We start from the raw sequence: 72,089 nt of genomic DNA on the forward strand, positions 1-72,089 counted from the left end.
GGCCGCCAGAGCGGCGAATGGAGTGATCGAAACTGTCTGATCACCGAAGCAGTGAACACACAAAACGGTCCCCACGGACGACGCCAAAACTGTCGCTTCGGGAAATGGGCGACTACAAAACTACTCGATTGCTTGTTTGTTGTGCGCTTGATCGGATATGGTCTAGCACACAAAGACTCGAGGAATTAGACTGGTTCGGGCCTGAAATGCCCTACGTCCAGTATGGGGGTGGTGTTCTTGCTCTATTGCTCTCGAGCCCGGGTGCTCAAAGTTCAGAGGGGAGCTTACAAGCTGGTCTAGCAGTGTCGAACCCGTGAGAGTCCAACCCTTTCCTACGTGGGGGGCCTTCCCTTTTATAGTCCAAGGTGGGGCCCCTATTTACAGATATCTAGTGTTGTGTCTTGGCACCGTCGGGGTGCAATTCGTCCTCGTTAGTCGTCGGGGCCCACTCGATCAGTCGGGAGTGGATGAGATTGATCCTGGCGATCTTCTGGTGCCAGGGATGATCCTGGCAATCTCCTTGAGCGACGTGTTCCCCCGGCGCTGTCTGTAACACCCTAATTTTAAATTTCAGTATTTATTAATAAATTAATTGGCTTTAGTTAAATTTTCTAAGGTTTATTGTGTTTAGTTGGCATTTAAATCTATTTTTTGTTCAATAAATAATTAAAATTTATCATAGGTTTAAATTTTTGTTGCATTCATGCTGGTGCATACTTTTATTTGAGTGTGGTTGAATTCAAATTTGTATTTGAATTCAAACCTTGTTTGAATTAGAAATAGAAGAGAAATAGAAATAGAAATAGAAAAGGAAAAGCTAGACCCAACCCAAACCCCAAAGCAAGCCCAAAACCCAGCCAAAACCCGGCCCGTTCCTCCCTCTCCCTTCCCGCGGCCCAATCCCGCTCCGGCCCAGCAGCAGCCCAGCCTTCCTTTTCCTTTCCCCGGCCCGCTCCTTTCCTTCCCTGGCAGCCTAGTCCGCGCGCCAGCAGCGCCTCAGCCAGCCCGAGCCGGCCCATCCCGCCCGCAAGCGCCGCTGCCGCTGACGCCGTGGCCCCACACGCCAGCCCCCTTCTTCCCCGCCGCGCTGCCGAGATCCTCGCCGCAGTTTTCGCGCGGCCATCCCTCGGGCACGCACGCCTAGACCCAGCGCCGCCCTATAAGTAGCACGCCACGACCCTCTGGGAACCCCATCCCCAAGCCCTGGCCGCCAACGAACCCTAACCCGCTGCCACCGCTCGCTCCGCCGCGCAGGTGAGCTCGGCTTCGCCGCGATTACTCGCCGCCGGCGACCCCAGAGCCTCCCTGACCGCCGTGGATCCCTCGCAGGCACTCCACGCGTCAATCCGTCGAGTCCAGGAGCACGGAGGAGATCTGCAGCGCCCTCCTCTGCGAACACCGCCCAGCGCCGCCGCGGATCCTCATCGCCGACCGCCCTGCGCCGCTTCCCCGCTCAATCTGAGCCTCGGTGAGCACCAGTTAATCCCCCTGAACCTATTACGCTATTTGGTTAGCCCTTAGCCCGCTCCCGAGGCCAGCACATCGCACGCCGGCGAGCTCCGTGGCCGCCGAGCCGCCCTCGCCGTCGAGGGGCCCGTTCCCAGCCCCGAACTGCCTCCCTGTGGCCTCCAGTGCGTTACGCACGCTACGGCGGAGCTCCACGGCCACAGCAAACCCCGAGCGGACCCCGGGAGCACCGGATTGGCTTTCCCCGGCGAGCTCACCGCCGCGGGGCCGTGCTCCGGCGACCCAGCGCCGCCGCCCGCGGTCCAGCTCACCCCTAGACGTCCGATCTTGCGTGGGCGATCCAGATTAGATCTAGGACCAGTCTAATCCTGGCCCTCAGATCTAGATCCAACAGCCTCAAGCCACCCATAACGGTTCGGCCTGACCTTTTTGCTAAAGAACCCCTGCGCTTTATAGAATTCAACCCGCAGTCCTGGCGCGTTCAAAAATAATAGCGTTCAGGTCCTTTTATTTTCAAATAACCCCCTGACCTTCCTAATATTAGTACCCGCAGTCCAGTTAGGTCTTTTTGCACGCTAGCCCTTAGATTTAATGGTTAATTGCGTTTTAGTTCTCGGTTTTAGCAGAAAACCCCCTGGAACATCAGTTTTCTTACAAATAAGCCCCTAGAACTTGTTTTTAGCCTAGATTACGCGTTTTAGCTCCGTTTTTAGCGTTCTTTATATCCACGCGATCGTTGTAACGCGTAGAATAGTTTTAGACTAGTTTAATGTGCTGTTTTTATGTATTGATGTACTGTTTCTTAGTTTTTGTTAGTATTTGCTTGTATGCTTATTTTTGTGCATTGTTTTGGCCATGTGTTCGTGAGTAGACGTTGATCCATCTGAGGAGCCCCAGTACCAGTACCAGGAGCAGCCTTCTTCCGAGCAGTTCGAGCAGCAGCAGGAGCAGTACGAGGAAGGCAAGTATAACATGAACAACCTATCATCTTTAAATACAATTTCATACTGCATTTTAATACTGTATGCCTTTAAGGATTTCCTAGCCAGTTTATATCCTTTAAATATACCCTTGGGTTGCATTTTGGTTAGTTGTGCTAGGTTGCTACGCTATAACACACTCGGGTCCTTTTTAATTAATTTGATTAATGGTTTACTTGAACATAATTCTGAGAGTGGCACTCTGTGTGGCTTGAGTGGCTCACGTCTCGTTAAAATTGGCTTTTGTTAGAAACATGGTTTAGGGGGCCAGCACGGTGCTTAGTGCTTGGTTGGCCACTCTCCATAAGGACCGGTTCATAGAGCGACAACCTGGGACAACAGCGCTACCACAAGACTGGAATGGGACGGTCTTGGCTTACTAATTAGGCCATGTTGGTTCGGGAGTAACTTACCGACGGGGCATGGGGGGTGGTGAGCTTCAATGGTGGCCAGGCTACGAGGCTGGTCTGTGTGTCTTGTACCCCCTCGAGGTGGTTACCATCGTTGCGGAGCCTGATTCCTTAGCGGTTACACCTTACCAACGTGTCCTTTGTAACGGCCTCGTAGTGAGTCGCTTGTCATCTCACCGAAGGAAGTGTGATGAACAACTGGCGTAGCTCACGACTTGTGGGTAAAGTTGTGCAACCTCTGCAGAGTGTAAAACTGGTATACTAGCCGTGCTCACGGTTATGAGCGGCCCAGATCCTCCTTTTGATTAGTGAAGTTATCTCTTTCCGACGAGGGAGGTGCTTCTCGGGGTTTACCTTGGTGGTTTGATTTCGGTTTGGTTCCCAGTAGTAACATGAATAAACTTGATTAATTACTATGTAACTGGGTTAATGGTAATTCATCAACTAGTAGTAAATAGCTTAAATAAAATCTTGCCAACACTTAAAAGCTAATGCAGTTGAGTCAGCCAACCTAGAGCCTCATAGTTTGTGTTATACTTGTTGAGTACAAGTTGTGTACTCACCCTTGCCTCTTCTCTACTTTTTCCTCTTGGCTACGCTACTGCTGCTCAGTTCCTGCCGACGCGAGGGAGTTCGCTCAGCGCTTCCAGGACTACGAGGACTTCTAGGTGCTTCGTCTCCCAGTCGACGTCCCTGTGGCGCCCTGCTTCAGCTTCGGAGAGCTTTATTCGTATTTTGTACTTCGCTTCCGCTGTATCCGACATTTTGTCATTATTGTAATAAATAACATTCGTATTCGCTTTATTATATCTTTTTACGTGATATGTGCTATGATATACTGTTCATTCTGTTGTATATACGTGTGACTTGATCCTGGCACGTATATGATTGCTCGGTTTATGTTCTTTTATAAACCGGGTGTTACAGAGTGGTATCAGAGCCATATCGACTGTAGGACGAAGCCTAGATAGAACTGGTCGAGTTTTAGGACTTCTTCTCACCAATCCTTGTCTGCTGAAACTATTTTACTATTATACCCCTTGACTTCTATGACCTTTACCCTTCTTGCCTTGATTTCTCTCTCTGAAGAATGGTTTTCGTAGATTTTGGCCTGAATCAGTCATCTGACCACCATGAGTTAGCTAGGTGACCTTTTTATAATAACACGATAGCACGTTCTGCGACGCGTTGTGTTGGTCGAGTCTTTTGCCAAACTCGGCTAAGTCGTGAAAATTGTCTGCTTGTTATTATGCTACATGTTTGATTTGGATTTTTGACTGATTGCATAGCTTAGTAGTTTAAATTTGTTTAAAGGAAATCACCCAGATGTTAAAGTTAACTAATTAATAAAATGAGTTAGATCGTTGGGGGTAAAACAGTCAACTCTATCCTGTCTACTTTATCATGGCTGAGTCTTTTTCCGCTAAGAGTTATCATATCTATCTGAGTTTATTCCTGCAATATCCTTACTCGTGAAATCTTTTGTTCAAATCAGATGGTGAACACCAGGAGCACCGGTTCAGGTTCTGGCCAGCAGCAGGGTCAGAACAACCAGGGTACTGGGATCCCGATGCCTCCACCCTTGACTCCGGAGCAGTACTTCCAGCTCCAGATGCAGATGATGGCTACCCTGAACAACACTGTTCAGGCTCTTCAGCACGCTCACACTCAGCCTCCGCCTCCTCCGCCGCCGCAGCCTCGCGACAGGCGTGCTGAGTTCCTGAGGGGTCACCCGCCGACGTTCTCTCACACGTCCGACCCTCTTAAGGCTGACGACTGGCTCCGTGCAGTGGAGCGTCAGCTGGACATCGCCCAGTGCGATGATCGTGAGCGCGTCTTGTACGCAGCAGGACAGCTGCGAGGGGCAGCTCTGGACTGGTGGGAGTCCCACCCAGTTCACGACCGCGAGGCTCTCACCTGGCTCCAGTTCAGGGAGCGTTTCCGTAGCCACAACGTCCCCGCGGGCGTTATGAAGATGAAGCAGAAGGAGTTCCTTGCACTGAAGCAGGTAATCTTAAGATAATCATTCAGCGTTTTCTTTTGAGCTAATGCCCCCTTGATCTATCCTGATGAATCTTGAGTTAATCTTCCGATATCTATCTGTCTTTGTGAATTCAGGGGACTATGTCGGTCACGGAGTATCGTGATCGCTTTCTTCAGCTGGCTCGCTACGCCCCTGCCGAGGTTGCGGATGACCGCAAGAAGCAGGAGCACTTCATGGAGGGTCTTGAGGACTACCTCCAGTACACTTATACTGAGCATCCGGTGAAGATTCTGGAGACATCAGAGAGGGTTACTCGGAACAAGCGCATCAGGATGTGCAGAGTTCAGTGGAGTCACCACAGTGAAGCTGAGGCTACTTGGGAGCGAGAAGATGAGCTGATGAAGACATATCCAGATCTCTTTGCTAGCCAGCCCAGCTAAATCTCGGGACGAGATTTCTTTAAGGGGGTAGGGTCTGTAACACCCTAATTTTAAATTTCAGTATTTATTAATAAATTAATTGGCTTTAGTTAAATTTTCTAAGGTTTATTGTGTTTAGTTGGCATTTAAATCTATTTTTTGTTCAATAAATAATTAAAATTTATCATAGGTTTAAATTTTTGTTGCATTCATGCTGGTGCATACTTTTATTTGAGTGCGGTTGAATTCAAATTTGTATTTGAATTCAAACCTTGTTTGAATTAGAAATAGAAGAGAAATAGAAATAGAAATAGAAAAGGAAAAGCTAGACCCAACCCAAACCCCAAAGCAAGCCCAAAACCCAGCCAAAACCCGGCCCGTTCCTCCCTCTCCCTTCCCGCGGCCCAATCCCGCTCCGGCCCAGCAGCAGCCCAGCCTTCCTTTTCCTTTCCCCGGCCCGCTCCTTTCCTTCCCTGGCAGCCTAGTCCGCGCGCCAGCAGCGCCTCAGCCAGCCCGAGCCGGCCCATCCCGCCCGCAAGCGCCGCTGCCGCTGACGCCGTGGCCCCACACGCCAGCCCCCTTCTTCCCCGCCGCGCTGCCGAGATCCTCGCCGCAGTTTTCGCGCGGCCATCCCTCGGGCACGCACGCCTAGACCCAGCGCCGCCCTATAAGTAGCACGCCACGACCCTCTGGGAACCCCATCCCCAAGCCCTGGCCGCCAACGAACCCTAACCCGCTGCCACCGCTCGCTCCGCCGCGCAGGTGAGCTCGGCTTCGCCGCGATTACTCGCCGCCGGCGACCCCAGAGCCTCCCTGACCGCCGTGGATCCCTCGCAGGCACTCCACGCGTCAATCCGTCGAGTCCAGGAGCACGGAGGAGATCTGCAGCGCCCTCCTCTGCGAACACCGCCCAGCGCCGCCGCGGATCCTCATCGCCGACCGCCCTGCGCCGCTTCCCCGCTCAATCTGAGCCTCGGTGAGCACCAGTTAATCCCCCTGAACCTATTACGCTATTTGGTTAGCCCTTAGCCCGCTCCCGAGGCCAGCACATCGCACGCCGGCGAGCTCCGTGGCCGCCGAGCCGCCCTCGCCGTCGAGGGGCCCGTTCCCAGCCCCGAACTGCCTCCCTGTGGCCTCCAGTGCGTTACGCACGCTACGGCGGAGCTCCACGGCCACAGCAAACCCCGAGCGGACCCCGGGAGCACCGGATTGGCTTTCCCCGGCGAGCTCACCGCCGCGGGGCCGTGCTCCGGCGACCCAGCGCCGCCGCCCGCGGTCCAGCTCACCCCTAGACGTCCGATCTTGCGTGGGCGATCCAAATTAGATCTAGGACCAGTCTAATCCTGGCCCTCAGATCTAGATCCAACAGCCTCAAGCCACCCATAACGGTTCGGCCTGACCTTTTTGCTAAAGAACCCCTGCGCTTTATAGAATTCAACCCGCAGTCCTGGCGCGTTCAAAAATAATAGCGTTCAGGTCCTTTTATTTTCAAATAACCCCCTGACCTTCCTAATATTAGTACCCGCAGTCCAGTTAGGTCTTTTTGCACGCTAGCCCTTAGATTTAATGGTTAATTGCGTTTTAGTTCTCGGTTTTAGCAGAAAACCCCCTGGAACATCAGTTTTCTTACAAATAAGCCCCTAGAACTTGTTTTTAGCCTAGATTACGCGTTTTAGCTCCGTTTTTAGCGTTCTTTATATCCACGCGATCGTTGTAACGCGTAGAATAGTTTTAGACTAGTTTAATGTGCTGTTTTTATGTATTGATGTACTGTTTCTTAGTTTTTGTTAGTATTTGCTTGTATGCTTATTTTTGTGCATTGTTTTGGCCATGTGTTCGTGAGTAGACGTTGATCCATCTGAGGAGCCCCAGTACCAGTACCAGGAGCAGCCTTCTTCCGAGCAGTTCGAGCAGCAGCAGGAGCAGTACGAGGAAGGCAAGTATAACATGAACAACCTATCATCTTTAAATACAATTTCATACTGCATTTTAATACTGTATGCCTTTAAGGATTTCCTAGCCAGTTTATATCCTTTAAATATACCCTTGGGTTGCATTTTGGTTAGTTGTGCTAGGTTGCTACGCTATAACACACTCGGGTCCTTTTTAATTAATTTGATTAATGGTTTACTTGAACATAATTCTGAGAGTGGCACTCTGTGTGGCTTGAGTGGCTCACGTCTCGTTAAAATTGGCTTTTGTTAGAAACATGGTTTAGGGGGCCAGCACGGTGCTTAGTGCTTGGTTGGCCACTCTCCATAAGGACCGGTTCATAGAGCGACAACCTGGGACAACAGCGCTACCACAAGACTGGAATGGGACGGTCTTGGCTTACTAATTAGGCCATGTTGGTTCGGGAGTAACTTACCGACGGGGCATGGGGGGTGGTGAGCTTCAATGGTGGCCAGGCTACGAGGCTGGTCTGTGTGTCTTGTACCCCCTCGAGGTGGTTACCATCGTTGCGGAGCCTGATTCCTTAGCGGTTACACCTTACCAACGTGTCCTTTGTAACGGCCTCGTAGTGAGTCGCTTGTCATCTCACCGAAGGAAGTGTGATGAACAACTGGCGTAGCTCACGACTTGTGGGTAAAGTTGTGCAACCTCTGCAGAGTGTAAAACTGGTATACTAGCCGTGCTCACGGTTATGAGCGGCCCAGATCCTCCTTTTGATTAGTGAAGTTATCTCTTTCCGACGAGGGAGGTGCTTCTCGGGGTTTACCTTGGTGGTTTGATTTCGGTTTGGTTCCCAGTAGTAACATGAATAAACTTGATTAATTACTATGTAACTGGGTTAATGGTAATTCATCAACTAGTAGTAAATAGCTTAAATAAAATCTTGCCAACACTTAAAAGCTAATGCAGTTGAGTCAGCCAACCTAGAGCCTCATAGTTTGTGTTATACTTGTTGAGTACAAGTTGTGTACTCACCCTTGCCTCTTCTCTACTTTTTCCTCTTGGCTACGCTACTGCTGCTCAGTTCCTGCCGACGCGAGGGAGTTCGCTCAGCGCTTCCAGGACTACGAGGACTTCTAGGTGCTTCGTCTCCCAGTCGACGTCCCTGTGGCGCCCTGCTTCAGCTTCGGAGAGCTTTATTCGTATTTTGTACTTCGCTTCCGCTGTATCCGACATTTTGTCATTATTGTAATAAATAACATTCGTATTCGCTTTATTATATCTTTTTACGTGATATGTGCTATGATATACTGTTCATTCTGTTGTATATACGTGTGACTTGATCCTGGCACGTATATGATTGCTCGGTTTATGTTCTTTTATAAACCGGGTGTTACACTGTCCCATCCTGGCTCAGTCATGGCGGCGCGACCACTCGGGCGGTCGCTCGGGGGTCTCCTCCGGTGTTGTCCGCCGAAGCCCGGGTTCTTTACCTGCGAGGCTATCTTACGTAGCTCTGTCACCAAACGGCGCGCCTGGTGAGGGGTGTCTTACCGAGGCCTGGCCGGGGGCGTCCGGTCATGGTCGCTGGCGTAATGACGCGGTGCACAGAAACAGACATCATTACAGCGAGGGGAGGCAGCGTCTGCAGACTGCCCCTCCCGTTGTGTCAAGGGGCCCGCACGAGCGGCGCTGTCCCCTTGTCAGGGAGTCCTGCTGGCTTGGCCCTTACTGCAAGATAAGGAGGGCTGGTGCCTTGGGTCTTGCACGGAGCCTGTCTTGGCCGGCACGCCTGTCAGGAGGCGTGGCGCCCTTGGAGCGCACGCCTCGGGCCAATGGCTTGGCTCTGACCTGAGGCGCTAGGTCGAGGGGCCACCACGTGTCCCGGGAGGACGGGCTCCTGGACCCGTTGGCTTAGCGGCGAAGGCTGCTCCCCGCGCGGGTTGGCGGGCCGTTCCGTTCTTGGCCCATTAAGTTTGCTGGGCCTTGCTCTATACAAGTCGGGCCTGTTATGGGTCCTGGGTTTACTCCCCCATCAGTGTTAGAACAATCTTTGTGTAAGACTATACACCTAAGAATAAATAGGTACAATTCTTGATGTATTTCATTCCTATGTAATATACTATAGTATATTTAATACTTGATTGTTTTATTTAGCTAGTATATTAGGTCTCACTTTAGATTTTTGCACAGGGCCCAAATTTTTATTAAGTAGTCAATTTGTACGCTCTAACTCAAGGAAATGTCCATTAGCTCGAAATATCCTTCGAACCTTGCAGGCAGGTATGGGCATTTCTGGTATTAGGAGACGAAAGGTTGGGGGTATAAATACCCCCTCCTCCCATTTTTCACTGTATGGGAATTGATTTTTTGGAGAATATAGCGCATTTTACGCTCCATTATTTCATCCATGATTGCAGTCCACCTACCTTTGGGCTTCGCAGCTTAGAACCCAACATCATCAAATAGAGTTACAAGGGAGGGCTAATAACATCTAATACTTTGGGATTGTGAAAATACTATGCAAGAGAAAAGGTACATGAACGGGTTTTATATTTCGTAAACTAGATAGTTTCGCAACAATTTATGAGTGTTAAAAAGTCGGCCGATTCTTGATTCCTTATGTTTGCAAGTATTATAACCAGTACACAACAATTTATGAATGCAATTTATCTAGGCATATTTACCTTCCTGCTAGGTAGTCGGTGTTTTATCTGCGTCAAATGTCATTATAGTCCTGCGCTCCATGAGCACTTACGCTCTCACGTTCACCGAAGCATACACACACCACATGACTATTTATCTAGCATATTTGTGCAGCAAGAAGTATGGAAGAAGGAAAGGCAGGGGGGCAAAGCTAGGTAGAGTCCGGGGGTGCCCGGGCACCCACGATGAAACGAAAACTCAATGTCAATAATCAAATTTCCACCTTATAAATTAAAGAGCTAGCAGCAGGATCATAGACAGGGCACCCCCTCGATTCAGCTCTAGCTTTTATGAGAAAAGAAGAAGATAGGGAGATGGCAGACTTAAAACTCACCCATTGAACACAAGGTGAACATACTCGAGATCCTTCAATTAACCAAACACGTACTGACCAGATTTTTCCAATTCAGACAACCAAATATAAACACATTGCGCTCCGAAACCAATCTTGAACTAACCTAGCTTAAAATTGCAGCTAGGCTAGACTTAGTCGAATAACCAAACACACCCTTTACGTTTAGTCTAGGCAAAAGGTGTTTCTATCCGGTTTAACCCCATCATATTTGTGGAATGTCAAGCTTCACGGCGCCGTTAGCCTGTTACACACTCAAGTGCCATGCTCTCTCATGTTCACCGAAGGCCCAAAGGCGCTGGCGCCACCGGCTCACGTGACACCATCTAGAAAACGTCCGCTGCATCCGTGATTCCGTTAGCCGTCACAAACTGACGCGCGCACGGGACCAAAAGAGCCCGCCACCCTTCAGCCAAAAGCAACGTCACCGGTCGGGACTCGGGAGAAGGGGAGGGAAGAGAACAGCGACGCGCGTCGCCACCGCCTGATGTGGACCCGTCCGCGCATCCTGATCCCGTGCGCCGCGCCGGCCGTTCCCAACTCTCTCCAACGGCCGTCAGCCCAACCCCGGATGGGGATGGGGGATCCCCCTCGCCCGCCTCCTCGTCTTCCTCCGCTCCCGCTTTTCCAGTCCCACCACGTGTGCGCCGCGCCTCGGCTCCTTCCCCCTCCTCCACCCCACTCCACCAGAGTCCCCGCTCCCACGAGCCTCGTGCTGGCGCCCCGCTCCACTCCCCCGCACATCACAGCACGCGATGCCCACTGACTGCTCGGCGCAATTCCCCACCCCCCGTTGATCCCCCTCCCTCACCCCGCGCTCCCAGACCATGGCCTCCTCCCTCCCCGCGCCGCCGGCCCCGGCCCCCGTCTCCTGGCGCGGCGGCCTCCCGCCCCGCCTCCCGCCGCCGCGCTGCGGCCCCCTCCTCGCCCGCGCGGCGGGGCGCTCCTGGCGCTACCGGTTCCGGACCGACGACGACGGCGTGGTGGACGTGGCCGTCGCCGGGAAGGACGGCGGCGCCGGGTACGCGGTCTCCGTCGAGGTCCCGGACCAGGGCGGGCGGGAGGGCGGGCTGGTGCTCCGCGCCGCGGGCTCCGGCGGCGAGGGCGTCCCGCTGGCGCCCGCGCCCGCGCCGGGAGGCGCGCTCGCGGCCGAGCTGTCCTACGACGGGGCGCGCGCGCCGTTCCACGTCTCCTTCCTGCTGGCCGACGCGGCGGGGGCGGAGGTACGGACGCACCGCGGGACGAGCTTCCGCGTGCCCGTAGGCGTCGGCCGGGGCCGCCCCGCGCCGCTCGGCCTGTCCCTGTCCGAGGACGGGGCCGCCAACTTCGCGGTGTACAGCAAGAGCGCCAGGGCCGTCGTGCTCTGCCTGTTCGACGGCCGGGGTGCCGGCGGTGGCGACGAGCCTGCGCTGGAGGTCGAGCTCGACCCGTACGTCCACCGGACGGGCGATGTCTGGCACGTCTCGCTCGAGAGTGTCGAGGGATACGCCAGCTACGGCTTCCGCACCGGGCTGTTCGCCTTGTTCGGCATTGACCGCCCGCTGCTCGACCCGTACGCAAAGGTAATCGGGAACTTCGTCCCTGACGACACTGTTAACGACGACGGGCTCTCTGTGCCATCCATAAGGTGCCTCGCGTCTTTGGAGAATGCCCCCAGCTACAATTGGGGCAGGGGCAGGGGCAGGGACAAGCACCCGTGCTTGGCGTTAGAGAAGCTGGTGGTGTACCGGGCAAATGTGGCCTTGTTCACCAAGGACAAGTCGAGCGGGTTGCCAGACAATGTCGCCGGTACTTTCTCTGGGTTGGCTGCAAGGGTAGAACACTTCAGACGTCTCGGCGTCAATGCGGTTTTGCTGGAGCCAGTGTTCCCATTCCACCAGGTCAAGGGACCTTACTTTCCGTACCATTTCTTTTCACCAATGAGCTTGTATAGCAGTGAACGTTCCAGTGCCTCAGCTATTAAGTCTATGAAGGATATGGTCAAGACAATGCACAGAAATGGAATAGAGGTTCTCTTGGAGGTTGTTTTCACGCATACTGCTGAAGGAGGAGCAGAGTGTCAGATGATATCGCTCCGTGGCATTGATGGTTCCTCATACTACATTGCTGATGGAATTGTTGGGTGCAAGGCAAGCGTATTGAATTGTAATCATCCCGTGACCCAGAAGCTAATTTTGGACAGCCTCCGCCATTGGGTGCTTGATTTCCATGTCGATGGGTTTTGCTTCATCAATGCCCCTTTCCTTGTCAGAGGTCCAGGTGGCGAGGGCCTGCCGCGGCCTCCCCTTCTTGAAGCCATAGCATTTGACCCTGTGCTTTCAAAGACTAAGATCATTGCAGATCCATGGTCTCCACTTGACATATCTAATGTGCAATTTCCATTACCTCATTGGAAAAGATGGGCTGAGATTAACACAAGATTCTCTATGGATGTGCGCAAGTTTCTTAAGGGAGAAGCACTTATCAGTGATCTTGCTACACGTTTGTGTGGCAGTGGGGACCTATTTTCCTCAAGAGGCCCAGCATTCTCGTTCAATTATGTATCCAGGAATTCTGGACTTACGCTTGTTGATCTGGTGAGCTTCAGCAGTGATGAGCTTGGTTCTGAGTTCAGCTGGAATTGTGGTGAAGAAGGACCATCAGAGAACAATGCAGTCCTTCAGACGAGGCTAAGGCAGATACGCAGTTTCTTGTTTATTCTATTTGTTTCCCTTGGTATCCCTGTTCTGAACATGGGAGATGAATGCGGACACTCTGCTGCTGGTTCAACATCATACAAGGATAGAGGGCCTCTGAACTGGAAAGCCATGAAAACCATGTTTGTTAAGGAAGTTACTGAGTTTATTTCATTTCTATCTGCACTAAGGAGCCGACGAGCAGACATTTTTCAGAGAAGAGAATTTCTAAAACTTGAAAATATACATTGGTATGGTACTGACCTATCTGAGCCACGATGGGAGGATCCTACTAGCAACTTTCTTTGCATGCACATAAATCCAGAGCTGGACGAAAATGTGCCAGATTCAGTCAGAGGTGATTTGTATATCTGTTTGAATGCAAATGAGGAATCAGTGAGTGCTACTTTACCAGCTCTTGCAGAAGAGTCTATGTGGCTGCGCTTGGTTGATACATCACTTGCATTTCCTGGTTTCTTTTCAAGCGAGTCTAGTCCTAAAGTACACCAAGTTCTAGGATTTTCCTCTTATCAAGTAAAAGCACATAGTTGTGTTTTGTTTGAATCGAAGAGGGTTCTTTCCTAGTTTCTGATGTTAAACATGAAGCTGAGCGGCTTCAGTAATAAAGAGGAACTTTGTGTATACAACTTTGAGAAGCCCTCGGTTCCAATAAGTTGCAATTTGCAACCTTTATGAAAATAAGAATGTTTGAAATAATAAAATCCCTCATTTTCTCAACTTACAGAGGCATTGGTTTTGACCTCCTTGTACATGAGAAATTTTATGGTGAATCCACCATTTTCGCAGATGGATGGTATCTCTAGTTCCTTACTGCCTTTTTGTTACCTGAGCGGCTGAGCCCCTGAGGTTCATAGCTTTCTTTGCTATGTTTGTGACGATATTACTTATTTTATATAAGTATTAGCACTGGCAGAGGTTAGTAGCGGCCAAGGGTATTTTTAAAATCTGGTGTGAATATGTTGAATGAACAAGAGAAGCTGCAGATTATGCGACAAGTGGAACCGGTCCTGGAATGGTGAGGACTGAGTAGCTTCCTGAAACAGTGAGCTCTGAATATGAATGTAGGGATTGAAAGATTATGCTCTCTGCATAGAAGCTGCTCCCCCCATTCCAAATTATAGGTCGTTTTAGGATTTCAAGATACATTGATTTTATATTCACCTAGATATATGCACTATGTCTAGATACATAACTAAAATTATGTATCTAAATTTGCCAAAATGATCTATAATTTGAAATAGTAAAAATTCTGTATCTAAATTTGCTAAATTGCTAAAACGATCTATAATTTGGAATAGTAAAAATTATGTATCTAAATTTACCAAAACGACCTGCAATTTGGAACCGGCGGAATAGTAGAAGCAATTGGTTTACCTTGATTACTCAGAGCACCACCGTCAGGGTGAATCAGGGCCATATACTTGTTTGTTTGGGTGCATGTTTACGCTGTTAATTTCATATAAATATGAAATTAATGTAGACGTACTTATAGCCTTGCAACATATGTAATAGTTCTAATAATACATATAATTAAAAAGTCTTACAACATACGAAGTGGGCACTTATAACTAATAAAAGTATTTTAGTTCACTCTAAATATTATATAGTTAAAATGGCGCATAAATATAGAGAAAAGTTGTTGCACTCAAACACCCAAAAAGAGAAGCTCTCATGATGAGAAATGATGCTAAAATGGAGAAAAAGCTCTCCATGATTAATGCATGCAAGATTAATCCAAATAAAATGAGTATAAAACCAATGGATTTATGATGACTAATCTTAGAACTAGTTGGAGCCAATACATCAAGAATGATGAGGTTTCGTGACAATTTTGGCAAAATCCGTCCGCCACAATAGAGGAGAGAGGTGTGGCCATCGGTTTGTAGAATGAAAGGTGGTGGGAGGAAGAAGAGGTTGGGGTTTTGTACTGTATAGGCTTATCACCGCCGGTGATGTGCCTCATCACTGTCGATTTGTGTTACAAACTGTTGGTGATGCTCTGCAGCGCTATCACTGCCGGTTCCAACGGCCACTACGGCCACCAACTTTGGAACCGGTGGTGTAGCCCGTTTGCAAAGGCTTGAATATGTTATAATAAAAACTAGTATTAAAAATAGATTTGGGAGACCTATACGTGCGATGTCAAAATCGAAACAATCTTTTATAAACAGAAAAGTGTCAAACACTCCATGCGAATGCCTTTATCGTACCCCTTGCCAAGTATGAAACAAAGTTAGTTCTACAATTTGGAATGGAGGGAGTAGAAGCAATTTGTTTCCGTTGATTACAATTCGGAATGGAGGGAGTACAAGCAATTGGTTTCCCTTGATTACTTAAAGTACATCTTCAGGGTGAATCGTGGTCATATACTTGTTTGTTTGGGTTGTTCACGCTGTTAATTAATAGCTGACGTACAGTTTGCACTCTGGAACTCGAGTTTGGTGTTCCCAACTATACTCATTTTGAAGTTTGAACTCATCTGGATGTCAAAATGGCGGTGTCTTTCGTCGGAGGTTGCATCCGGTTTCATCGTTGCAAAAGAGTGGAGAGGCAAGTCTACCATCGCGAACCGGTGAAACTGCAAGCCAGCAAGCATTTGTCGCGTGTTCGTGCCGGATGCGCAAAACCAAACAGTCATGAGTTTTTATACATGGAAAAGCCCACAAGTCAATGAACACGAGACACTTAAATTAGTGTATCTGCAAGCATTCATGTTCCGAACAGGCAGTGACTTGTAAAATGTACAGTGGCATCAAAGATGATTGCTACCATGCACCATGTGAGAACTGGGCGAGATGATGGAATGAATGCTTGAATTATTGCACAGGCAATTTATAGCAGCAGATGAATCCTACTCGCCTTCTAGGCTTCTAGGATAAAAGGGCAGCACATGAGAGATGATTCCCTCCAAGCAATGCGAGTTCATAGGAAGTCAGGGGGAACAGGCAACTGCTGTTCGTGTGTCTGAAACTCGTAACAGCGACGACAATAGTTTGTTAGATAGTACTAGTCATGGGAGACATCTGGAACATGGAACTTACCAGCGAGGTCGTGACTGGCGCCACAAAGGAGAGAATTACTAAAATGTCATTACAAAAAACCTGATGTACGAGACTTGCGGGGGGTTGATACTAGCACGTAAGTTTATTTGCCATTTTATATGTTAATACCTTAGAACAGATACAGTGCAGTTTGGGTAGTTTGGTCGGAATGGGGGAAATGAAGTGCAAGACAAGGATCCAGAAACTGACCCAGAGGCCAGAGGCTGCTCTGACGTTGTGGATTTCATTGTCCTTGATTTTTTTAGAGTAGATTGTCCTTGATTTTTGCTGGTAACTACATATGGAAGAATGCTCGCTTTGTTTACTCATAAACATCCTCCTTGCAAGTTTCCTTTAATTGTAAATAATAAAGTAAACTAAAGGAAGATGAGAAACTATTTCTTGTAATCAGCGGCATTATGGTTTGGTTTGGTGTGGGAACTATTTCTATATCAAATGGTCTAGTTGTGCAGATTATAATCGCCAACTTTACAGAGATTGAAGCATAACCTTCAGGACATTTGGCTCACGGTCACATGCAGGATTTTGTATGGATGGATTACAGAGTCGGACAATCAGAGGGGAACATTTGCCATGTTACCCGGTAACAATTATAGTTGAAGCAAAAAAAAAACATATTCATGACCATGACAAACTAGCGAACAAGAGGAAGTGGAGAATTCAAAAAGCAGACACGGTGAATGAAAGCGTCAAGGGGAAACTCTACAAGGAACAGACAAGACCATGCACATTGCATGTCTCCAGGAGACGAGGACCATGAAACTAGTGTAATTTTGTTAGGGCGCCTCTGACAATGACATGTCAGTAGCTACAAGAGATCACAGCAGATTTTGTTGCTTACATGGTGTAATTTTGTTAATTTCATGACCATGTCAGATTTTGTTACTTACAGGAGATCCCTCCACATGGATTACTATGCACACATTTTTTTAGTTAGTTTATGCCCTTGTCCTTGCTTCCTAAAAATTGTAGGGCATTATATTTATCACTAAATCTTTTTTTTAGAACCTATCACTAAATCTTTTGTACATGCAAGTTGGACTAAATTACAGAACACTGGTGGTGGTGGACCTATAGACTACCCAAAATCCCAAATTGTCTTGTAAGGGTTACCGAGTTTGTATAAGATGTATTAAAAGTAACATATTGAGTTGGGTTCCATTGAAATTACAACGACAGTTCTCCAAGGCTTTCAACCGTAATGCTCTTCATTCATCACTACTTTGCCCTGATTTCATAACCATAACAGCAACGAAATTACATCATGTTTGTCGAGTTGTTTAACGCAAGTGTTCTTCACCAGAGAGCAGAGAGTTGAAACAGAGGCTCTTTGATTACAACAGCGCAGAGGGCTGCAAAAGACTACACAAGGGATTTGCCAATCCCATCACTCCAGATGTCATAAAACAAGAAGTCAACCAAGGGGAGAGACGTCCCCCCATCATAAGTTTGTGCCATGATCCAAATCTCATAACAGGCGCGTAAGTCATCTGTGCACGAGCCATGTTGTAGGTAGCTAAAATTGTGCTCAAACTAAAGAAATGGTTGGTTTGCAATGGTAAACTACACATAGTTCTCACGCAACATTTGTTTTCCTGATACCTCATACTCCCCCGTCCTGAAATTTACGGCGTCCTAGTGTTGGCGCCAATCTAGGGCCAACACACGAATGCGCTTGATTGCGCGGTAAACGACGGCACAATTGCAACGCCGATGCTCAGACTGGTTCGCCGGTGCAGAACAGCGAAGTCCGACGAACGCTCACCCGAGAGGGACCCGTCAGGGCAGGCGCGCGTATGGTTGCTCTAGGATCGGCAGGCCGCCTAGAACGCTTTTAGACGTCACGGAGACGCAAGAAGAACAGCAGATGGAGATTGGAAGAACTAGGGTTTGAGGAAGACAAAAGGTAATGCAAAATAACAAAAAATAATGTATTAATATGTTTTTTAATCGATTCGATCTCCTCAATCGGCCGTGACCCTTTATATTTATAGGGTGGGGTGGACTTATCCCGCAAGAAATCTTATTACAGATCTAAATCTACAAAGAGTTCTAGTTATACTCGGAATCCAGGTAGACCGGTCGGACCCACCGGTCAGACCGGTCGGTGTTGCCAAACCGGCTACATGGTCCAGACCGCTCGCAGGCAACAGTCAGACCGGTCTGTTCGACCTGTGTTAATTTTGGTCGTCAACATATGCCCTCTTGTTTTTTTTGGTGATGCTAGCATGCCAAAAAACAAGTCTTTGGACCAAAATTGTCTAAGGACGATGATAAACATGCATCGGCCATATTTTGTTCTAAGGGCGATAAATTCTATCGGCCGTATCTTGCTTCTTCTTCAAGCTGATGTCGAAACAACTTGCTTAGGCCTCCATACTTGCTTCATAGTCACCGACCTTGCTGGTACAACCTCCTCTTGTTGCTCCTTGGACTCCTTCTTGCGCATCCATTGCAGCCTCCTCTTTTGAGTGTGAGACAAGCCTGAGGGACACCACCTCTGCTATAAATACTGGTTGTCTTGTTTTGCGCTCTTCTCTATCCCTTTGCTGCAATCAACATCCTCTTTGACCAGATTATTTCTAGCAACAATCGGTCTTTGTGGTGAAGCATGATTTGGATATATAGAAGGATACTGAATGTAATATGATTGCATATGCATCCGACTATAATCCATAGGCATATAAAAGTAAGGACACCAGCAATACCATGGAGCAATCGGTCCATTGGATGAGGCATAATTACCTTGACCTGATCGCTCTTGACATTCCGACGATGGCTTCGTATCCTTAACCTTGTTTGATGGCTTCTTCTGTTTCTGGGCAACTCCCTTCTTCTCATATTTGGCCAAGACTTCTTGTCTTTAGTTCCGGAGGAATTCCCAGATTTACTGGGTGCACCGGTCAGACCGGTCTTAGCACCGGTCAGACCGGTCGGACCGCTATTTGAACCGGTCAGACCGGTCGACTTGCTATCGGTCCCTTTTTCATTGTCCTGCCCCCCCCCCGAGCGTTGAAGCCTTTGCTACAACTCGAGAGGTCTTGTCCTGCAGCACCCCTTTCTCATGCCTTTCCTCACCAACGATTACATTTTTCCCTTTAGCCGATTCGGCTTGATGCGGCCGAATCAACACTTTTGGATTTGACAACTCAAGTGTATGAACGGGAAAAATATTTTGATCAATTTGCATTGCAGGAACAACCAATCGTCCTTCATTTATGGCCGATTGTATTTGTCTACAAAGAACATTGCAATCATTAGTGGCATGAGAAAAAATATTATGTAACTTACAATATGCACGCCGCTTCAATTCATTCGTTGATGGAATAGTGTGAGAAAACTTAATTTTCCCAAGCTTTGCCAACTCATCAAAAATCCTATCACACTTTGTCACATCAAAAGTGAATTTCACCTCATCATGCCGATTTTTAGGAATCGGCTTTAAAGAAGCACAAGTGCTAGGCTTATCATTAGACGACCATACAAACTCAGCAGCATATACTTCATTATCCTCATCGTCTGAAGGTTCACCTTATAGCACATGCATACCAAGACGATCGGATTTGAACTTTGCATCCTTGCTTCGGTTTTCTTGAGCCAAAGCCCTTTGCAACACTTGATTAATTGTTAGAAACTCATATCCTTCTAATCTTTCTTTAATATGAGTCCTCAAACTATTAAGAGCTAATTCAGCAAGATCCTTTTCCGAAATAAGCAAACTATAACATTGGTTTTTTTACCTCTAAATCTTCTAATATATTCAGCAACAGACTCATCATGTTTTTGCTTAACTGATGTTAAATGACATAGCCTCAATTCATTATCACCATTGAAAAAATGCTCATGAAACTTGTTCTCTAATTGATACTATGTTTGTATAGAATTAGGAGCTAATGCCAAAAACTATGAAAAAGCAGTACCAGATAATGACAAAGGGAACATTCTAATTTTTAAATGATCAAGACTACCATAAATTCCCATTTGTGCATTAAACTGACTAACATGCTCCAATGTAGTCCTACTATCCTCCCTAGTGAATTTAATAAATTCAGGTGCTTTAAAATTCTGAGGATATGGTATGGAATCAAAGCTCTCGGGATAAGGTTTTTGACAAACAAGAGTTTTGTCCTTGAGCTCTATGCCGAAAGATTCTTTAAACATAACAACCAAATCTTTCTTATATTTCTCAAGTATTTGATTAAAATAAGAATCATTTGGCCTTTGAACATTGGTACTAGAATTATTCGGCATTTGTGGTGCATGATTCGGCTGTGTATATGGTATTTGCTGCGAATAACCATTGTTTGGCATTGCACCATATGAATAGCCTGAACTTTGGGGAGGATAGTATATGGATTATAAGTCATAGTGGCGTATGGAGGAACACAATAACCAGTAAATCTATTTGTTCGGCTAAAATCATCCTGAACAGGAGGCATACTAGTAATCGGTTCAGGAGACGACTAACACGCCACCAGAGCACCAGGACCGGTCTGACCGGTCGGGAAACCGGTCTGACCGGTTGGACCGCTCCACTCGCAGTGTACTGCTCTGGAAGTTTCTGACCATCATAAAAGTTCATCGGCATGCCATACTGTGGTGCAGGTGTCGCCGATGACTCAGGAGCCATAGTATGATTTTGAAAAGTACCAGCAACGCTAGACATAGGAGCACTACTATAATTGGCCAAGGGTTGCTTTCCTAACGACTTATCAATCATGTTTTGGACAATAGCAAGCATCTTTTCTTGACCATCAACCAGTAATTGAGTAAATTGCTCCAAAATAGCAGGCGATGCTGAATTACTTACATCATTATTTGCTTTGGCTTGTTCTTCTTCATCAGAAAGAATGACCACCTCCTTGTCCTTGGAGACTTCACCCTTCCGGTTTCTGGAGAAGTGAGATAAGAACCACCGACGCTTCTCTTTGATTTCTTTCTCTTTGCGTCGTTGGTTCTCCTCTTCGCACTCCTTGATGAAGGCTTCATAAGCTTGACGATCTTCAGCTGGCAATTCATCAACAGACGGCCTAACAATGTTGCTGGCATCAACATCACCACTTGATAGCTTCACCATGGTAGTAGATGGAGTAGATTAGATCTATTTTTAACTAACTAAGATCTTTCTTCCCCAGCAGAGTCGCCAAAATATATTGGCGCCAATCTAGGGCCAACACACGAATGCGCTTGATCGCGCGGTGAACGACGGCACAATTGCAGCATCGATGCTCAGACCGATCAGACCGGTCGGAGTAACCGGTCAGACCGATTCGCTGGTGCAGAACGGCGAAGTCCGACGAACGCTCGCCCGGGAGGGACCCCATCAGGGCAGGCGCGCGTAGGGTTGCTCTAGGATCGGCAGGCCACCTAGAACGCCTTTAGACGTCGCGGAGACACAAGAAGAACAGCAGATGGAGATTGGAAGAACTAGGGTTTGAGGAAGACAAATGGTAATGCAAAATAACGAAAAGTAATGTATTAATATATTTTTTAATCGATTGGATCTCCTCAATCGGCCGTGACCCTTTATATTTATAGGGTGGGGTGGACTTATCCCGCAAGGAATCGTATTATAGATCTAAATCTACAAAGAGTTCTAGTTGTACTCGAATTCCAAGTAGACCGGTCCGACCTGTCAGACCCACCAGTCAGACCGGTCGGTGTTAACAGACCGGCTACATGGTCCAGACCGGTCAGACCGCTCGCATGCACCGGTCAGACCGGTCTGTTCAACCTGTGTCAATTTTGGTCGTCAACACCTAGGTTTCTGCAGACGGGTTATAGAGGTAGAGAAAGGATGCATGTACCACTTATTAGTACATTGTTCAGTTAATGAATTGCTTAACTTAATAACTTTCAGCCGGCTGTTCAGCTGCCCACATCAAAACCAATGAGATTATCATTACCTTTTTACTCCCCGGCTCACGACAATTAAATTTTTTTTTTTACAAAACTAGCACCAAAACTAAAGAGATTAGCATGCATTTTTTTTTCAAAAGACCCTAGTATGCCTTACATTTAGATACAGATTTTAAACTCTTCAATACCTTACATTCGGGCACAAAGGGAGTACGCAACATTTGTTTTCCTCATACCTCATATGCCTAGAATATCGTGCTCTAAACAAAAGGAGAAGCAAAATGAAGGAAAATTGCAATAAGTCCGACAATCTTACTATTACTAATTGGAGGCTCCTTTGGAGCCTCCACGTGAAGCCACATAGGATCCTAGGTGGATACTCTAAAAATAGAGAAATCATAAAAATTCACATAAAAATCAGAAATATCTAGCCATCAATCCAACAACTCTAATCATAATAGTCATTGGATCTGCTATCTTTCATAATAAATTAACCACGTATGCCATTATAAAAAATCTAAAGTAACCCCCTAATCTTCATATAAATTACCCACCTATACTATTATTAAAATATAAATTATCTAATCATCTCATTATTAAAAGTTAAAGTAACCCCTTAAATCTGAATCTAAATTATGTAATTATAATAAAATATTAAAGTATACCAATATAAAATTCTAAATTATTATTTATATTATTATTAATATATATATACTTTTTTATTATTTATATAAAAATACTACTCACGATATATGTCACCATGTATACATGTATGATGAATGAAACCATAATACCAATTCACAAACAAATGGATCAATTAAATAAATATCAAACATAAGTGGAGGTGTGATGCACGATTAAATATATTGCAACTAAGTAATGATAAATATATATTTTAGAGTATGCGTTAGAAAATTTAATAGATCAAAGAGGACATGAGATAGATAATTATATTAGCTATAAGTTATATTTTTATATTAATTCTAATTAGCCCGTGCAGGAGCACGGGTTGATAGGCTAGTAAGGCAAATTGCAAGAACATGTTTGTGAAGATTGATGAGTTTTTAAGCATGTCTAGTATTTCTTTCGGAATGCGAAATGAAGGCGAATTGCATTAAGGCAAGGGACCTGCCAGCCCTCCCATTATCAAAAGCTCCTTTCAGCAATTGGAAAGTTGACACACACACACCTGTCGGTCATGTTCAGATATGATCGCTATTTATCGGACACATAGGGGCCAACAGACTATTACATTCGCATTTTTTTCAATTCAGTATTTATTTTCTTTATTTTTAAAATTAATATTATTTGAAGGATTATCTGTGCTTTGAAAGGACGGAGGAGGGCCACAATACTGGATCGTATATACCAACACAAGTGAGGAGCTGGCTATGGATCTGTTTTTTTTTTTTGAAATCAACCAGAAGCACTGGCACATCTTGTAAGAAAGGAGGTGGAGCACCTGCGCCGATCGGCGTCGAACGCGGGTGGGCTTGCCCAGCCCCATCCGAGCCCCAGCTCTGTCCCCCTATGGATCTCACCGTCACCATTCACTGGCACTGGCAGGAGGAGGATATAAAAACCAATGGGTGTTTGTCCATTCCCAAACTATAGTGCATTGCTGCTCACTCTAGTAGTGGTCTGGGCAACTGGCCCAAAACCGAACCAAACCACTTTAAAGATATACATTTTAAACTCCAAACCACCCCAGACCACCAACTTTCATGACCAATCTAAACTGGATTGCAACATCATTTTGGCCAACCCACCACACAAACCACGGTTTCAGCCCACGAAATAGCTTCCGGCGGGAGAACTTCAATTAATTGGTGGCCAGGGCCACGAAGGAGGCCCTGGAGAGGCCTCAGTTAATGCAGAAATATACAAACCTTAGTTAATGCAGAAATACAAACCAAAGACAAGGCGGAAGGCAGACTCATCTAGCAAATAAGGCAAAAGTGAGGCAGGCTCAGCTACCAGTTATACCAGAATTCACCTTCAAACAATGGCAAGCAAAACTGCCAGCTTACTCAAGTATTTGCATAGTTTAAATTTAGAAATAACCATCCTGAACTCCAGACTGCAGAACCCAGGCCTAAGAACACAAGAGAGGTGAACAAAATATATACTGCCAATAGAATACATTCACTTTCTATTTCGAGGATGGTGGCCTTGTGCTCATTCAGGGCAGATTTCAGAAAACACACCCCTCCATTCCACATCAGAACATATAATGCTTTTACTCCTGCTCAGAACCTACACTAGACACCCTCAAACTTGTTGGCTGCTCACATCTTCACGTCTTCATTGAGGTGATACTTTTACTCTTGCTCAGAACCTGAAAACAGTAAAAGAATAAACATTGATAAGGCAAAAAAAACAAGCCGGTAACCAACAACTATAAATTGTAGTAACAACAGGGAATTATAAAAACAGATGCAGCTATGTCATACCTTCACCATCAGAACAAAGTTCAGGATCTTTGGTCTTATATAGCCAATCTTTCCTGCAGACAAGGGCCTCAAGCATTTTCGGAGCTAGTGAGCTTCTATGGTCTCCAAGAATCCTTCCCCCTAAACTGAAAGCAGATTCGGATGACACAGTGCTAAGAGGAATTGCAAGGAAGTCCCGAGCCATAGCTGAAAGAACTGGAAACTTTGCAGCTTTGCTTCTCCACTAAGATAGAACATCAAAATCTTCTATGTTATTTTCAGGCTCTTCTTCCAAGTAGACATCAATCTCAGATTTTTGGGACTGTGAAAGCATCACTCCAGACTTGTACTGAGCAAACTCGGTATCAATTTTTCTTTTCCCTAGAGCCGGTGATCCCATGATATTGCTACTGCTCATACTTTGTGAAGTACTTGTATTTGTGCAGCTTGTCCTTGTATTCTTTTGCTCATACAATGTGAAATACTTTCTCATCCACACCAAGGCAAATTCCACACGAGTACCAATCTGATCTACATTTTTGCACACCTTCTTATGTGAAATAAGATGTTAAGTATTTGGGCACAACATCTAACATGTAGATGATCTCCGCCAAACATTAAGTCATACTTGCAATCTATTACTAACAGCTCACATGCAGTCGTGTTGTTGCTAGCATTGTCTAATGTCAAGGTAAAGATGTTCTCTCTTATTTCCTAATCAGTTAGACATCTCAGCAATTCTTCTTCAATTGCATAGCCTGAGTGAGGATACTCTAGCTGTTTGAACCAAATAATCTTTTTCTTGATCTTGAACGCTGCATCAATGTAGTGTGCAGTGGCTACCATGTATCCTAAGTCTTGTGATGATGTCCAAATATCATATGTCAAGCAGACACGAGAATCCAAACTCCGAAGTTCAGCTTGAAGCTCCTTTTTCATCTCTACATACTTCTTCAAGCAGTCGTCACGAATTGTTTGACGACCCCTAACTTTAAAAGTTGGTTGCAAGGTCCTTAGCCATGGCTGCAGGTAAGGGTCTTCAAACTTCAGGAATGGAATCTCAGCATGGATGATATACTTAATCATCTCTTTACGGCTAAGTTGTGGGTCAAATACAAAAGGAACCTCAGATGATGGTTGCTTGCTGAGGGTGGCCTGAAATTTTTGTCTGATAGGAGTAGGGATTGCTGGGCAAGCATTTGCAATGTGACCTCTTAAACTGCTTGTGCCTGATTTTGTGCTTAGATGTATTCCACAGTACTTGCAAATAGCCTTTAGTTCACCATCCACTTTCACAAGATTTGGCTCAAAGTGTTCCCAAACATTAGACCTTGTACAACGTGGTGTTTGGCTAGTGAATACCTCTATGGAATCATGACTTGAACTCCCAGAAGCGTTGGACGACATGTTTGCCTGAATAAATAGTAATGACAGGTACTAAACAAAATAATATGGATATAACAGAATCTGGACAGCAATGCAATCCCAAAAACAGCTTGAAAAGGGAAAGGGAACATATGCATGAATGTACAACAATAGTTTGAGTCTGTTCAATTACTACTTTACTAGCATAGATATTTGTATATAGCCTCGAAATTGAGCTGTATTGTTAGTCCAGTAGAAATTACTAATTAGACAGATTGCAGCTGTGAAGATAATGGTTTCTAACATATGGTAGTTTGAAAACAAACACTATTCTATCTAATATGTGGAAAGCACCATAGATCTAGTCATAAAAATTAGCTTTTAAACACCAGCAGCGAGATAATGCGAATGACCTCCAAATCCTTTAAACAATGTACGATAACTAGGCTTGATGTTTGTTATCCAAACATTGTACAACCAGACAACAAAGCATGAATACTGGTAAACGAGGCACCAAGACACACCACCACATATTTTCCCTAATAATCATTGCAGTGCAAGTGAAATCTCAGCAACTCCCAACTTGTTGCTGCTAGAATTTACAGTGGCTGTTGCCCAGGTCCTGGAGCTCGTAAAAAAGAAACAACCCAGATAGGCACAGGCAGGAATGTTCCTCTACGCGCGGAGCAGTAACCAATGGAGCATGTCAATTCGCAGTCCGGCCGCAAACTATGCCCAGGAACCAAGAAAACAAGCAGGCCGTGGGGATGGAAATTGGAATCAATGGCCATGTGAGGTGTGGATCTATCTCTACTGGAGTAGTAGTAGCATACTCGTAGCTACGTACTAGCTGCTAGCTGGTCGTTGATGGGTTGGGCGTAAAAAAATCAGGCCGTCTTCTCTTCATCTGTACCCAAATCGAGCGCATAGGTGTTATGTGGGGCAAACACTATGTTAGGCGTCCAAAGAATGTGGCCGGTTAGTTGTCAAGTATCTTCGTTGGTTTTAGATCGAGTCGAGTCCGGTTGATTAGCTGGTTTGGTTCAGGTTGTTAGAAGTTGGGATAGAGTCGGTTTGTCAGGGTTGTTCGCGTTGAGTCAGAGTCAGGATAGGATAGAGATTTGGTTAGTTGGTAAAGAGTTGCTGTACGGGATATATATATATATATATATATATATATATATATATATATATATATATATATATATATATATATATATATCCCCAACCATGTAATCTCTTGATCAATCAATATACAAGTACTTTCCTCTCCCACCTCCAAACCAACAAGCGCAGAGCAGGGAACCAACGAGTTCTCCCCTATGTTGTCAACTATCGGCTGGGGTAACCCCTGGCCATTACAATAGGATGCCCGCAATGCAATCCTGAGATTTCAAACACGAAGAGACACTCACCTGCAGAGGATGGCTCGGCCGCTGCGCCGGAGATGCAGGTGCAGTTGTGCAGAGCCCCCTGGCGGCGGCGACGGCCCCGACGTCGGGGGAGCAGCGGCACCAGCAAGATGGGCGCAGGAACAAGAGCTCTCTGGCCGCCGGCCGCAGCGACGGGAGGGGCGACCCCGGCGGCGCACGAGCTCTTCGTCTGCAGCGACGGGAGGGGCAACCCCAGCAGCAGGGAAGCGGCGGCCCCGGCGGCGCGCCAGCGCACGAGCCCCCGGCCGCAGCCCACATCGACGGGAGGAAGGACTAGAGGATTAGGTTTGAGACTGAAACAGACCAAATCGAACTAGTAAAGAGAAAGACCAAACCAAACCAGCCTACTTGATGTGTAGATCCACTAGACACCAAATTAATTGAGACCAAATAACAAAACCGGCCCACTAAAACCGGGCTGAGCCCAGACCACTACCAGGCTGAATTGCTGCTGCTGTTAGCTTTTCGAGTACTTGCCGTAGAGATGGGAGGTGTTGGGAACTGAAACAATCCATGGCACATTAGCGCGCAGTACCACCAGGGTTAACGTATCCGACCGCTAACCGGTAACCGCCGGCCACCGGTTCCGGTTTACCGGACCAGTTTGGCCGGTTACCGGTAGAAACCGGTCAAATTCAAATTTGAATTCAAAAAACTCAGTTCAATCGGTTCGTACCGGTATACCGGTCGGTTAGACCGGTTTACCGGCCTGTTTGACCGGTTTGAATTCAAATCCAAATTTAAAATCGCATGTGTAACCGTTTTGGACCGGTATACCGGCCGGTTAGATCGGTTTACCGGCCGGTTTGACCGGTTTACCGGCCGGTTAGACCGGTTTATCAAGTGGGCCTTAATGGGCCGTCTCATTTTTTTCTTTTTCTTTTTTGTTTTAACTTTAAATGCCTGAAAAGTATGTTAAACGAATGAATTTTGGAGAAAATTTGACACCATTTGATTCGTTGCACCTTGAAGTATTTTTAGGAATTTTTTGGGATTTTTTATTTTTTTGAATTCAAATTTTAATTTTAAATTTGGACCGGTTTCATAACGAACCGGAACCGGACCGGACCGGTTTGACCGGTTACCGGTCAAACCGGACCGGTTACCGACGGTTCGGTTAACCCTGAGTACCACCACATGTGCAGGAACCGGAGCTAAGCCAAAGCCCGGATAAACGGGTCTTAATGAGGAATTAATGTCATTGATTCATCACCAAAAGTATTTTCATATCATTTTGTATTGAGTATTGGTAGCATATCATTAGAACTGACGATGAGAAGTGTGTATTGGAGAGACTGTTTGATGTCTAGAACAATAAATTAAAGAGAAAAGAGGTACTAATAACTCGAGTGTCTGTGTGTTTAAGCTTATATAAAAGGGGAAAAAGTGTTTTTGTCCTTATTTCAAAGTGTAATTGTGATTTTATCTCTTCTTTTTAGACTTTGTGATTTTACCCCTGCGATTTCAAAACGAAGCAGCCGTTTACCTCTATTTTGCAACACCGTTAGTATTTCTTAGATTAAACGGTAGAAGAAAAAAAGAAAATAAAAAACACATAGAGTCAAAAGATAGAAATGCCCATACCTTATCTCCTTTCACCAGACCCCTCCTCCCCGTCACCCTCCCCTGGCCCGACTCGCTGCCCTCTCCCCGTCGCCCTCCATGGCGCTGACCTAGGGTTTGTGGCGGCGCCCTCCCTTCCCCTCCCCGTCACTCTCCCCCTGCGGACTCCAGCGCGCCGTGTTCCAGCCCCTGCGCGCGGCAAGACTCGCGCCGAATCCAGCCCCTGCGCGCGGCAGGAGTCTCCACCGCCGTCGCTCGTCAGGCTCCTCAAGGTGAGTGGAAACACCCTGCCCTATCAATCGATCATCCCACGCCTTCTGCCCCCTACCCCCCCCCCCCTCCTGCTTCCGGATTGGGAGGGATCGAGTCGCGTTGAGTGTTGCGTGGGCCGGCTGCGCGAGGCAGCGCGTGCCGGGCGGGGCTGGTGCACGCACCGGTGCTCGGATTGCCTTTGCCATGTGGGTGCTCGCTAGGTGTTCGTCGAAATTCTCATGTTAGTAGCGAGCGCAAGATTGGTTATGGCGTTTCCTTGTGTTTTGATTGGATTCGTTCGTTCGTACTACCAGGTTGTGTCTCGGTTGGATTGGTACAGAAAGCATTAAGCAGGATTTGCATGTGGTAACATATGGGCACAACGTGCTGCGGAATTTCCATGTCAGTTAATTCTGTATGCTCAAATACCTGACAAGGCGCTGCCCTTAATATTTGGTTTATTGTTCTTCCATGACAAGGCTGTACTACTACTTGACTGATACTGGATTGGAAACTTAATTTGTCCATTTACTTTTAGCCAATGTAATTCTACTGCTTACTGTTCCGTGATTACATGAGGTTTGATAGCTTGCAGTTATGTACATTAACATAATTCTGCTCTTTTTTCATATAAAGCGCAACTGCATTAGTAAGTGGAACAGGAAGGAGTGGAAGAGGAGCAACTTCCGGGAGGCTTGCAACTTTGTTGGGTTTCAATGCTTGATATGTAGCTTACTACTAGTTGTTTAGGAAACCCACTACTTTTGTTAGACATGTCATTTAGACCTATGTGTTGGTGTTTGACATGTTCTCTGGATTTATATGTTGTCATCAAAACATGGTACTAAGATGGCATGTTATATGGATTTGGTTTGTTGTTGTTAATGTAATATTTGTCAAATTATTTTGTTGTGTGATATTTAATTCTGTTTACATGGATTGTCAGTTGAAATGCTGTCGAATTTTTTTTACAATTCCTATATTCAAAATGTCAACTTGTTGATCTAATACAAGGGTAAAAACACAATTATCATATAAAACAGGGGTAAAAACGCATGGGCAAAGTTGTCCATTTGTCCAAAAGTTAACACTGTTACCTGGACTTAACAGACTACTTCATTTTGAAATCGCAGGGGTAAAATCACAAAGTTAAAAAAAAATAAGGGCAATCATCATTACGTTACAAAACAGGGGTAGAAACGCTTTTGCCTCTTATATAAATGAGGCAAAAAGAATTACATATTGCCAACAATAGATAGCTTGTGTGATGTACTTTCTTTATAATCAATAAAGAATGTCATTTTGGACTAGTGTAGATAGTTTTGAAACTTTGACTACATGACTTTAGAAATATTAATTTGAAACTTCACAAATAAAAATATGTTTGTATACTTCCGTATGGTATAGTTCTCATAAGTCCTCTAAATATGTTGTAATAAAAATTAGTATTAAAAATGGATCTGGGAGACCGACGTGTGCGATGTCATAATCAAAACAATCTTTTATGAACAGAAAAGTGCCAAACACTCCATCCGGGTGCCTTTATTGTACCCCTGCCAAGTATGGTCGTGTTTGGTTTACCATGTGAATTTTTTTTCGCAAAAAAGACGAATGCATGCATGAAGTGCTAAACGAACTTTATTTGCGAAAACTTTTCATCGATAAGCGTAATTTTTCGAGACGAATCTAATGAGTCAAGTTCCACCATGATTGGCTACAGTGATGCTACAGTACCACATCTCATCATCTTCTAATCATATGGTCAAATATCTCATTAGCTAGAGTAACTGTTACAGTATCATGGTTGTGGAGGTGGCTTTGTAATTAGATTTTATTTAACACATTTAATCAGTGGTCAAAGGGGCGAAAAGTTTTCATAAAAAAAATTTCGAGGCAAACCAACACACGGCATATGAAACAAAGTTAGTTCTACAATTTGGAATGGAGGGAGGAGTAGAAGCACTTGGTTTCCCTTCATTACTTAGGCTCTGTTTAGTTCCAAAAAATTTTTTTACTGTATCCGTCAAATCGAATCTTCGGACACATGCATGGAGCATTAAACGTAGTTGAAAAAATAACTAATTATACAGTCTAACTTATTAGCACGAGCGGAATCTTTTAAGGCCATGTTTAGATGTTTTGCAAAAAAATTTGCGATGGAATCTTGCTAATTTGAAGGACTAAATGAAGTCTATTTACAAAACTTTTTGCACAGATGGGTTGTAAATCGCGAGACGAATCTAATGATGCAAATTAATCCATGATTAATTAATAATTAGCGGATGGTTACTGTAGCATCATTGTTGCAAATCATGGATTAAATAGGCTCATTAGATTCGTCTCGTGATTTACAGCCCATCTATGCAAAAAGTTTTGTAAATAGACTTCATTTAGTGCTTCATGGATATATCGAAACATTCGATGTGACGTTTTTTTTTGCGTTTACGGGGTTTATGGGGTGGGAACTAAACATGACCTAAGTCTAATTAGTCTATAATTAGATATTATTTGTCAACTAACAACGAAATATGATACAGTAACAAAATCCAAACTTTTTCACCAACTAAACACACACTTAAAGCACATCGTCAGGGTGAATCGTGGTCATATACTTGTTTGTTTGGGTGTATGTTTACACTGTTAATAGCTGACAATTTGCACTCGAGCTCGAGTTTGGTGTTCCCAACTCTACTCATTTTGGGGGTGATTGGATGCGTGCTTCCAGCACCAGCATGCTCCACGGATGCAGACTCTGACTGATTGGATGCCTGCACTGCAATTGGGCCTAGCTGACCGGATGCAAAAGAAGCAGTTTCTGAGACTGGCTCCCGGGATCAGGGTTCACCTAACCGGTGGGTACCGGTCCGGACCAGTTCCAGTTCTGGCTCCGGTCGGTACCCAATCGGTCAAAATTCAAATTTGAATTCAAAAAAATGAAAAAATTTAAAAAATTTCTTAAAATGCTTCAAGGTGCGATGAATCCAATGGTGTCAAATTTTTTCAAAAATTCGTTCGTTTAACATACTTTTTGGGCATTTAAAGTTAAAACAAAAAAGAAAAACAAAAAAATGAGACGGCCCATTAAGGCCCACTTGGTAAACCGGTCTAACCGGTCGGTAAACCGGTCTAACCGGCCGGTATACCGGTTACACATGCGATTTTAAATTTGGATTTGAATTCAAACCGATCAAACCAGCCGGTAAACCGGTCAAATCGACCGGTAAACCGGTCTAACCGGTCGGCGGTACGAACCGGTTGAACTGAGTTTTTTGAATTCAAATTTGAATTTGACCGGTTTCTACCGGTAACCGGTCAAACCGGTCCGGTAAACCGGAACCGGTGGCCGGCGGTTTGGGGTGTCCGGTCGGGGAAAAAAAACCCTGCCCGGGATGCGGAAGTTTTCCGCGTTTCTGCAGAGCTAAGCTCTTGTGGTGCACTGGTGGAGCGAGTGGGTACTTGCGTGGTGGTAGAAATTGACCATCTTTTTTTTTGCTTTTTGGCCTTTTTTTGGAAAGATTTGTACTTTCAGACTTTTTTTTGAAACGATTTGCATTTTTAGATCCTGGAGCTCGGCGCCGAGGTAACACATCTCGGCGCCATGAATTGTGGTGCCGAGGTCCGGACACCCGACTAGCAAGGCAGACACGCTGGTGCCACGTGGCAGGGAGGTCGGCGCCAAGATCTGTGGCGCCGAGCTATCTTGGCGCCAACCTATTATATTGTATCCGCTATCGCTCGGCCCGGCCCCTCACTCCCCTGTCACCGCCCGCGCTCCAGCCCCCCGCCGCCGCCGAAACCGTTTGCCGCCGCCGAACCGTTTGCCGCCGCCGCCGCCGCCTCCGCCTCCTCCGCCTGTGCTCGTATGGCGGCGGCGGTCGGCCAAGCCGCCGTCGCGGGGCGGGAGCAGGGCGCTCGGCCCGGCCCGACAGCCGGCACGGGGCGGGACCGCGTCGCTCGCCCCTGCGGCCGGCTCGTGTGGCGGGTGCGGCGCTAGGGGCGGCTCAGGAGCGATCCGGCGGCGCCCCGGCCGGCCAGGCCTGCGTCGTCTCCCCTCCCGGCGCCAACAAACGGCAAGGTAAATAATTTGTTAGTCAATTTCGATTAGGTAAAATTTGTTAGACAATGTTAGTTAGGAAATTAAGGTAGGTAGATAGCAATGTACTTAGCAAATTAGAAAATTTAGGTACTGCAACATAGTTAGCAATATAGAAATTTAATTAGTGCAATGTAAGTAGCAATTTAGAATATTTAGTTATTGCAATATAGTTGGATCTGACGAGGTGTTGGATCGAAGGCATAGTTGGCACACATCCAATATCTCTGTCTATATGTGTCCTCTTCAACGGACACATCTACCTTGCAAGGATCACCACAGAAGCACATCGGTACAAGAACTCCACTAGGCAGCGGCAAACGAACATAAGCATCACCAGTCCGCACCGGGGGTTTCTTTGATTTCCCCCACCTATGCATCCTAGTTGCATAAGACACATTACAGCAATTACAACCTAAACCCTAAGCTCCTATATTTCAAAAATGCATGTACAATAGACCAACTTAAGACTCACGAATTAAGGAGGTGAGAGAGAATACCTTGCTCTTGACGATCTATAGATAAAATCGAAGTTTTTACGGTCAAATATGACGAATCAGATGGTTAGGCGAGTTGAGGGAGAGAGGAAAACCAAGAAGGGAGGGCGAACAATGGAGGCACGCTCGGAAAAGGAAAGAAGGCGTGGGGTAAAGGTTGCAGGGTCGGCGCCAAGATCTGTGGCGCCGAGCCCTAGCCACCACTACGGGAGACAGGTACTTTGCCAAGTCCGGTTTGCACACGGCAAATGCTTTGCCATGTGTAGCACACGGCAAAGCCCCCACGGCAACCAAGCGTCGGCAAAGGGCTTTTTTGCCGTGGGTTTTTTTGTCGGGCACACGACAAAGCCTTTGCCGAAAACTCGACTCTCGGCAAAAAAAAAACTGACGGCGGCTGATGGTTACACGGACTTTGCCGTGTGTCAAAGAGGGAACCTTTGCCGTGTGCCAGAGGCCAAAGCACACGGCAAAGAGTCATCCTTTGCCGTGTGCAAAGCCTTTACCAGGCTGCCCTGGTATGACTTCTTTTGCCGTGTGCTATGGTCTTTGCACATGACAAAATTTGGAAAAATTTCTGTTTTTTTTTGTTTTACGACGTATATGGTACTCAAATCATTTTAGCAATACATATATATCAAAGTAGTCATCGCACACATTTCAAATAGCACAATCAGCATTACAGGCAATGTATATAGTCAAGTAATGCACAAATGCAAATAAAGTCTGATATCGTCCATCCACACCACAAGTCAACCACAAATAGTGCACACAAGTTTATGAATTCGTCCATACAAGTTTATGAATTTGTCCATACAAGTCAATACAGTAAAGGTTGGGACTTCACTGCCATTAGACGCGCAATGGCATCCAGTTGTGAAACCTTGGTATGCCCGTGAAGGGGTTTCTGTGCTGCAGCCAACATGTCGTAGTATGCCTTCACGGTTGCCTCTGACTCCTCCTCCGTACGTCCTTCGTCGAAGTGTGCCTCATGAAAATCATCTAACATGTCTACGACCCCGGCATCAGAATCAAGATCATCGATGCGTTGCCTAACGACCTCACACTATGTAAGAACTAAAGAAAGGAGACACCTAATTTAGAAGGAGACACCTAATTTAGTGACACGAAAATAAAACACATCACTAATTCAAAATTAGTGACAGATGTAAATTGGACACGTCACTAATACCTTTATCCAGCCATCTACGTTACCCACATTGGAGACGGGTCTCCTCAAGACGCGTCACTAATAATAGTGACATATTTAATGGAGACGGATGTTATTTAGACGCGTCACCAATATTGGACCTGATTAGTGATGGGCTTTGTTGAACCACGTCACCAATATCAACTAGGAAAAAAAAATGTTTTACCTCCTCCAACTATCACGAAAGTTTGGTTTTCCTCCCGCAACTACAAAACCGGGTACTTCACCTCCCTCAAATTTTCAAACCGTGCCATTTTACCTCCCTCGAGTGGTTTTGAGGGCTGTTTCGCTACAGTAACAGTAGTTTTGTCTTTTATTTTTCTTTTTTGAAAAATTATTGTAAATCATAGAAAAATTATAAAATGAAAAATTCAATTTTGTTGGACTCCACATGAGAAGATCTACACATTGAACATATACTATGATATGATTTAGTATAAAGTTTTTGCTACGAATGTTTTGTCTTTGTCTCTTTTATTTATTTGGCTGAATCTATGAAAAATCATTATAAATCATAGAAAAATCATAAAATAGAAAATCTAATTTTGTTAGACTCCAAATGAAATTGAATTTACAATGATTTACAAAATTAGAGTCCACATGAAATTGAATCTAGCAAAATTCAATTTCATGTGGAGTCTAACAAAATTAGATTTTCTATTTTATTATTTTTCTATGATTTACAATGATTTTTCATAGATTCAACCAAATAAATAAAAAAAGACAAAGAAAAAACCTTACTAGCAAAAATTTTATACTAAAGTATATCATATTATATGTTCAATGTGTAGATCTTCTCATGTGGAATACAATAAAATTGAATTTTTTATTTTATGATTTTTTTTATAATTTACAATGATTTTTTAAAAATTCAACTGATTTTTTTAAAAAAGAAAAGACAAAACTATGGTTACTGTAGCAACCACGCTTATTGTATCGAAACAGCTTTCAAAACCACTCGAGGGAGGAAAAATGCCACGGTTTGAAAAGTTAAGGGAGGTGAAGTGCCCGGTTTTGTAGTTGCGGGAGAAAAATTAAACTTTCGTATTAGTTGGAGGAGGTAAAACAAACTTTTTCCTATCAACTATTTGGATCCGAACAGCGAGACTAGAAAATGTATTCAGGAAACCTGGGCCTGGGCCGCTGCGGCCTTTCAGCCGGCCCAAAAGGTGCCGCGCTGCCCGCTGCGGCGCCAACCCTAGCCGCGATATTGCTTCCCCTTCGTTCCTTCAGCGTCGCGCCGCCACCGCCTCGCTTTGCATCCGCCTCGCACCCGCCGCCCGAGCTAGGGTTTCCATAGGTCAGGCCGGCGATATGGTGCGCCGCGCCTCTCTCCCCACGTGTGTGCAGGGTTAACCGAACCGTCGGTAACCGGTCCGGTTTGACCGGTTACCGGTCAAACCGGTCCGGCCCGGTACCGGTTCGGTCCGGTATGAAACCGGTCCAAATTCAAAATTTAAATTTGAATTCAAAAAATGAAAAATTCCCAAAAAATTTCTAAAAATACTTCAAGGTGCAATGAATCTAATGGTGTCAAATTTTCTCCAAAATTCGTTCATTTAGTATGGTTTGCGGAATTTATAAGTTAAATAAAAAAAGAAAAAGAAAAAAAGCCGCGGCCCATTAAGGGCCCATCGCGTTGCAGCGTTCATTTAACCTGGCGTCCGAGAACCAGAAGGCTCACTCGCGTCTCTCTCATCCGCTCCCCCCTCAGTGAGTCCAGTCCGCCGCCAGAAGTCGCCGACCGCCGCCCTTCGCCGGCTAGCCGCCGTCAGCTCCTGGCTAACCGGTCTCCCCCACCGGTAAGCCGGACCGGTAGCAGATCTACCGGTCCCGTCCGGTTAGCCGCCCGGGGAGGCCGGTTTACCGGCCTGGAGAGGCGGTAAACCGCCAATTAGCGGCGGTAAGCCGCGGTCAGGTTAGGTTTTTTCCTAGGATTTAGGTGTATTTAGATGTTTTGTTTTAGGATTTAGGTGTATGACTTAGGTATATTTAGAATTTAGGGAAAATTTATTTATATTACATGATTTTTTGCACTATGTAGTAGGTTTTAGCTAGATTTAATTTAGGTGTATTAGATGATTTTTGACACTATAACTTAGGTAGGAGTAAGAATAATAGATGATATATTTTTGTTGTGCATGTATGCAGATAGACAATGGCAAGCAGAGATGTTGTATGGGAACACGGTGAAAATCATTATCCCGGATGGCGATGTAACTATTGTCGTACGCAGAAAGGAGGAGGTGGTGCGACTAGATTGAAACAACATTTGGCTGGGCGCGGTGCAGAGGTGATCCATTGCAGGAATGTGCCACCTGATGTGCGGGACTTCTTTCAGCGTGAGTTGGATAGGGCAAAGAAGACAACTGCTGACCGGGCCCGAGAGAGGTTGAGACGGGAGAAGGCTGCAGCTGAGGGAAACTTTCCCGGTGATGAAGAAGATGAGGAGGCTCAGGTGCAGCGTGCCATGGATCTATCGAGAGCGGAAGCAGAGTTCCGACGGGGGGTGGAACAGAGAGGAGGTGCATATGAGCGTGGAGGGGGTAGTGGTTCGACGAGGGGGGAATGTTATGCAGAGGATGTTTCGAAAGTCCACTTCGCAGAGGGAGAGTCCTGTGGTGGAGGACTATAACTTGGCAGCTGGTGGGAGAAGAGGAATGACGCAACCAAGGATTGATACAGGCTCCTGGACGCAGAAGGGTAAGAACGCAAAGGAAGCTATTGGTAAAGCTTGGTCAAAGTTTTTCCATATTGCAGGAGTACCTGGAAGACAGGCTGACAGTCCATACTTTATCAGCGCGGTCAAGGAGACACAGAAGTGGGGTAAGTTTTCTTTCATTGCAATGATACCTATAAGCTTTCATTTTTGTATCTTATGATTTTCATATGGTTGCAGGTGAAGGTATCGCATCACCCACTGGACGGGATATTGATGGCAAGTACCTTGATCAGAATGAGCAAGACTTGAAGACGAGGTACGTAAAGTTTTAGAAAGACTGGCCCTTATTTGGCATCACGTTGATGTGTGATTCATGGACTGGTCCGACAAGGATGAGTGTCATCAACTTTTTGATATATTGCAATGGGGTCATGTGGTTCCATAAGTCTATTGATGCGACTGGAAGAACTCAAGATGCTGTATATTTATTCAAGGTAGTCCCTCAACCTGTTCCATTCACATTGTGTATGTTACTAAACAATCAGTCTTCCATTGCAGGAGATTCGAAAGGTGGTGGAAGAGATTGGACCGGAGAATGTCGTGCACGTAGTCACCGACAACGGCTCGAACTACAAAAAAGAATGCAATGAACTACTAAGTGAGGTGTATGACCACATAGCTTGGACACCTTGTCTAGCACACACCGTCAATTTGATGTTGAAGGATATAGCTCGAAGGCCTGAACATGGTGTTATCATCAAGCAGTGCAAGTGAATTTCAAATTGGTTACACAATCATGATCAGTTGAATACAATGATGAGGAACGCAATCGGTGGTGAGTTGGTCAAGTGGAATGCCACTCGATTTGGAACCAACTACATGTTCCTAGAGAGCATCTATCGGAAACGTGATCGTTTCATGCAGTGGATGGCATCTACTGAGTTCCAACACAGCAAATGGGCGAATACCGAAGATGGTAGATTTACTCATGCAAGTTTTTCAAGTATGGAGTGGTGGAATGCATTGAAATATATCATCGACACGGTTCAACCAATATACAAGTTCCTCCGCTTCGCTGATCAGGACAAGAAACCGAACATGTGCGAAGTCGTGATGGCCTACCAGACTATGAAACAGGAGCTGAAGTCTTTCTTTGGAACAAATGTTTCCACACTGAAAGAGTATGTTGAGGTGGTGGACGAGAGGTTGGGTGACGTGTTCATAGGCACGTATGTGGGTCCAGGTAAGCACACATCAGTCGTCTATTTTAAAACTCTATTGAAATAATGCTTATTTGAAGTGATTTATATTTTGCAGCTGTTGTCCTGAATCCGAGGTATGCATATACGATGGATCCAACTCAACAAATGTTTCGTGGACTTAAGGATACATTTCAGCGCATGACGGATCTCCAGAGCGCCGTCCAGGCATTGCAGGAGTTTGACGTGTTTCGGCAGAAAATTGGCGAGTATAGCAGTGATATGGCAATGCGTATGGTGATGGACCCAAAGACATCCTCATGTAAGAGTTATTCCGTATGAAATTGTTATTTTCTCTATTCGAAAATATTGCTTACATACTCGGTTGCACATGCAGCGTCCTGGTGGATGATGTTCGGATCAAGTACTCCAAAACTGCAGTACCTTGCCATGAGGCTTGTTTCACAATGTTGTTCGTCCAGTGGATGCGAGCGGAACTGGAGTACTTTTGCCTTGCTGCATACAAAGGTTCGCAATCGGTTGTCGCACAAGAAACTTAATAAGCTTGTCTATGTCAACTACAATCTTCGTCTCCGACTTGAGGAGGTCTCCGGCCCACTGATGCGTGAAGAAGGTGATTTCATTGACCAGCCAGCCCATCTTTCTTTCTATGATGAGAAAAATCCGGTGCGGGAATGGATGGAATATGGTAGATCTAACCGGGCTCCAGTTCTGGACGAGGATGATGATGACGGCGACATCCCTCTCCCGTCCCATATTGTCAGAGATCAAATAAACGTGTCAGATCTACGTGAGGCTACGGGGAATGATTCCATCAGCGATTGGGCACGTCAAAATATAGGTGACACTCACCTAGGGAAGAGAAAGTTGCACAAGGGGCCTAAGAAGGGTGACTCGAAGCGTCGAAAAGGCAAAGGAACAGCAAAACCAGTGAGCAGCGACACCGAGACTGATGATGGCGAAGGTGAGCGTAGTCCTCCGTATCAGGAGTCCGAGGATAGCAGCTCGGCCGCTGATGGTGATGATGGTGACGGTGTTGAGCCTAATGCTGGTGGTGGTGGTAGTGGTGCTGATGCTGCTGGTGGTGGTAGTGCTCATGCTCGTGGTGTTCGTTTCACAGGTATATATTGCACATACAAATACACACATATTTCTGACTATTGACTACTAATTATGAAATATGGTTGATTGCAGGGGAAACTCAGTTCACACATGCTACTCAGGACACCGACCATGGAGCACCGCAATCGCAGAGGAGAACAGGTGGACCGACGAACTATGACAGTCCACAGAACTCTTCTTCCTCCTACAGCGATTCGAGGCACTCTTTTCACTATCACATTCCTGACATCAGCATGCAGCCACCGACGAGATGGGTGTACGAATGGGAAGACCCCCATTTTTACACTATGTTAGTTCAGGAATAACAGACAATATCGGCGTGGACGGGCCAAACTTGGCAACACTACAAGGCTGAGCTGCTTAGAGTGCGAGGTATCGCTTTGATGTCCACCGCCGAATACCAAACCGCATCCCAAATGGGGGTCTTCCCATTCCTACGTTGAACTTTCATTTCATGTGTATAGGTGTATAACTCCGTATTTGTATGCACGCTTATTACTATTGTATTTGTATGCATGATTATAACTCATTGCTTTGGTACGGTTATTTACATTAAAATGTGCATAGCTCATGTCGAAATTTCCTTTTATTTCACACTGGGGATCCATTTTTCAAGCGTCGGAAAAATACTCTAAACTACCGGTATACCGACCAAACCGGCCGGTATACCGGTGTAACAGGTCGGTTCACGGTTTAAAACCGGACCGCCAAAACACCGGTATACCGACCAAACCGGCCGGTATACCGAACTATACAACCGGAATACCGGTACGTACCGATTTAACTTCAAAATTCAAATTCAAATTTCTTTTTGTCTGGTTCCGACCGGTATCCGGCCTAACCAGACCGGTAAACTGGTACCGGAGCCCGGCGGTTAGGCCGGTCCGGTCGGGAATGGAAACCCTGCGTGTGTGATGTCTGCCACCTTGCGGGTCGACATCTCCGGCGACGGCGCGCTGTTGGATCAGGGATCCTCCTCTCCATCCCCCTCCTCTGCCATGTGCCACCGCCGCAGGCGAACCAAGAGTTCGGGATGCTCGAGCACAAACCCTCCACTTCCTTGGTCAACTTCCTCGAAGGCACTTTCCCCTCTCTCTCTTTTGCACAGGTACGGCTTGGACGCTAACATGTTCCATGTCCGATGCAGACGAGATTGTGGGTGCAGGCGGCCGCCGGTGATGCACCACCACCCACCGCAGATGGTGGCTTCCATGTCTCTCGATGCAGATGAGGTCGCGGGTGCCGGGCCGCCGGCGCTGTACCACCACCCACCGCAGATGGTGGAGCTTGGGATGGATACGGTGAGGAATCTGATCTCATTCTGTATCGCGTGGGGTTGGATTTGGTAGCGGCAGGCTCTGTACTCGGATTTGAGAGCGAATGTGCAGTTTGAGCATGGGCTTGGGCTAATTAATCTGATATCATTCCGGATGCGAACGTGCAGTTTCAGTATAATTATTGTGGAATTGGATTGGTCAGTGATGTATTCTATGTGTGTCCTTAAACATTCTGGATGCTCAGGATATGGATCTGTTTGTAAATTGTAAAGGAGTTAATGTTTTGGATAGAAATTAGGGGTAAGCAGGATGTAAGCTGCTAAGCTCAATTACTAGCCTTGTAGTTGCAGAATAATTTAATTTTAAAAATGCTAAAAGTCTAAGATAATTTACTAGATAAGAAGATAACTGCATCTGATTCATTGTTGAGCCATTGGGTTCATCATGCAGACCTGTTAGTTGTGATTTGATTGCACCAGCCTGATCTGTTGCTTTGTAGTAAAATACCATGCCATCGTTAACATAATGGAATCATTTATTGAGTTTAAGAAGTCCACATAATGAATTAAGAGTTTTTTTTTGTATATTTGCCTGCCACAACAATGCATTACATTGGTATACTTACTAATGGATTCTTGCTTTGTGCATTGGATGGCACCCTTAGCTTTATATAGGAAATGGATTGAGTGCGTACAATATAATTTCAAAGGTAGCAGCAGAGAGTAGAGTACAGATACAACTAGAGAATATATGCAGTTAGCTAGGGTGACACAACATCTCAAGTTCTCAACTAATGATGATTGGGAATATTTTGTAGATCAGCATATCTTTACATCAATCAGAGATGCATTGGGACAAGAATATTGTTATTTTGAAGTACTTATGTTCACTGCTCTGCAAAATATTCCAAATCAGACCGTGACTCGTATTCAATTCCTAAGTTTTGTAGGTTGGAATGACCAAAATAGATGCTGCTGTACAGACGCTTTCTGAATAAATCATGATGTTGTGTTGGAGGTTAGCAACTATGTCCAGTATCAGTATTTTTTAGTTATCCTTTTCCTACTTCAATAAACCCTGATGTTGTGTTGGAGGTAAGCAACTATGACCTAGAATATGCAGCTTTTTGCATAACAAGTGTATGCGCCTATTATGATGAATTAGTGAATTACAGATAAGTTGCAATGGCTATTTCTTACAATGTTACCTTGTGCTATTTTGTATTAGTTATGTACTGTGATAGTTGCTTCAGACTTGCAAATTTCTGGAGTTTTATCTCACGTAGAAAATACTGCTCTTTTTTGCAGAGCATTCTGTGGACCAAGCAACGAGCTGAGTTTTTGGTTGTAGAACATGATATGCTTGCAGCTAACCTCCCTAAAAACAACCAGCCCTTGGGTAATTTTCTTCTGCTCCCATGTTATGATTGGATTTTTTGAAGTTACCTCTACGGTTTCTTGTAATGATAAAGTCTGATTCATGTCCTATGTTTGCTTAGCAGTAATAGTGATCACTGCTACAAGCTATTTCTGGTGAATTTGATGGCTGCGAAGATTGTCTAGAGTGGTCTGCTTCTTCCACATACATACTTTCAAGTTCCGGCGCATCAAAATGGTAAGTTACCACTAAGAGAACACCAATGGCTAATGTGTTTCTGCTTTAGAAATTTAATCCTCTTCAGTAAATTTATTGCTCTATTCTCTTATGTTACTTTCTTACTCTTATTTCTTTGATGAAAATATCCTACTGAACTTGTTTTCTTGGTTTCACAGACTTGTTTCTTCTGTACTTATATATTATAGGCTATGCATTTTGTCTTCCTCAAGGTCAATCATTTCATCTTTTCACTGCTTCTGTTCTTGCCTGTCATAGGCTGAAAAGATGAAATCCCTGTAAATATTTGTCATGCATTTAACCACTGCATATAAATGTCTATCCAGGTTTGAGGTATTTTCCTACAGTTATAGTTTGTGAGCGAAAGAACCATCTATTATGCACTACAACAATCTAAAAGGTATTGCTTGTTGTAGTGTATATGGATTTATTTCATTTTATTTTGATATCTCGCTAACCTGAGTGATAGTGCCTTCATGTGAAATAGCCCATCAATCTGTGCCAAGAATCTGAAGTCGGAAAAGGCACAACTACTAAAGATTTAGAAGTGAAGATGCAAGAGTCGAAAATTAGTGAAATGATTGCAATCAGAACAAGCAAGCTGAAGTAGGATTTAGATATTAGTGGTGCTGTACAAGGTTTATGTGATATAAATGTTCTATACAGTTTGTTTCAGTTGAGATTAATAGAAAAATGGAAATGCATGTTAATTTTGAATTTTAGAATGCAATCGATGTCAACTATGGGCGCCTCCAACCTCCCCTTTTTTTTTTGTTGTTTTTTCACATCATTGGAGACGTGCATCGTAAAAACACATCACTGTTCACCATTATTAGCGACGTGTTGTAGCCACTCTGTCACTGAAGAGGGTAATTGGTGACACGTAACTCCTATAGCCGTCACCTTTATTTATCATTGGTGCCGTGCGAATTCTAGAGCCATCACCTTTCTTTGTTATTGGTGACGTGCGAAGTCTACAGCTGCCACCTTTCTATGTTATTGGTGACACGCAAATTCAACAGCCGTCACTATTGTGAGTCTTTAGTGACGGGTGTTTGTTCGTCACCAATGTGGTTCACATCAGTGACATAAATTTAGTGACGCTCAATTTAGCCGTCACTCATGTATGTTTTCAGCCGTCACTAATTAGATTTTTTGATGTACTGTCACCTCTCATACGATTGGCTTCACCATGGTTGGTCCACCGGGTATAGTCTCTCGTAAATCCATGATTGAAAAGATGACGTGTCATCTCTTCCCATGTCTGTCTACGCGTGTTTCCACATCTACTACAGGGACACCAGGTGCTTTTTCCTCCTTTGAGCTTTGAAAATGCTCCATTCAAGAATGTCTCGGTCTTCTCAATCCAATCTGCAGTCACGTCACCCCCATGATTCCATCACGTGTACATCCACGCACGGTCATCCATTGTCTATCATGTCAATGAGTTTTATAATATAAAATACCACCTTTGCATCTACACGATGTCTATAGTTTCTAATAGGTTAAGATAGGTCCTAATCCCACCTGAGGATGCGTAGGTGGGGTCGGTTTCCATGCTCTACTCCGATCCGGACCAGAATTTCGGTAGCACATCCCCGATGTTCTCCAAATACACGTTCGGAAGGGAGATTGTGTATTAGGAGAACAATGGGGAGGTGCTGCCGAAATTATGATCTGGATCGAAGTAGAGCATGGAAACCGACTCCATCTACGCATTCTCGGGCTATCCAAAAAACGTGGACAATTCGAACCAGATACGATTATAGATATGCAATGATCTGCATATCTCAATCCAAATCTGTTCCGAACGGGAGACGCATAACTAGTTTACGTTAACTAAAGTAAACTTACTAAATGACTAAACAAAAATAATTTAACTAAACTAAATTAAACTAATTAAATAACTACATTAATTAGTTTCACTAACTAAACTTACTAAATTAAATAACTAATTTACGGATAGTGTAATTAATTAAACTAAATAACTAAATTGACTACTATAATTGAAATATTTAAACTTACTAATTAACTAACTACTCTAACTAACTAACTAACTAAACTAATAAATTTAACTAATTAATTATCTAATTTAACTAATTAACTAAAAAATTTACCTACGGGTGGCGCCGGCGGCACACCGGGATGGGCGACGCGTGGGTGGGGGCGAGTGGCGCGAGCTCGTCGCCTCGGGGCCGAGCTGGGCCACGGTGCCTCGGCACCGGAGGGCCACCGGCCGGAGCTCTGCGCGGCCGGGGGCTGCGCGCCCGGAGCTCGGCCAGGCGCAGCCGGAGCTCGGTCCACCTAGAGCTCGGGGCGGCGCGGCGCGGCCGGTGTGGAAGCGTGGCGGCGCGCCCAGAGCTCTGCCGGGATGGAGGCGCGGCGCAGCGGGGACCGAGGCGCGAGGCCGCGGGGCGGGGAAGGCGGCGGCGGCGCGTCAACGGCGGGTGGCGAGAGGGGCGCGACGCGGAGAGAGAGGGAGACAGTGGGAGAGAGTGAGATGTGAGTGGTCGGGTCGCGAGCTCAAATTCGATAAGGAGCTGGGTCACCTCTTTGCCGTGGGCCAAGATCTGCGGCACACGGCAAAGTGGGGGTTTGCCGTGTGCCGAGATCCAAAACACACGGCAAAAGCCCACGGCAAAGTTTTTTTTTCCTTTTTTCCAATTTCAGTTCGTAAACTTCAATTATTATGTTATTCCATGCATGTAAATTTTAGATAAGTGTTTTACATAGCCAAACTAACTCACTAAAAAAAGAAAACTTATTATTTCATGTGTTTTTAGCTTTAATTTTATTAACGTTGACAAATAAATCGTTGCAACCTATTTGTTCCTATATTTCATGTTATTAAAGTTTGTCAAATTTTGTAACGTACCTTGACAATTTAGCTTAACAATTCATATTTTCTGATTCCATACAATAAAAGTTATTATTTCATGCAGTTAAATCTTAATTTCAATGTATATAATATGAAATAGCTTATTGCCAAAAAAATAATTATTATCAAACTGAATCGAAAAATAACCGATTTTTTGCATGAAACAACCTTACTTGTGTTTTGCAAATAGAAAAAGTTTCAAGGTCATCTGTAAAATTGTTCGTAACATTTAGTATAAACTTATACGACTACTTCTCAACTCTACAGATTTTCGCTGGAGATGTTTCGATTTATAACTACTGTAAGACGAAACTTGTGCGAAACATTTCAAATTTTTTACCATAGTATCGACACATGAAATAATGACACCACGACAAATTTCTTAATTTTCTGAATGTGTTTGCTTTTATTACAATTTTAAACTAACTTGGCAACACGTTCTGGACCATGATTTATTACGAAGATATTCAAAATTTACTTACGTTTTTTGGATACAACCACAATATGAACTCACTAATATGTCTATCAATTTTATATTATTTATACTCCACTAATCAAAAGACTTCCAATTCAATCATCAGAAATTGGAATACTGAAATTAAATGTCTAAATATAGCAAAAATATCGAGAAATTTATCAAAATTTAACATGGAGCAGCATGTACTGTATACTTATACAAGAAAATGTGTGGAGGCCAAACTCTGTTTTTTTTAAAAAAAATACTTTGCCGTGTGCCTAGGGAAAAACACACGGCAAACTCAAATTTTGCCGTGTGCTGCACCTAGATACACGACAAAATGTGACAGGCGGTAAACGGCGGCACTGGAAGCCACATTTGCCGTGTGTCTAACGTTAGGCACACGGCAAAGATGGCCTTGCCGTGTGCCAGGCGTGTTTGCTGTGTGCTGGTTCTTGAGGCACACGGCAAAACATGGGTAGGCCGTGTGCTAGATCTTGGCCGTGAGCTTTTTCTTCTGGCACACGGTAAACCTATTCTTTGCCGTGTGCCCGAGGTTTCGCCCACGACAAAGTTTGTGGCACACGGCAAACTAACGTTTTCCGGTAGTGCACGTGGACGCCACGCCGGACGCCATGCTGGCCCACGCTGGACGCCATGCTGGAGCGGTGCCGACACCTCGGTGCCACGACATGTGGCGCCGAGATGTGTTACCTCGGCCGTGGCGCCGAGGTCCAAGGTCCAGAAACGCAAATTGTTTCAAAAAGGGTCTGAAAGTGCAAATCTTTCCAAAAAAAAGGCCAAAAAACAAAAAAGACGGCAGAAATTGATATGCACATAATGCTACAATCTGATCAACCAAACACCGGCTCTATCTGATCAGGCCTATACGTAATGCTGCCATCCAAACAAAGCTGACTTGCATGAACACAACCAGGCTAGCGGGAGCCTAGTTGCTAGAAAGTAGAAACGAGCTAGAGAAGGAAACCGATCAGACCCTTTGAAGTTTGAACTCATCCGGATGTGAAAATGGCGGCGTCTTACGTTGGAGTTACCATCCGGTTTCATGTTTGCAAAGATTGGAGAGGCAACAGCCAAGTCTGTATATCATCGGGAACCAGGTGGAGCTGCGAGCCAGCAAGCATTGCATTGTCGCATGTTCATGTAGGATGCGCAGAACCAAACAGCAGCAATTGGGAGCTCTACCTTCCAAAGAGTCAGGAGTTTCTATACATTCCAAAGATCTAGGCATTCCAAAGAGTCAACAGCCCACATGACAAAATGAACACAAGACACTTAAATTAGTGTATCTGCATTCTGCAAGCATTCATGTTCAGAACAGCAGTGACCTGTAAAATGTACAGTGGCATCAAAGATGATTGCTACCATGCACCATGTGCGAACTGAGCGAGATGATGGAATGAATGCTTGAATTATTGCACAGGCAATTTATAGCAGCAGATGAATCCTACTCGCCTTCTTCTAGGATAAAAGGGCAGCAGCATGAGAGAATGCGAGTTCATAGGAAGTTAGGGGGGACAGAGTTAATGGACAAGCAGATGTTAGTAATTAGAAGTTGGTAGTACTGTGGTATCTTATTAAGAACAAGCTAAGTAAGATGTGTGTACATATGCTGTTTTGCTACCTAATTATATATATGTATGCATATGCTCGTAACAGCGACAATAGTTTGTTAGATAGTAATAGACATGGGAGACATCTGGAACATGGGACTAACCTGCATGCAGGGCTTTGACTGGCGCCACATAAACACTATTATCTACGTATCTTTTCTCACATGGCTCTCCAATGATATAACCCTATCTGGAGAATATATATAAGATTGGCTTGAACATAGCTAAAGAATAGCTATGTATTTTACTTAGAAATGTTGCTCAAGAGACAAATATTGCATCCTTATAAGGCAGTCTAGCTATGTACCTGGACAATATCCAAGATGTACCAAGTCACGGGCTCACGGCAGCAAACTGGAACTTCTGAAGTTTAGTCTTAAAATGTAAACGATGATATGTCAAGCTAATATTAGTCGTTCTCTTTATTCGCTAGCGAATCAGATACATCCAGGATGCTGCTACAGTGGGTCATATGAATACCGTGTTGCAGATGTATCTTATATCGAATACGGAGTGTTTTTTACTGTATTGTACTGTCCGCACACGTGTTTCCAAATTTTTGCTAGGGCACAACTGGAGATCAGGTAAATGTTCCGCATTCATGATTATCTCTACGATATAAGGAATTCTGCAAGTTTATTGTAGTTGCCGGTTAATAATCCACATGGCCAGATTACCTCTAAAATCATCAATTCAATTGTCATGAAAAGTATTGTGATACTGTAAGAGATCGACCTATGGATTTTGCTTAGCAATATTTTCTCAAAAACAGACATGTCGTTACAAAGCTATATGTTGCAATACGGTCTAGAGGGTACAGTGTTTTCGGTAAACCAAGATTGACTAAACTTCATCCTCAAAATTTTTCAGCTCATCTCAACCTTTTCTTTTTGAGAAATCATTGGGGGTTGAGGGTCCCTGCATGAATAATTTTTCATTGATACTGCGAGAGAGAGAGAGAGAGAGAGAGAGATACGGAAAATGGAGGGCGCCAAGCGCCACTGACCATCCCTATGACTAGGTGTACATGGTCCTAAAGTCATTCAAAAGTTCCAGATGTCTCCCATATCTAACTTCTTCAGAGGAACCGCCCCTTGGGTTTTGCCCATCACACGTAAGAGTTGCACAAGTTGAGATCCCTCTCTCCACCCTTCCCCGCAGTCCCGACTTTCAGCTCATGTTGCTTGCAGCCATTTCTCTTGCTGCCTTTTATATTGCCTGGGCAAGTGTGCATTGATTCAAGCGTTTGATCATCACGTACGGGAAGCGCGTCGTGTGAAGACCATGTTTGATGCCTCATTACTCTGCCCAACCTACTGCTGTTCAGAACATGCACAACTCCAGGTACTTCTACAGTTATGCTTTTGACAATTAATTAAGTCTCATTAATTATTATTCAGTGTTCTTGGTCTTTTTATTTGTGCAGTCTTGACACTTTGGGAACTCAGAACTCACCTTCCGCGCACTTGGATTCAAATCAATTTTTGCATCACTTTTTTAGGGTTAATCTTACCTTCTTTACCTGTAAAGTACTCGGACCCCTATCTATTTATCCAAAAAACTGTGACTACAGCTGCAGCTAATTGGCTTGACTAAGGTCCTGTTTGGATTCGACGACTAATTTTTAGTCCTTGAATTTGGTATGGACTAATTAGGACTAAAATATGGACTGATTGTTTATCCAATTAGTTCAGATTTAGTCCATGTTTAGCCTTTTAGTAAACATCGGCCTGAACTTTAGTCCTATATATTTTAGTCCATCCAAACAGGACCTTAATCTAATAAAGGAATTGAAAGACTATACCAGTACCAGGCCACGTAGACTAAAACACACATGCAAATTGCAACTACCTCGCTATCTTTGAATCTCAGATCTCACCTTCCCCGTACTTTGATTCTGCGTGTCGAACGCAGTGCAGTGGAGCTTGCTGGCTTGCAGTTTCACCTGGTTCAAGGTAGACAGCCCCCTTGCTCCCCTACTTTGTGAGACTACCTCCAGAAGGAGACACTGCCACTTTCCATTTACTTGAGTTCAAACTTCAAATGAGTGAAGCAGTAGAGATTGAACTGGGGTTGAATCATCCAGGGGCTCTGATTGTCTTCTATTAACACTGCAAACATAAATCGTTACACATCTCTACACAATCAAATGTACCCGGAACGGTTAACTATCAGAGAATAAGGTACACCATGAAGGAGGTGCTCGAATTGTTGAGTGTTATATCTTAAAAAAAAAAGAAATGTTGAGTGTTATGTGAAGTCAATGCCTTCTAGATTCTATGAAAAGAGAATAATCGTTCAAATGGTGCTCTTCAGTCATCACCATTTCAAGCAGGACGCCAGCTCAGCAGTGATTCCACTTGACGTGTACTCTGCAGCTTCTCCTGCTGCTTAAACATGTATGCAACAGATTCCGGGTCAGATCCATGTTGAACTCATGTTACTTGAAGTCATCTCTCCCATTGCCATTTTATGCTATAAAGCCAAAAGGTTACTGTCCTATATATGCCAGTGCAATAGTGCCGCACCATCAGCTCAACTGAGCACATGAAGTACAGCCCGTGTATGATACCTATGCGAATGCCAACCTACAATTCAAAATATGCACAATTCCATTGCACTCACGGTCTTTGTGTTCCTTTTGGCATACAATGTTTAAACTGGAGGCTACTGGGAAACACTGCCACTTCGCATCCAGTTTATGTTCAAACTTCAAAACTCAAAAGCGACTGCAGTGGAGTTGGACCATCCAGTTTCAGATTTTGTATTGATACTGCAAATACATATCATTATCACTACACATACAAATGTACACTAGTGCCGAAGCTGATGCTCCCTACCCAGAACTGAACTGTTAATGGTGTCTAACTAGCTGAAAACCAAGATTCAAGCCTGAAGGACGTGCTCTGTCGAGTATTATGTGAAGTTAATTGTTTCTAGCTTCCCTGAAGCGGCCATAATTGCTCGATTGTGCTTCTCAGTCCTCACCATTTCAGGGAGGATGCCAGCTCCAGGAGAGATTCCACTTGCCGTATAGTCTGCAGCTTCTCCTGCTGCTTCAGCATGTTCACAACAGATTCAGGATCATATCCGGTTTCTAGCCTATTCTTTTCTTGCTCAACCTGAACCTCTTTAAGTAGCTCATCGACTTCCCTGACAAAGTCCACCCTCAGAAGAAGATCATCGTCCTGAGGTGGCAGCTCAATTCGCCCTTCACGCTGGCACAAATAAAAGGAAGTAGTATAGAAAACAAAACATTCAAGATGTTTCTGTAGCATCTGAGGATGAAGGCAACATGGAAAAGTAATTGCGAAGGAAGCAGTATATCCTGAATCAAACTGTTAACCGAAATGGAGATATTGATTTTCTTTAGCAGCAAATTTTCTACAGTAGGTGTGATAATATTTTCTGTATTGGTAATCATAATTTCATGTATGCTTTGCTTCAAAATGAATGTGTTGCTTTTGATGTCAATTATTTCAAAACTTTCAAAAAGACTAAGAGATGGGTAGCTTGTATTTTGCTTCCACCATATTATATATTTAACACAGATAGGACAGATGAGGTGATGTTTCAGCACAAGTCCAAAAATTAAGGAGCAATGTCTAAGAGCAATAAAGTTATTACTTGTTAGTGCCTCTTGCCTAAATTTGGTGTGCTCAAATCTTGACAAATCTATTCCTGAAAGTCTTGTGAAGACATGGTAAGATCATTTCTACTGAAATAACATACCTTCTCCATGTTGAAACTAGCAGGAAAGGCCACAGTGAATGGGTCCTCTCTTGGAAAAACTTCAAGCATGCGCTTTCTACATTTCTTTAACCACTTATCATCATCACCTCCATCATGAAGATTAAGAAGCTCATTGAGTAATCTCATGGCAGGAGTTGCTTCACTCTTTAGAATCTCCGCCTACGTTCATATTTCCGATTTCCGATTAGCCCATCACACACCAATAAGAGAATTGCAAGCAAAGATGGAATATCTGAATATTCGACTTATATGGACACAAACTCATCTAGCTACGATTGAAGGTAAAGCTATGTCACTTACCTCTACCCTTCTATATAAGAGATCAAGGCTTCTAATGGCATCCCGCTCATCCTGCAGGTAGAACAGATGTCAGATACCCAAAAGTGGGGCTCACATGAGTCAATGACATGTAGGTCACGATGGTATATATCTAACTTTGGGATCTTTTAATGGTACAGATCCAATTTAAACTATCCAAAAACTACAATCTGTTGTTAACTTACAAGCAAAGGAACATCTTAGGTATCTTTCTACTATGCAGAGAAGTTAGGAAAGCATCAAGATAAACTGGTGAACAAATGAAAGTTGTATGGAAATGAAGTAAATACTGTTTACAAATTAAAATATATAGAACAATGGTAACGCTACAAATATTTAAATGAGTGACAAAAGAAATGGGATTTTAAGAGCTCCCAACAAATATTCCTAATTAAGAAAATCTTTTAAACTCCAAAATGTAAGAACTTGAACTGTAATAAGGATAAACAATCCATAAAGTCTATAGATCACGATTAAAAGAGAAATTTTACATACATCATGCCGAGCAACATCAAGTCGATTCCAAATGACTATAAGAACAAGTTCAGTAAGGTCTCCTCTTTCAGCAGCCTTCTCAATTTCCTGCATACGAGTAGTTGCAGTTCATCAATAAATAAACTTTTTCTGAAAGTGAATTTTTAGAAAACAGTGTCCTAGATAGCAAATCGCGAATTTAGGGAACTCTAGTAATTTCATTTTGGTGGTTCTTTTAGTTGCTATAAGAGAATCGTGGAACAATACATTGATGCTCACACTTTGGAGTCAACTTTTGGTAAGTCGGATGATAAATATATAGACAAGTGAAAGTAGTACAGTTGCATGGATTATTGATTTATTGTGGATGCATTTAGGTGACAGCAACAAAAGAGAATATATCTTATGAGGCGGGAGCACGGTGCTTGGTGCAGGAATCTGTGAGTTGCAAACTTGCAATGAGTAATCTTTAAGACTTGAGTTTGTGACAGCTTAAATGCCCTGTATCAGAATAATTTTCAATTTCAAAGTGTTGCCTAGGACTCTAGGTCACTGAAACGCCCAAAAAAATCAAGAGAACAATATTGTAATTTTCAATTTCAAAGTGTTGTCTAGGACACTAGGTCACTGAAACGGCCAAGAAATCAAGCGAGCAATATTGTTCGGTCACATTTGTCTCACACTGTTCCAGTATCGTGCTATTCACTAACAGTGACTACTTCCCATAATTCACCAAAACCACAGTTAGCTGATGTAGCATAAAGACAAAGGGACAGAAACACGGGATAGTAAATCAGGGGAATTATTTGCATCTTAGAAGGCACAATGAGGTGTTTGGTTACCTCCTCAACATCTTCACCAGCTCTTATGAAACTTGAAACTAAAATCCTAGCTTTACGGACTTCTTCCTGTGGGTAAGCTTTCAGGCGCATGCCTATTTCTCGGTATTCACTTGTTATCCTTTCCTCCTCAGCCTCCTCTTTCTGCCGATATGCATGCCATTCCTTAGTCCTCTCCCGCTGACGGGCTTGCCACTCCTGCATGTGGAAGTATATGTGATATCTGCTTGCAGAATAATAGTTGTTTCTGAAATAAGGTAAAATTATTGATACCATCCGTCAACAAATATAAATATAAAAATGAATGAAATACGATGAGTGATGCTGTTTAATGAGAATGTATACATTGCACAGATAAGATACATAGTATCTTTGAGGAAGTAAGCAGTTTTCAGACATCAAAGTACGGGTACTGCTTCCAACTATAGGTCACAGGGAATGGAGATGGATGCCACTGGTAGTTGTAAAGTTATTATGTCAACTCAACACAGACTGAGCAACTTGTGAGGAAGACCCATGCCAATGATAAATTGGTCCTACAGGCTAAAAGTTGATGGCAGCAGAATGATTCAGAAACTGTACACGTTTGGTATACCTACCGAAGACAAAATTGTGATTTTAGTTGTTTGCTGAAGAACAATACTGAGTACTGTGTTAATAAAGCTTTTGGCCATCTTTGCCCAAAGCCCACAGCAGCAGATAGACTAACAGCAGGAAGGGTTGAATGCAGCAACAGAGAGTTTCTAGTGGTACCATGAAAATTGTAGCCCCAGTGGATTGCGCGTATCTAAAGACGAGAGGGGGAAAACACATTTCTATTTCTCCAGAAAGGAAATGTTTCTAACACTAGCATATGGTCCATGTCACATTTGCTGGTTCACAACAAACTTGTTGATCCTACATTCCTACCACCAATTCACCGTAACGAGATGGGATTAAGCTCGCACATCACCCGCTCGATGAAATGCCTCAGCGAACTAACCATGAAATCCACCCATACACGCGCACAGACGCGCACATACCTCGTCGTAGAACTCGGGCGGCATCCCCTCCAGCTCGGCTTCCTCGGCGGCCGCAGCCTCCTTGGTCTTCTCCACAGCTGCAGCAGACGAGGCGGTCATTAGTCACCAACTAGTCAAGGCCCCCGACGCGAGCCAACTACAGAAGTGCAAACACCAAACTAACCTGAGATGGGGAAGAGGGGCCTCGCGGGGCGAAGAGGGCTCAGGCGCAACGAAGCGGTGCACCGCCGGCCGAAGACGCTGGGACCGGGGGAGAGGAGGCAGGGCGACGCCTGCCCCGCCCGGAGACAGGTGTGCAGCGGCAGAGCGGGCGCCGCGGCGGCCATGGCGCGCGCGGCGGCGCGACCACCGCCGATGAGTGAGCAGAGAGGGGTTTTGGGTCGACGGAGGATTTTGCGGGCGGGCGGGCCGAGCCGGGGCAGCGCAGTGATATGGGGCGCAAAATTACCGGCCGAGCTCTATCCAACTCCGCACGCTCTGGCCTCTGGGTAACGGTCGTGGGCGGCTTGGCGCTAATGTCCGGGGTTACACGCGTGGCTGCGACTGCGAGCGGCTTAGGCCTGTTTGGGACAGCGAGCGCCAGACGTGCTTTGCTTATACGCCAACGTGGACAAAACGTCGCTTCTCTGATTCTCCCCTGCGCAGTTCAATCCTCCGCATTTTGCGTTGGGTGCGATCGGGGAATGCGCGTCTGACGCGAACCATTTGGCGCGATTATTTCTGCGTTTCGCGTTTAAGCGCCACGAACGCTGTCCCAAACGGGCCCTTAGCTGCATAGAGTTGAGTTGTATATATATATATATATATAGTTACTGATTTTGTTTATTTTTTAGTGCATCAGCACCCGTTTATAGCTTCGCCCCGGGTGCGATGCGACCAGTCGCAAAACACATAGCTATAGCTCACTGCCACCGCTCGCTGCACCGTCCAAGTTGCCGGGGTTAGGGTCCAAGGGAGCGGCCATCGACAAGGGGTGAGAGTTGGTGGAGCGGCTAGCGGTAAGGTCGCCACCAGATAGGGTGGTGGTTGAGACGGCAATTAGGGTTAGAGGTTCAGGTTTCTAGGGGTGGGGGATTTCATGGCCGGTAGCTATAGAGGAAGGTCAGGGTTGACGGCGGCCTGACGATGGTGGCGGTTCGGTGGATGGTGGAGACGAGGCAGAACATCCTAGGGGCGATGATCGGTGGCGTGGCGGTGAATGGGTGGGTGATGTGCGCGGCGGGCACCGCTGACCGAAGGTGTGGATGAAGGGTCGAAGTGGAGCTGTTGGGGGAAGAAAATGAGGAGAGATGCGGAATTCCACCAAATTCTTTCTACGATGAATTAGATGGTAGCCACGCAAGTTGCCCCCAATAGCCCACTGCTTTGAGGCTGTCTCAGTGCCTTTGCCTGTTTGAATCAAACTTCACCCCCCGCCAAATATTTACCAAAGTAAGTTTGGTACGCGACGTTAGGGTCTCCGCAATGGAAGGTAAGAAGGGGATAAGAAGGAATAAAGAATATCTTGTTACCGGTAAGAAGCAATGTGGACATCAACAATAACTACTACCTGGTAGTAGCCTTACTGTCGGGTAAGAGTGAATAAAAAAAAATAAGGTGCATACGGTAGACTTCTTCTCCTCCCTCGTTCTCTCTCCATGACATTACTACTCTGCATGCTGTAGACTTCACCTTATTATAGGATCAACATTGCGCCAACTACAGATCACTCCTTCTACCCGTTCCTCGGGCCCACGCTCTTGCCGAGTCTGGCAAGATACACTGCGGGGTGCCCTTGCTAGATCTGATCAACGCTACCATCATAATTTAGAACATCAAACGTGCCTTAGAACTGAACACCGAAGGATTCACAAACCCAGTGTTAACATGACTGAATTGGGTTTATTGTTTGCAAAAACAAAAGAAAAGGATATATGCTAGCCACACAAACGCAAAACAATGCATGATTCATTCAGTAAATTAGCCTCAGCAGATGAGCGAGCTGATCTGATACTGATCCGAGGCATAAAAAATGTTTTAGATATTAGCACAAACTCAAAAGCACAACCTTGGCAACAAGTCATATTGTAATACTCCAAAGATCTAAAAGAAATTTGCTTCAGAGTATTTATAAAAAAACAAAGCTGCCGCATATAACTTATTTAATCACAACATGGGGCATATAATATAGTGCTCATGCCTTTAGGCTTTAGAGCAATCAACAACGCCCAACCACATGTATACTTTGCATCCGGTGCGAGAAAAAGAAAGGCAATGGGGGCCATAACGGGACAAGCATGACAATCACGTCGCCAATGTTTACGCTTTATTGTCCTTTTAACAGTTCTTTATTCTTGCATCGTTTGTCTTGTATCAGTATATCTGTTGGGGTTCAGCGGACCCCCTGTAACAATACAATCATGGTGCAACCACTTGTAATTGTTGTATCTTTCACCAGGAGTATTATTCAACAGCACGACAAGTCTAAAGCAACACCGTTGCCATGGGTGCTTTCAGAATTCTGTTCACCTCACCCCTCGGTCATGTATCAAACCTTGCGTGCCCCTGCAAAAATTATAATTCAAAAAACGAGAAAGAAACAAGCAATTAGTAGTTTGGCAAAACGGAAAAATATAATGTGTATGTTTGTATCATGCATGCCAGTATTAACACAGCAAGCAAAGAGCAATAAGCAATTACATCAAAGGATGAACTCTCATAACATTACTAGAAATGTACAACATTATGCTCAAATCAATTTCCCAGAAATGGGCTAGCCAATTTTATGTAGAAATATAACATCTGCAGAACAAAACTAAAACATAAGGACACAATTTCTACTGGGCAGTAAAAATAAAAAGAACAATACTACAGTAATAAATTTTGCAATGAAAAGGCATTGGCAAATTTTCTACTTTCCTGTACAACTTTAGCAATTAGAACTACTAATATACTCCTACTTAGAAAAAAAATATACATATACAAACATAAAGACACAAACCGTAACATAATATTTCGTAAGATAGAGCAAAGGGAAAGCATGAACAAGCAATTTCCAGAAACATAGTGGAATGCGCAAAAAAAAATGCATCATTTAGTGCAAGATTTCTTTCTACAAGCAAAGATGTGATTTATCTTGATATCGCTGTCAACACATGTTTTCCGAAGAAAAGGAATAATCAAATCAAACAAAAGGAAAAGCACTAATACATTAAGTTTAATGAAAGGGTTGATTTATGTGTCAAATCCAATCAATTAAAGATTCAGAAAACATAACCTATCTAAACATCTACATAGTTTTAACTGAACTAATCTGTCAGAATTCAGAATCAATCAACATAGAAAAATGCATTCTTCTGCAGCAAGAGCTGAAACCAGGATAGCATAATAAATTCCACCTCTATTCTATTTGACCCTTTCTTTTAGATATTGATGAGATGGATAAATACTTTTTTTAAAACATCAGTACCAGTAAGTTGGCAAAAAATGAAGATATATCATGGTACATAAGCAACTAAATGAAAAATCTACTGATATCATTTCTACGTGATATATCAAACACTTTCATGAATCAATAGCAGAAGTTTAAAAGATAATTCCAAATGTAAAACTTTGCCAAAATGCCAACATGGAAAGAACTTTCAAAAGATCAGGAAATCCATGTCCAACAAAATAGTAAGCCTCTCAAAGAGGAAAAAGGGTATTATGCAGACTTTAGTCAAGCAGAAATGATCATAAGTATTAAGTAAACATTTTATCTCTTTATCAGCCCAAACACCAAAAAAACAGCTAGACATTTAAGCCATAACCACAAATTATCAAGCTTTATAGGAAAAAACTCTGCACAAATGCAATAAGTTGTACAATCAGGCAGGTCTAATAGGAAGATGATATACAGAATCACATCAACACCTGTTAAATGAAAAGATAACACCACAAGTTTGACCCATACCCTTGATTTTCCCAGCCCAATTAAAGAGAAGGAACACAACAACAGTTTAAATGTGAACTGGAAGAATCCAAATTTCTCTATTGGCAATTACAAAATTTTAAAACTTTATGGTTTATTTGACAACAGTAAGAAGTGTTAAATACATGCAAGAGATTCATTGAGCTCAGGTATGACAAAGTTTCCTTAGGCTAGTAGGTAAGTGTATGGTTCGCAGGGACAGATTACTAACTAAAACAGAGATTTCCCAATGAGGTACCACACATCGCAGATGGCTAAACGGCCTTGCGACACAAACAAAGGAAGCTGTCCTATAATTGAGTTTGATGAGATGGCAAAGCGTTGATGTCAAATCCCCACACCCAGCATTTCAATGTTATCAATATCATACTGTAGTGTCATGTCCCGGTATTCATTTCTACAATTTCTAGCCTAGAAATAACATAATAGTGTAATCTAGAACCATTAAGCACAATTCCAAGCTGCTTTCATGGCTAATCAATTTTCTTGCCTCAATTGGTCTACTGAAGTAACATCTTCCTATCTGTGATCAAATTATAAAATCACCATGTTGCAAGTACTGCAGGTCACAAGCTATACAAATGAGCTTATATTTCTATCTTACAGGTGATGCTCAAGCCTTTTAGAGGTAAAGAACCTCCCAAAACCTCTTTAGACTGTAGGTGGCCCTTCACCTTACATTTTATATCAGCTAAAAATCATCAAAGATAATCAAATTAGAGGTTACCCAAGGTCATTTCTGTTAAGAATGGCAACCTCCTTCAACAGCAAAATCAATTCATGGAACAAACAGTAGTGCATTTGAATTGAAAAGGCTATTCCATGAGAAGAAATACACCTATCCTATCAAGAGACGAACTAGAACATGGAGGTGGCTCAAAACATGGAGGTGACAAGCCCACCAACTTAGAAAGGTATCTGGTTTCTATTCCATGTTTCTGTCAATTAAGCTTGGTCACTTTGACAACTATGGCTTTCATTTGGCTCAGTGCCGAACTTCTGGTAACAGCCCATTCACATCTGAAGACTCATTCATTTTCTTGCAAACCCATGACAAACAAGACGTTAGCACGGCAAGCTATAGTACAAACAGTTGAGAGAATCACGGAAGGAATAGAAGTCAACTGAATTCAGAAAATGGTCTAGACTAAAATTCCCACTACAATCACGAGACAATCAAACAGGGTACATCCCTGCTTTATAGATGAGTCACACAGTAAACACAATACAGTTACCTATTTGCATACAGAGATGTACTGATAGACCATGATTCATCAAAATGGGAGCAAGCTTGATTGTTTGCACATACAGAAACAGATTAACAGGGCAATCAATGGACTAGGCGGCTCAAACTAACAAACATAACTGACACCACTACAATGGAGGAGGGAACACCATGGGTAACTACTGTGTTAAGAGAACCGTTAAATCCCTATCATTCCATGAAAATTGCGAGGAAGGACTAAGTTTAGCCGGTGTACTGAAGTCATCTGGTAGAATTTGCAATGAAACGAAACATGGTCAACGAGCACTCACTTCTTGTTGCGCCTCTTGCTCTTGGGGGCGCCCCACCCCGCGAGCTTAGCAACAGGGCATCCACACCTGTTGCGGAAGAGCAGCACGGCTCGGCCGTTGGGCGGCGCCATGCGGCGGAGCTCGGCGCGGAGGCACTCATAGTCCGGGTTGTTCCCGCCCTGGCCGCCCTTCCACGGCAGCGCCTCGATCTCGCGCCACATGGCCGCGTCGGCGCCGCCGACGGTGCTCCCGGCGCCGGCGCGCACGGCCTCCTCGGTCTGCAGCTGGACGTCGAACTCGAGCGCCTTCCGGAGCCCTCGGCAGCGCGGGTTGCGGCAGCGCCGGCGCGGCAGCCGGTGGCAGGAGAGGAAGGCCGCGGCGGCGAGCGCGGCGGCCGCCGCGAGGTAGGGCAGCGCGGCCGCGGCGTGCGCGAGCGCGGCGGCGACGGGGGGCGTGGCGAGCAGCGGGGAGAGCGAGCGCGCGACGTGCGCGACCGAGGAGGCGAGCAGGAAGGACAGCGAGAAGAGCACGAGCAGCATGATGAGGAGATCGAGCGTCGCCGAGGACGGCGTGTGCCGGCACGTCGCCCACGCCGACCCCGATACAGAGACGCTGTGCCCGCCGTGGTGGCCGTGCCCGTGGTGGTGGGCCGCGCCTCCGCCGGCCGAGGACCGGGAGGAGGACGCGGGCCGCATCGCCGCTGCGGCGGCTGCGGTGGAAGCGGGGGCGGCGGCAGGGCTGTGAGGGGAGAGGAATGGCCGGAGCATGCCCGCGGCCGGCGTCGGGGGGAGGGGGGATTAATCGGTGCGCGGATTTGGGGCGAATTAAATCGGGATCGGATTCGTTGCGTGCCTTGTTTATTGTGGTTTTCTGCCTTCCGGAGCGGGGTTTTGCTGCCGCCGCTCCCCTTTTTCCCTAATCACGATTACTCTGAGGCGGCCGGCTGCCGATCGCGTCGAATCGGGTCGGGTCGGGCCGGGGAGGAAGGACGGGTGAGTCGGGGAGTGGGGGGTTGGGTGGGTGGAATCCGGTGGATCATGACCCGTCACGCATCAAATCAGCGGGAGAGGATGGGGTGGTGTGGTGCACAACTTGTATTTGGACGGATGGGATGCACGAATTTGACTTTGGCGTTGTTTGGATCCCACAACATAAAATATAATTTTTTTGTAAATCATTTATATAGTGTACTAAATATAGTCAAAAAATAAATGGCATTACGCAAATGGATTGTAAATCGCGAGACGAATCTAATGAGACTAATTATGATGTGATTAGACACTAAAGTGATACAGTGATGCTACAGTAACATACTCTAATGATGAATTAATTAGGCTCATTAGATTCGTCTCGTAATTTACAGACGAGATCTGTAATTAGTTTTATGATTAGTCTATATTTAATACTTTAAATATTAAAGATTTTCTTCAAAAAACACAAAAATGCAAAATATAAAATGATATAAACACACGCTTTGCTATTGCTACGGTGGGGCGCAACTCTAAATCGAAGCAACCATGCACTATTTTTTTTAAGAAAATCGTGGTCGTTCGGAGAGGAGCATGTGTTCAGATTATCATTTGTGTTGGGATGCGGTGTGCGTTTCAGCGTTTGGTTTAGTTTAAGGCCACATTTGGTAAGTTCTGGGCTTCTGGTCATGGGGAGCGCATTGTTTTAGACCAATCTCAATCTCAATAGAAGTATGATGAAAATATCATCTCCTGGTATGGTAGGAGAGAGATAAGAGGTGTCATGAGATATCAAATGAATGTTATCACTATAATACTTCTCTGACTCGATTATTTAGTACACAGTATTGGTAACTGTACGATGGTACTTCTGAGACTGATCTTCGGGAAACTGGGCCTAATTAGCGCGTGGTTTCTCCGTTGTGATCGTGACGATTAAGGTAACGGTATGCGGGTGGGCGCGCGTTGTTTTCTCCGTCCGCCGTTGTAGTGTCCACAGCTCTGGTCAAACGAAGGTAACGTTATGTTTACTGCATTCGTTAAACGGCGGCGATTGATACTACCACCACGCGTTAATTGTCCATTCCGATGCTATTGCTTGTGTTTGGCAGCATTCGAATCGGTGCTACGCTGGCTGGCTGGCTCGCACTGTCACCAGCTTTGGTAACGTTCGCTTTCATTCACTTCCCAATTGGCCAATGGTGGCAAATTTCTCAAGAAAAAATGGTGGCAAATTTCTTTACGAAGCTAAGTCTCACCGGCGGACTTTTGGATCGGGCTTCTTCGTTTTCGTGTACTGATGAAGAAAATTATGGGCCTATTGGGCTTCAGATGAGTGCGGGCCGAGACCACGTAGCCCACGAATCTGGCAGCCCCCTCCTCAAAAAAAAAAAAACGAATCTGGCAGCCCATGAAATGTCGATCCGAGAGGGTTACACTGCCCGTTTGGGCTGGAATGTTACAAACTTATTACAACTCAAACCAGAATGATTATGATTATAGTGTATTAAAGGGCTGTTTGGATCGCCTTGCCTGTCACATCGATATTTGGATACAAGAACATCTCAAAGAGATTTTCTAAAAACTACTATGTAAATCATTATTTAGAGAGTCATTTTCTAAAAATTATATTTCACCCACTTGAGCTTCTCTTTTCTATCTTATGCCGTGCTTTGATCAATCACAAACTAAGGACGACATCCATCTTAGCTTCTTTACTTTGGGCACATCTTCGTTGACCTATTGACCTTGAATCTTTATCCTTGAATAAAATTCACTTCTAGTTCAAGTCACTTTCTTCACAAGATGATTCTAGAAGGATTGATACTTGCCAACATGAACACCATACATGACCAAGATTCTTTAATTTCAACCAAAGAACGTTTTGTCACTCTAGCATTATTTCTCGGCACAACCACAATTGTCCTTCTCTAAGCTTAGTTCCTAGAAATCCATTCCTGAATTTCAACTCTTCATCTTTGCATCACATATAACTTCATATACCCTTATATCACATTCAACTCAACAATGAAATCCACTTTGATTCACAAGCCATTTTTCTTCTCTAATACATGACACTTTTCAATGTAAAATTCTCCTTGTCTCTTAGAATTCTTAGACTTGATCATTATCGGTTTTTTTGCTCAAACCAAGCCTTTGGTTACGTAGCCTCTTGAAACTCGCCTTTCGACCTCATCCATTTATTCACAAGAGCCCTCTTAAACTCACATTGACTCGTGCCATTAGAATAAAAATCATTTCTTCCTTGCTTGTTAAATCATCAAACATCGGATCCATTTCTTATGACAAGCTTCTCTAAATATGAGACTATGCATAAATATACAACTTTATCTCATTCACAATACATTGGCTTGTCATTTTGAATACCACATACGTCAACAAGCTTCACTTCGATATAAGAATAAATTCTTCATCATTGATACATATCCCAATTCACATGATAACTCTTGCTTGTTATTATTTTCATACTAGATCATGTCGTGGTATTCATATTGTCATATGAGCCTTTATCTTGAATATTAATTCATTTCATCACACAATTACAAATGTGATTATCAATTCCTGCTCATATACTTAACAAGATGGTTAGTCCTTTAATCGTAGTATCAATCAATTCATCAAAAATCACTAGGGGCCTAGATGCACTCTCAGGTATCCGTGCGCATGCGGATTTATTCTTGATGCTAAAATACCCAACAACTAGATTTGATATGTTATTGTACATTTGGACTTGTTTCTTATGCTACAATAGATTCGGAACAATCTTTATTTAATTTAGTTCTTACAATAACCGAATTGTTATCCATATCCGAATTATTTTCCTTTTCCTTATCGATATAATTAGTGGCCAATGCTTCCTTTTCTCTTAGAATGATATCATATATTTCAGATTTTTCAAACTCCCGGGCTTTCCTTATTGCTTCGAAAAGGAAATCCCAATACATCTTCATTGGAGCACAAAAAATTTTATGCGAGACACCATGAAATATATCACCATGTAATTTCTCCCAATGCTTTTGGATTCATTCTGCAAAGTAATATGAGGGTTGCCAAAATTTTGCAATTGTTTGGAGGCAAAATGCTTGCAATACTAGAGTATGAAGGTGTATGCGAGGTCGTTGAAGTTTTAATAATTCAGCTTCGATTAAAAATAACACTTGGAACCGAATCATAAGAATTCAAATCTGCATGTGGTGCTGAAATTATATATACAACCTCCGTTCTAGATGGAGTCAAATATTGTGAATTTCCTGTCGATGAATAAATATGTGGAACACCTTGCTGAATAGTATTAAAATTATTAGCACTTGATGTCTCGTAAAGACTGACCGAACTCATCATGTTAGTTTGGCCTTGATGATTGTTCATCGCCATGTGAACTTGTTCTGTTGCCGATGTGAGAATAAATAGGTGCATGTTGTATGTTGCTTGTAGAATTAAATTTCAAAGTAGACATATTATGTGACATAGGTTGTTGCATGTAATTTTCAGAATTATAACAAGCATAATTAAAACCATCTGAATAATTACTAGCCGATACAATATGTTTACCACTATTATGACTAGCAATATCACCATGAGGGGTCATGGCACTTGCAAAATAATTATTAGCAACATGTGATGTATTTGCAAGTTGTACCTCAAGCGTGGTGTAGTAATGGAACATAAGAAAACCCCGCCATGTATACTTCTTAGTAGGTCTCGATGCTTCTGTAATTGTGATCAATAAATCCAGATATCCCTTGATAATCTAAGCAATCAATGACCAACACTTTGCTTATCTTCTGATCTTCGATGTGCAGCAGCAAGCAAAGTAGAATGCATTCGGGTTGAGCAGCCTGATGCGGTGTCAAAATAATAGATGCAACGGTCCATAAGGACCAAATGCAATAATAATGGCGAACCAAAATAGTAGAACAATTTGTTAATTGGCTAGAGCTTGATAGAACAATTTGAGCAACTAGATCTTTCGTCCTCAGCGGAGTCGCCAAAATATATTGACGCAGATTTCGGTCAACACAAGAGAGCACTCGAGTGTGCGGGTCGCAAATGGACCGAAGGGCAGCGAGGCCGCGCGACCGGTTAGACCAGTTGAGCAAACCCGTCAGATCGGTTTTCTAGGGTTTCGCCAGCATCCATCGTATAGAGGGATAACTATCACGCTTACATGGTGAAGGGCAGCGAGGTTTGTCAGCAAACCAGCAAAGGATAACCAACACACTTACGTGATGAACAATGATTAGTTTACGAGCAAACTAGCAAAGGCCATCGAAGCTCTCGCCCAGAAGGAACCCCTTTAGGGGGTGAATGTCGCCAGATGTGCCCTAGGTTGACCAGCAAGACTTGGACGCTATCAATAGTCGTAGAGATCACGAATGAACAGCAAGGGGAGGTTGGAATAGAGAATTAGGGTAAAAAATTAGATTCATTGTTGTTTGATTCTATTGGGTGTGTATCAATAGGTTATAGCCCTTTATATTTATAGGATGGGGAGGCCTAAATCCATTAGAAGTCGAAACCCTTACCTATCTCATGTCAAGATACAATTATAACTCGAATTTTGCTGTCCTGACTGGTCTCACAACTAGTCTGACGGGCCTACGTAACCGCCTCTTTGCCGAGTGCCAAGTGGTTCGCCGAGTGCCCGAACACGGGCACTCGGCAAAGACGACATTTGCCGAGTGCAGACGGCGCAGCACTCGGCAAACACACGGCATGCCCAATGTTTGCCGAGTGCTGGCCGTCGGCAAAGCGACGGCACTCGACATATCTTATCTTTGCCGAGTGATGTTGGGCCCGCACACGCCAAAGGCCGCGCACGTGCCCAGCACGCGCGCCGGCCGTCAGTGTGGCTGACGGCCGTTATCCTTTGCCGAGTGCTGCAATCTAGGCACTCGGCAAAGGCCACACTTCGCTGAGTGCCGTTTGTGGGCACTCGGCAAAGTCTGTTTCGCCGAGTGCCTACCATCTGGCACTCGGCAAATAGTTTATATTTTTTTGCATTCAAAATATTTTATTCTTAACTCAAATATGAAAAGTTAATCCTTGGTAACATGATATTTTTATTGATTGGTTTACTATATTCCGTTATTTTTTCAGTTTGCGGGGAATAATTGGTCGAAGTTAATTATAAATTAGAATTGGGTTGAAATTTCGAAATCATTGAAAGGAACAGTGATATTCATGTACCTGAATCAAAACTGATGCCGTATCCACGAAAGAACTTAAAATTTGAAGCATCTTTATCACGAAACTTGACCGCAAGCCTGTGCACGGACGTTCGGAAAAAAATAAAAAAATACAAAACAATGTCCGGAAATCATGGGACTTGTTGAAATGTCATGGTTTCATGCGGGGATAGTGTGAAAAAAATAACAGCATTTTCAGACAAGTGATAACGTACGCTGCTTACAAACCGGAGGATCTCCGAAGAAGTTTCAGAGAGATGCAGAGTATCTAGTAGGATTTGTAGTCGAAATGAAAGTCGCATAGGATTTTCAATGCGAAACTTTTTGTACAGACAAATAACAACAAAATATGTGTCCTGTGAAATTTGGGTTAATTTTTGAGTTCGTTATATTTTTTGGGCACTCATTCAAAATAAATGTATTTAGTTTGAACTTGAACTTTAGACGCATGGAATAATAGATTTTTCTGCATGAAATAATGAACCATAAAGTGTTGAATTATTCTAGAAAATTATTTAGTTGACTTTCATTAAAATTTTGTTAAACTCATGATCAAAGCGAATGTGTTGATATAAATTAAATTTGACTTTGAAACACATGAAATAATAGATTTTTTGCATAAAATAATGAAACATGAAACATGAATTGATTTAATTTGAATTTGAAATAATAATGTATGAAATAATGGATTTGTTTTGAATTCTTATTATTAATTTCAAATTTTTTTGCAACTACTTGATATTCTGTAAAAAAAATATTTGCCGAGTGCAGCTGGGTCGACACTCGGCGAAGCGCAGTGTGCCGAGTGCCACTTGAGCCGGCACTCGGCAGATCAATTTTTTATTTCTTTTAAAGTCTTTAATTTGCCGAGTGCCGGATCGTGGGCACTCGGCATACGCACACCACACACTCCACACACACGCCGCGCGCCCGCCTTTTGAGCTGCCACCTCCTCGCGCCACCGTCGCCCGCGCCCCCGCCGGTGACCTCCACGCCCACGGCTGGGACCCACATCGACGCCGGCCCGCGCCGCCGCCGCCCACGCGCCCGCGCCGCCTCTGGTTGACCTCCACGCCGACCCGCACCGCGCCGGCCTGCGCCGCCCCGGCCCGAGCCGCCGCCGGTCCGCGCCGCCGCCGGCCCGCACCGCGCCGGCCCTCGCCGCGCCGTCGCTCCACGCTCCGGCACCGTGTGACTCCGGCGCCGCGTGACGCCGCCGCCTCCCGCCACGGGTAGGCCGTCGCGCGGGTGCCGACCGAGGGCAGCCGGGCCTTGCCTCCTCCTCGGCGCCCGAGCGGGCACGCCATCGCCAGCGGCAGCCTCACTGCCGGCCGTGGCAAGGTATTTTTTTTAATTTTTTGAGTGTATTTTGTTAGTTTTTTAGTTTATTTAATTTAATTTATTAGTTTCTTTAGATAGTTATTTATATTTTTAGTTAGATGTTAACTAGAATTTATTTAGAATTTAGATATTCATAACTTTAATTGTTTATTTAGTTTTTCAGTCTAGTTTAGTTTATTTAGATAGTTATTTATATTTTTTGTTAGATGTTAACTAGAATTTAAGTAGAATTTAGATATTCATAACTTTAATTGTCTATTTAGTTTTTAAGTCTGGTTTAGTATATTTAGATACTGACAAGTAAAGCAGATATTTAGTTAGTTTATTTTAGTTTATATAGATATATTGATAACTAAATTAGAGTTTAGTTCATTTGGATGTTGATATTTAGTTAGTTTATTTAATAAATTATGTTCGTAGATCACGTAAACCAGTTAGGCATCTCCCGCTCGGAAGAGATACGACTCGAGATATGCAGATATTTTCATATCTTTAATCATATTGTTGTCGGTCAAAACCCACCGGCGAGTAGCGACAGGCAACACGAAGAGCCGGGAGGTCGCCGGGGCGCTGGCAGGCACTGCTCCCTCGTCAACGGCCCGCAATTCTAGCACACGCTGCGGCTTTCTAAGACGCAGGGTGTGCCACCTGACCTATACCTGATCAGGAAGGTGCGAACGTGCTTGCGACGATTTGCCTGCATACACAAACACGTGCAAACATAAGTCCGAGCCGTGGTCGGCTCCCCGGGACGACTCTTGCATCGGCTTTAAAGAGCCGATCGAGTCCCGGTGTCAGATCAGATCTGTATATATCCAGATGATAATGGATAAAGCAAATAACTATAAAGCTGCTTCAATTAAATCTAGCTAATCTAATCCACAACGGCAAAGGCTTCACTGCTAGATCGGAACATCCTACACGTAATTAGGCCTAATGAACGTAATAAATAACTAAACCTTAGCCAGAATAGAGGCCTAAGAACAAGTGAAAGCCGATTCCCGGATCAATTCCCTGTTAAGACTAAGGTAAAGCATCTAATACGTCACCGGATCATCCAACCCGTTTGCAAGGCCTAACCTAGCAGATATTACACCAATTCTTAAGTATAAGAACAAACCATAACGGATTAGATCTACTAGATAGAAAAGAAGCAGGGCGCCACCTCTACGCGACTAATTCCGTGTAACAAGAATTAGTATAGGATAAAAACATGATCGCGCAAAGATGACATGATGTTCGTAGATGATAAGCAACAAAAGCACAATGAATCTACTAAAATTCATGCTCTGAAAATCAGGATAACTAGCACTATTCGCTATAAAAAAATGCTTCAGTACGAGTAATACCAAGGCAAAAGCAAGAACAACACTGCCCTGATCGCAAGAAGCGATCAGGGCAGCATATCGCTTACTTGGATGAAACCCTAGAATTAGGGGTGGTGGTGCGCCGAGAGTTGTTGTTTGCGAAACGTGATGACGTTCCCTCTTTACAAATGTCATAGGGTACATATTTATAGTCCGGAGACTTCTTGCCGTGCAAGACAACCTCTAAACTCTTTCCTAAACGAAGACTAGAGATAGATTACAACTCAATAAAAACTCGAAGATTAGATAACATGATCTGGACTCTTCCCTCCACCGGTCCAGATCTTCATGAAGCTTCCAAATATCAGCCGAAACATGCCGTATAATTGTGGCAGATTCTGGTCGTCCTATTATTTCGGCAGTTCCTGTCAACTCCGAGCGAATCTGGACGTGATTCCAGAAAGCTAATCTCCTTAGCTTTCCATGCATATCTAGAACGTCCAAAACAGAGTCCATATGTGGCCTGGGCGTCCATTTTTGTGCGGCCTCTTCCTGCAGTCCGAACCAGCCTCGCGAATGGACTGGGCTTCAACATGGATTAGGCCCGTGACCCCATCTCAGCTTGACCCTTGAGTGCCCAATTATCATTGTATTTGGCCAAACTTATGATATAAGCCTGGCTAAGTGAACTCCTTTACCGTGGGCTTCTTCTGATATTTATCCTACCAATCTTGGTCAAATTCTGGTGATAACACATATCTATTTCGAATTGTCCATATTTTTTTGGACAGCCTGAGGATGCGTAGATGGGGTTAGTTTCTATGGTCCGCTCCGATCCGAGGCAGAGTTTCGGCATCATCTTCCTGTTGTTCTCCGGATACACAATCTCCCTGTTGACGCGAAATGATCACACACCAAGCCCGAGAGCCCCATACGCCAAGCTCGGACTGCACTTGATTCAAACCAAGGCGTGCCAGTCAATTTGACCTGTAAATTGTCAAGAAAACAGCAAACAGTCAAATTCAAGAGTGTATCGGCTGGATTTTCGAATCACCCTTACGCAGCGTATCGGCAAGGCTCTGCCGATATAGAAAACGACAACAGATCGAGTATAAAGAGCGTGTAATAAAAGCGATCTATAGGGAATCAGCAATGAGCTGCCGATACCGATATGCAACTAGACGGCTAGATCTAAAGCCGACACGTGCTAGGTAATAATGTGCAAACCCACGAATGTATGGATCTGAACGAAACTAAGCTTATAACCGATCTAATCATCTTTACAGGATTTATCGTGATAAACAAGGAGCTTACAGCCGATTAAACAGATTACTAAACCGAGTAGATTGTGAATAGATCTAAACGAGTAAATAGCGATATGCCCAAGATCAAAGCTTAGATAAATTCGATAAATTTTAAATAGATCTGAACGAAGCCACAGCGATGCACCCGGAAGCTAAAGCTCAGATTTACTCAATAAATGAAGACTTACCAGCAAACCAAGTCGCTCGAATTTGAGGCATCCTTGATCGGTTTGAAAGAACTCACAAAAAAAAGGGGTGGGGAAGTCGCCAACAGAAAAGTAAATTGCAAGTAGTAAAGTTTATTTATTTGGATGTGTATCAATCGTTTACAATGGCCGGGGGCTCATATTTATACCCCACGCTAACACAATCCTAGCCGATTACGGCAAAACACGATTCTATTCTAAAAAATAAAAGCTAATTCTAAAATAAGATAAGTTTTGTCAAATCGAAGCCGAAATATCTGGTCAACTCCACTTTCCTTCGGTCAACAAGATCTTTACTGGTGATGTACGATCACCCTTCCAAATCCGCCGTTCATGCCATTTAGAACCTTTTCTCCTTTGCAACACTCTTCCTTGACACGTTTCAAAATCTGGTGTCAATACATGCCCCCAAATTTCGGAGTAAAATGTCCTTTTTGCTCTGAAATTAATCATGGTCATGATTACGCTGCCGAACGGTCTTCTCATCACTGCCGTCTCACTTCCCGTGCGGGTGGCGAACAAAAATCTCTTGTTTGCCCTTCTCCTTTCATCTTCCCGTCCACACAACAGGAATCTGCCGATTCACCTTCCGTCATTTTACCCATATGCTCCTCAATTAAATCCAGGGGCAAAAGCCTCACCAGCGCACAGCAACTGATTCGTCTACCTCACTTTGGGCTATAAATAACCCCATCGGCACTGTAGTTTCTCCATCGGCCATAGCTGTCTTTGCCTCCTTCTTCTCTTAGCCCCCCCAAAACCCTAGCTTTCTTCTCCTTCTCCAAGCAAATGGCAAGCAACAAGTGCACTGGCGAGGGTTCCTCCGGTGCTCCTCCGCCGCTCCGTCCCTGTCACGGGTAAGATACTTCCTTTCTCCATCAATGCCGCATCCAAGATCTGCATCTGACTAATCTTTGATTTCTGCAGGGACGCCGATGCCGAGCTCCAGGCCAACTTTCAGGCCCTGGATGAGGGCACCCAGGGCCTCATCCGCGACCTCCTTTGCTAGCGGGACGAGGCCCGCCGTGAGCTCGATCGGGCATAGATGGATCGAGTCGTCATCCGCGGCCAGCTCTCCAACGCCGACAGCAGGGTCGCCAGTAAGTTTTTCCTGGCCATACCTCTTTCCATGATCATTTCCAGTTTCTTGTTCTAATTTCTTCTTCTTTCAGACTTGGAAGCACAGGTCCACGCCCTCCTCGACGCTTCCCGAGTCGCCATAGACTCGGTGAATGCTCGGGGGAGCACCGTTGCCGCGCGCCTGCGGAACATCCCGACCCGACTCAAGGAGGTTGCCGATCATGGAGCTCACGAGGGCGCCGCCAGGGCCATCGCCGTGGTCTCCACCATGTCCGGGGCGGACTACCAGCAGTGGGAGCCGGTCTTCCCCGAGCGGGGCGCGGCGAGGGAGGACTTTGAGGAGCTCGTCGACGATCTCCGCTATGTCGCCGACGCCATCATCGATGATGTTAGCCTGGACGGGGTCATCGGCAACCTCTTCGGAGAAGAGTCAGATTAGGTTGTAGCTTGTAACAGCCTATTATGGCTCTTTGTAAATATAATCAATGGATGAGCCTCCTTCCCTCTCGCCTGTGTTGTTCTGATTTCCTTTTATTTTTTTCTTGTAGCAATCTGCGATTGTTACACCGAACAAACTGATACGTTCCCACAATCTAAAACTAGAAAACCGTCCACAAAGAACTCCAATACTCCAAAGAAAAATCATCACACGATATTTGAATCAAACTCAAATTCATGTGTTCAGAGTGTATTTTTTTTATCTAAGGGCGACACATGTCGTATCGGCCATGAAAGTACATGAACGTGTTCTATTACGATCAAGCCCTTTCTTATTTTTGCACTAAAGACGATACTTTTTTGTATCGGCTATGTTTAAAATTAACCGATCTTTGGTGCAATCAGCTATGCATCTACCCACACACTTGGATAATATTTCTTCAGGCATTTTCCATTGAGTGCACTAAAAAATTCTTCTCCTTCCAATGTTTCCAAAATATATGCATTTCCAGAAACACATCTGCTAATTTTATATGGCTCTTCCCATGTTGGGGACCATTTGCCAAATTTGGGATCCTTAGTTCCTATCGGCAAAACCAGCTTCCACACCAAGTCTCCCTGGTCAAAAGTTTTGGCTTTGACTTTCTTATCGTACCATCGGCCCACTCTAGCTTTATTAGCTTCAATATTTATGAGAGCGTTCAGCCGATGTCTAGCCAAATCTTCCAACTCGTCTTTCATCAATGCAACATAATCATCAGCTGTTAATTGATCCTGAAACGTAACTCGTCTAGAACCAAGCCTAGTTTCCCAAGGAAGAACAGCCTCATG

General features: G+C 44.5%; 3 protein-coding genes and 2 long non-coding RNA genes across 12 annotated transcripts; 3 read left to right on the forward strand and 2 right to left on the reverse strand.

The window, feature by feature from the left end:
* The first annotated feature begins 10,893 nt into the window (after positions 1–10,893).
* Positions 10,894–13,628, forward strand: LOC120665591 (isoamylase 2, chloroplastic-like). The gene has a single exon (XM_039945186.1). The coding sequence runs from the start codon at positions 11,039–11,041 to the stop codon at positions 13,469–13,471; it is 2,433 nt and encodes an 810-aa protein (XP_039801120.1). The 5' UTR covers positions 10,894–11,038; the 3' UTR covers positions 13,472–13,628.
* Positions 13,629–28,633: 15,005 nt separating this feature from the next.
* Positions 28,634–29,818, forward strand: LOC120665592. The gene is made up of 2 exons (XR_005671227.1): positions 28,634–28,893; positions 29,188–29,818. It is a non-coding gene; the product is annotated as an uncharacterized LOC120665592 (long non-coding RNA).
* Positions 29,819–40,580: 10,762 nt separating this feature from the next.
* LOC120665593 lies at positions 40,581–43,287 on the forward strand. 7 transcript variants are annotated; one of them, XR_005671234.1, is made up of 5 exons: positions 40,581–40,737; positions 40,822–41,968; positions 42,259–42,349; positions 42,453–42,965; positions 43,035–43,287. It is a non-coding gene; the product is annotated as an uncharacterized LOC120665593 (long non-coding RNA). The 7 variants fall into 7 exon arrangements; XR_005671232.1 differs by having other exon boundaries at positions 43,053–43,287; XR_005671233.1 differs by having other exon boundaries at positions 42,453–42,565; positions 42,724–43,287.
* Positions 43,288–50,123: 6,836 nt separating this feature from the next.
* Positions 50,124–54,405, reverse strand: LOC120665594 (protein PALE CRESS, chloroplastic-like). Of its 2 annotated transcripts, XM_039945189.1 has the most exons (8): positions 54,258–54,405; positions 54,104–54,212; positions 53,941–54,017; positions 52,922–53,116; positions 52,101–52,187; positions 51,588–51,638; positions 51,267–51,446; positions 50,129–50,752 (listed from the first exon to the last, which is right to left on the reverse strand). In XM_039945189.1, the coding sequence occupies exons 1-8, from the start codon at positions 54,264–54,266 to the stop codon at positions 50,519–50,521; spliced, it is 942 nt and encodes a 313-aa protein (XP_039801123.1). In that variant the 5' UTR covers positions 54,267–54,405; the 3' UTR covers positions 50,129–50,518. The 2 variants fall into 2 exon arrangements, with proteins under 2 accessions (XP_039801122.1, XP_039801123.1); XM_039945188.1 differs by having other exon boundaries at positions 50,124–50,752; positions 54,104–54,401.
* A 1,817-nt stretch (positions 54,406–56,222) lies between these two features.
* LOC120665595 (uncharacterized protein At5g19025-like) lies at positions 56,223–60,331 on the reverse strand. Its single transcript, XM_039945190.1, has 2 exons — positions 59,426–60,331; positions 56,223–56,484 (listed from the first exon to the last, which is right to left on the reverse strand). The coding sequence occupies exons 1-2, from the start codon at positions 60,169–60,171 to the stop codon at positions 56,445–56,447; spliced, it is 786 nt and encodes a 261-aa protein (XP_039801124.1). The 5' UTR covers positions 60,172–60,331; the 3' UTR covers positions 56,223–56,444.
* Between the last annotated feature and the right edge of the window lie 11,758 nt (positions 60,332–72,089).

The sequence above is a fragment of the Panicum virgatum genome, chromosome 3N (genome assembly GCF_016808335.1).
Source record: "Panicum virgatum strain AP13 chromosome 3N, P.virgatum_v5, whole genome shotgun sequence".
Classification (NCBI taxonomy): Eukaryota; Viridiplantae; Streptophyta; class Magnoliopsida; order Poales; family Poaceae; genus Panicum; species Panicum virgatum.

Coding starts and splice junctions, on each gene's coding strand:
- LOC120665591 (XM_039945186.1), top strand. CDS start 11,039: ATGGCCTCCTCCCTCCCCGCGCCGCCGGCCCCGGCCCCCGTCTCCTGG.
- LOC120665594 (XM_039945188.1), bottom strand. CDS start 54,266: ATGGCCGCCGCGGCGCCCGCTCTGCCGCTGCACACCTGTCTCCGGGCG. Junction 51,639..52,100: donor TTGATGTTGCTCGGCATGAT/GTATGTAAAATT, acceptor TTCTACCTGCAG/GATGAGCGGGATGCCATTAG. Junction 51,447..51,587: donor TCTTATATAGAAGGGTAGAG/GTAAGTGACATA, acceptor ATATGAACGTAG/GCGGAGATTCTAAAGAGTGA.
- LOC120665595 (XM_039945190.1), bottom strand. CDS start 60,171: ATGCTCCGGCCATTCCTCTCCCCTCACAGCCCTGCCGCCGCCCCCGCT. Junction 56,485..59,425: donor AGCAAGAGGCGCAACAAGAA/GTGAGTGCTCGT, acceptor TAATTTTTGCAG/GGGCACGCAAGGTTTGATAC.